The sequence below is a fragment of the Lissotriton helveticus genome, chromosome 6 (genome assembly GCF_964261635.1).
Source record: "Lissotriton helveticus chromosome 6, aLisHel1.1, whole genome shotgun sequence".
NCBI classification, from domain to species: domain Eukaryota; kingdom Metazoa; phylum Chordata; class Amphibia; order Caudata; family Salamandridae; genus Lissotriton; species Lissotriton helveticus.
The window spans coordinates 1527314263-1527386351 of NC_136067.1; positions in this window are offsets into that span (position 1 = coordinate 1527314263).

Sequence of the window (72089 nt, forward strand, 5' to 3'; positions counted from 1 at the left end):
TTGAATTTTTCCTCCCCTTCACTAGGAGCCTCTTGCTTCCAGTCCGTCTTGCTGTTTATCCGGGCTTGGATGAATGCAAACCATCTCAAACTCAACCCCGATAAAACAGAGCTGATTCTGACTGGAGGCAGCGGCAATCCCTGGTCGCCTTCCTTTTGGCCCTCCTTCTTCGGACCCCCTCCAACCCCTTCCCACTCTGTTAAGACCCTTGGAATTATGCTCAATCACCACTTGACACTTCACACCCACATTAGTTCTGTTGTTTCCTCCTTTTTTTTTACTTTACGTATCATCAGGAAAGTATCCCGGTTCTTCTCTCCCTCTGCACTTAAACTGATTGTTATGGCCATGGTCTCATCTAAGATCGATTACGGGAACATCATTTATAATGGTGCCCCCACCTACGCACTTTAACGCCTCCAGACGGTGCAGAACCAGGCAGCTCGCCTGGTGCATGGCCTACCGAAATACCATCACTCCTCCCCCCTTCTCACGGCCCTTCATTGGCTACCAATCAAACAAAGAGCCCTCTTCAAACTTGGCTGCCTCACTTTTCAAGCCCGGGCCGGCACTGCCCCCGCGTTTATCAATACCGCCATCATCAACTACTGTCCTGCTAGAGACTTACGTTTTTCTGCCAAGTCCTTGTTAGTCATCTCCCGGTTCAAGAAAAAACGATCCGGTGGCCAGAAATTTTCGGTACTTGCACCTACCTTCTGGAACTCCCTTCCCCTCCCTCTCAGATCCTCCCCCTCCTACTTAGAGTTTCGCCAAAGCTCTTAAGACTTTTCTGTTCCAGGGTGCTTTCAGCCCATAGCCCCTGATGCTTCCTTCAGTTCTGAAATCCTATAGCGCCAAGAAACTGCTTAGTTAATGCGCGCTTTACAAATAGCAAAAAAAATTTAAAAAATCAAAATAGCATTTCCCATATATATATATATATATATATATATATATATATATATATATATATATATATATATATATAGGCCATTCACCTGATAGAGGGCCCTGCTCACACAAAGCTTCATGTGATCAACAACCTGCCCATTCTGGGAGAAAATCTTTCCGAGATAAAAGTCCACTATTACAAGTATTTCAATACCCCACAGCCATTGAAAATCCTACTTATTCTTAACCCATTCTTGCTGAAGATCAAAAACTTGCTTTTAGCAAAAATTGGGCTCCAGCATACTTAGACACATGTTCTTATTGATGTTACAGACCAAAAGTCCAAACTGACTACATCAGTGGCATATGATAAGGAAACAATGGGCATTGTGCCAATTCTGGTGGGGACACCCCTCACTTGGTTTAAGGTACCTTGAAGTCAAAATATGTAATGAAAACAAAAAGGGAGCCAACAGAAAACCTTTCTTGAGGCCATTATGATCTGACCTTGCAGGATAAACCCTGGGTCCCTCCCATCAGGATTTGTCACCAAGTACCAGTATGTCACTCGATATTAAGTCCCAAATTTGGTGCGGCACACCGAGAAGGAGAATTCCTTTGCAGCGTTTGTCGATCCACTCTATGAAATGCTGTGGAAAAGACAGTGAATGCCATATATACTGGCATACCTCGAGAAGAGACATATTTTTCTACAATCGGACTGCAATATTATCCAGTGTGCCATGGTTCCTCCTAAAACCGGCCTGTTCCGGGGGAATGATGTTCTGATCTTGAGCCCACTGATGTAAATGCATTGGCAAAACTGCCTGTCTAAAACTTGCCGGGGATGATTTAGGGTCCTTCTTATACAACTAGACAATAGCACTTCCCTTTCAGGAAAGGGGGATTTTCCCAGATAGGTAACAATGGTTAAGCAATGGGATGAAGAAGGATCCCCAAGCAGCCTCCTTTCTAATAACCATGATGGGAAGCACATAAGGCCCCAAGGTGCCAGAAATGTTGGCATTCTTTATAAACATCACTATTCCCTCCACTGAGGAAGAACCATACACCAAGAGTGATACCTCAGCCCCATAAAGAGTCATGAAGAGTGCTAAATTGGTATTATTCGCATACGGCTGGGAAATATAGTCCACCGAAGCTTTTCAGGAATTGGGATTTCCCAAGCCTTCACACTAGGATCACAGTATTCAGCTATCAAACTTCCTAGTGTCTTTGGGCCTTGCAGCCTCTCTTAGCCTCATCCATTTTTGAAACACATTCCCTTCTACTTTCAAGGAGTTTGAAACTGCTTCTCTACCATCTAAGATGGTCCATTTCGTGCTGTTGGGACAAAGAGAATAATAAATGTTACTTTCATAATAATACATTTACTTCCTGATTTAATACTTTTTCTTTCAGCAACAGAGGGCCAACAGGACTGGCATTTAATGTGTGAAACTCCTATATGTGGGACTCCAAAAAAAGAATAGGATCACCAGAAACAATTACCATCAGATCATCACAAATGCCCTTAATTTTGAGACCAGCGGCAACCATATTCTTTGTTGTCCAAAAGGAATGTCCATTCACGTTAATAAAACCGGTCATACCCAGGTTGGGGTTCACAGTGTCCAACTCCTGAAGGTTAAAAGCCACAGATGTAGCCACACAGAAGAGGTTAGGTAGGAGCCCTAGTTATTACATCCTGATGAATGCTACAGACCCTACAGGCCAATACAGCAGAAACATGTTGATGACACTGGTGGTGATGGGCTACTAGTTCCCCATATCCCCACTCTTGATTTGTAATATCAAGTAAGCACCTAACAAATAAATGTATTTTGGTGTTTACATTGGTTTTTAAGCTTTCACTTTATCACAGGCCCTCACTTAGTTTTTAGAAGTGCCTCCCTGTCTCCAGGTGTAGGCCCGCTCTCTAAAAAACATAGTTTCTAGAGAGCGAGGACTGCCAATGATAAAGCGTGACACCTGGTGGTATGTCAGGACAGTACTTCACATTTCTTGAGATCCCCTGCACCCCACTTAATAAAGTGTAGAGCGCTTGTGTTTTTGGATTGAATCAGGTATTTATTCAGGGTAGCTTCTTTTGTGCGTGCAATATCTTTTGGATTCCGATGTAAATAATTAGAATCACACCCCATTGCTGCAGTCACCAATGACTTAAATACCCTAAGAACATTTGATTGTTGGGTCAAGGATTGTTGGATCGATGATTCTCAATGCTTGACAACAGGGAAAACATCGATCCCTTGCTTAAGGAAATACTCGCAATTCTGCACTACGAGGTTTGCGATAACCAGGGAGCAAAAGGTGACTCTGGAATAGGGCGACAGCTCAAAATAATGATCATCACATTAGTAATATCACCACTTTTCACCAGCTTTAAGGCATCAATCTTTGAGAAGAAATTAGGATAGAACTTCAATTTACCGGGGACATTCATTGTCAAATAGCCAGATAAAATCCAAACTATTCTGCACCCCACAGGTCCATTGCAGGGTGCTTATCATGGGAATCCAAAAAAGATTGCTATCTCTCAGCCAAAATTGTTCCACCCCCCCCCCCCATGGTTAAGCCTAGAATAGGGGTGCAAGACAAATGCTTCAGTGGTGCCAACATCTGTATCTCTCTCACTCTGTGGATTTAGACATCATATAGTCCTTATCTGACCACCCTAAGTGGGAGTTTTTCTCTCAAGTCCACCCATCCATATTGCTAACTTCACTGTGCCCCAACTCCAGCTGGAGCAAAGGAGCCGCACCCTCCGCCCACTATAAAGGGTTTAAACAGATCACTGGATAAAGAAATTGAAACTCCCCGAAGTGTGGGGGATGGTAGGGTAGGAGTAGTCAGCTACTCCGGTTCTCACATCCACTCCAATATTTTCCTCATTCAACATAGAGAGAGCATTCAAAACATTGCCTTCAGGAGGGTATTTGATGAAATCCCCTCCCTCGGACTCTGCATATCAATATCTCTAGGGAAATGCAATCATTTTATTTCCCGTTTAGGATATCTTCTTTTTCTTTTGTTTTTCCTTTTCTTGGTAATACCCTTTGGACTTCTAGTGGAATTATCCACCTTATCCTCCCTCATAGCCCTGCCCAGCACACCACTGGACACAAGCACATAAAGATACGAGGCAGTGGAAGGTCTGGCGATTGCCAGCTCCCCTTCCCACCGCCTGCCTGACTGCAGAGTTGATCCATTTCCCTTCTCAGTTTTTTCAGTGCCTTTTCTTATCCCCTTTATAAACACTGGAAACATCTCTAATTTAGCTTTATCCATGGAGGATCATTGGTCTGAATCCCCAAACAGCATATTTAAACATTGCTCTTTATTTTCGAAATTGCAAGCATTTTCTGGGGGAGACAACTGATGTAGCAGTGTACCAGCTTGAGCAGAAGCATCTCTAGACCCACTAAAAGGCACATTCATCTTGGACTTTTGTTTCACATGATTATCCTTGAAGGAATTCCATGATGATTTTAGCTTGGAAAGGCCAATCTTCTTTGCATTCTGCACAAAATTGCAGACATCATTTCAAATGCAGGATCGGAACTTAGCACAGTTTTTTCCAATGAAGACAAAATAGAAAATAGGATCTTTTGGATGCATTATAAAATATCAGATGATGCACCCTTTCCCCCATTGACATTATTCAACTGCGTGCTCAGAAGAACAACTTCATGATCTAACTCAGAAGGTGAACACTCCAAGGGAGTCAGATGAGGCGGAGATCGAAGTCAGGAGGAAGAAAAATTAAAGTAAGTAAGCTCCCTTAGTACAATGTTTTCGGCAAGGGGTTATGACTGGGGGGACCTCTCTACCGCCCATAAGCCCATCAATGTCAATGTCCAGGAGAGTGAAATCTTCCCCAATCACTGCTTCTTTACAAACAGCTGTCACTATGTCAACACTGGAAGATTCATCTAAACAGAGCCCTCATGTATCCTTCCATGGGTACCTCCCCCAAGAGATGCAATTGCACAATATATCAGGAAATCCTATTTTATATATAAGGTATAATCAATCGATGGACATTTGCGAGATTTGCAGAAGTGTTTTGAAAGTGTTTAGATTTGTAAAACATTCCAAATATATGTGAATTTTTCTTCTGCCTACTTTTCACATTGCACCCCTTCTCTCCCTCTCACCATAGACAAAATGTTACATTGGGATTTATTAGTTGTGAACACAGATGCAGAGATTGTAATTTATGTGATATATTCACAATGTAATTAAATACCTTTATTGCAGGATTCCAATTAGAAACGGTTTCTTTCGAATTAACGTTTTACTTATGTGATTAGTCAAGGTTTGGCAAGTTGTACCCCATTCCAACAGTTCAGCAGGGGATGGTACTCTTCTGCGTTGACAGAGTATAGCCTACCAAATTTAATGATGTTCGCCACAGTGGATTTGGTGAATGGGTGTCATGTTCAATGTTTCAGCACAGCAAAGTTTTTTTATTTTTCAAAAGCAACTCTCAAAGTGAGAGTTTATTACTGAAAACAAAAAAAACAAATGGCCCTAACATGCTGAGAGTTTTCTCTCAGCTTCCAAGGGACATTTTGTTGTTTTCTTGTTTGCTACCGCTATGCTTTTCATCGATCCCGAAGAGGACAAAAAGGCATTTGAAGGTCCACCCACAGTAGGGTGAATGGTCTGAGGTACTTTGACCAATTGCCCAGTATAAGTCAGAACATTTGTCAAAGGTTTTTGCCGTCAGAGGCTCCATTGTTAAAAACTATAGAAAGAGGAGGAACTGTGCATTTGGGGGACACATTTGAGGCAGAGTATCCTGTCCCCTAAACTCTAAAAAAGATCCCAGAGTTTGCTCATATTGTATATCAGTGGCCGCTGGTTTACTTTGAGACATATGGGACATTAAATATTGTCCAGTATTGCCTTGAGTTAGACCCAGGTGTGAGGTAGTAATTAGAGGGTGAATTGGTTACCTTCAAAACCAAACTTGTGTCATGCATCTTTTTAAATAATTTTAACAATTGTAACTCTAAGGCAAGATAAAATCAAAAAGTTTTAATTTAACAGCAAAATAAGACAAAAAACTGCCCTTCATGTATTCCACCATTACATGTGTGGCCTGATTTGTCAATGTAAACTTATACAACAAAGAAATAGAAAATCTGAATGCAAGAATAAATTAGATAAATTAAGAAAAGGACACCAAATATCCAATGGGGCTGCATTATTTGAAACAACACAAGTGATCAATGAATATCACATTTCATGGTATAGAAGTTGTCAAATGTAATGCTAAAAAAGGGAATTGGCAGTTATGCTTAGAGCAAAAAAAAACAAATGGATAATTCATTTATAATGGCCGGTTTGGGACATATATTTCAGACAATGAGTTTTGTTACTTCTTAATAGAATGTTTAAGTTACTATACTTCTCTGTGCCCTTATGAAATAAAAGGTAAAGGGGGAACCGCAATGCTTCTCACTTTATGCAAATGTCAAAACCAAGAATGAACATGACGATGCATGCTGCACAAATGGTCTCAAACCTGTTTATAACCTCGACCGCGGTCTGCCTCTTCATCGGCAGCCCTGGCCGATTTGCATTGGCTCCCAGTCCAGCAGAGAATCGCATTTAATGCTCTATGCCTTGTTTTTAGGGCCCTGTATGGACTGGCACCAATACCTCTTCAGAACCTCTTTTTCTGGTATCAGGCAGCCAGACCTTTGAGATCGTCTTCGGCGTTCTTGGTAAAAGTCCCTAAAATAAACAGAGTGAGAATGGGTGCTCGTGCCTTTAGTTTTGCGGCCGCCAAGCTGTGGAATACCCTTCCTCTAGCACTGAGGAGTTGCCCTGATTTGCCTATTTTTAAAAAGAACCTTAAGACTTACTTGTTCCCCAGAGTAATGTAGCCTAGGTAACAGATGTATGGATAGGTCTCAGCGCCAGGATACCCTTTGGGTGACAGCCGCGCTCAATAAGAAATAAATACATACATACATACATTATAAACGTCTCTCCATTTTAGAAAGATTGTAGGAAGAAGTATTGCTAATTTAAAAAACATAAATGTATGTATAAGTAAATAAGTATATAAAAGTAGTAAAAAATAATCAAACTGCAACATATGTGTGAAAGCATGTCAATGCATGTTGGAATTTGTTGCTTCTCAGTTTTTTAATCTTACCATTTGGATGTGAAGATCTATAAAATTATGTTTATTGGTGTTCAACATGTAAAACAATTTACGTTTCACTCTATTTACCTCATGAAGTGGAAGTCAAGACTGAACCACTGAAATGATACAGAGTACATTTTAACAAACAGCATCACAACATTAAAATATAGAGTAGTGCAAGAAGGCGACGGCATTATATGCCAATAACATTTGTATTTTAACTGCAAAGACAAGTTAAAGCTTTTGCCTAGCATGTCTAAGGGACTATAAAAATAGAGCAGAAATGGAAGTTAGTAGAATAACCATTATAAAAGATGTTATTTTTCATGGATATCACAATGAGAGGGAACACAACATTTATGTGCATTGAAATCTGTATAACAAGTTGACAAATCATGTTTAAAACTAAGGATGTAAGATATATCATTTTTTTAACTTGGCTATGAAAGTAATGAGTTGGGTTTCCAAATGTGTATACATATAACATTTGCTCCTCATTAAGATATTCATAATGTATTTAACATGAACAAAATCACCCTCTACTCAAAATACCCAATCCTGATCCCAACCTACTGGACAATTACCATCCCATCCAACATCCAATACATTGGAGGTACCATAGAGAAAATGTATCTACCTACAACTCGCCAAGTTTATCAATGATAAACATGTACAGCCACTCAATCATGATTCAGAGTAGGGCATGGAATTTGAAACAGCTTTATTAAAAATGTTTAATGACATCCACCGAATGATGGACGTTAGAGACTCTTGCTTTCTAGGTTCTGCTTAGTCTTTCAGCAGCATTCAAAACTGTGTGAGCATACTTAAACTCCAGAAAAGCTGAGGCCAAGGAGACCACCTACCGAGCCTATAGAGCTCTCCTTCAAAATGACTGCAGTACAACACAATTAGCATGAACTTAGATGCCCTACATGCAGAGTCTGAGCACACCCGTAGGTTACCACATCCAATCTCAGTTTAACAGTATTTGATAAACCCCAATCATTGAATCCAGGCGGCCCCATGGAGCTTGAAGATTTCACAGAAACCCTCTGATAGGGCATGAATTTTCCAGAAGACCAAATCCTCCTCCAGTACATCAAAGGTCTAAGGTCCTGATTACGATCTTGGCGGATGGGATACTCTGTCACAAACGTGACAGATATCCCATCCACCGTATTACAAGTTCCATTAAGCTGTAAGCCCTAAGTGTTAGTCTGTGGACAGGGGATCTAGTGGCAAGGCCTAACCACTCAAATCCAGATGACGAATGTAACCGCAAGAGAGGACAGCAGACGACCTTGCCCCGCTGAAGACCCCGCCGAGCAGACCCGGCAGCAAGAAAGCCCCATGGTTTAACGACGAACTCAAGAGCTCCAAGAAGAACTGCAGAGCACTCGAGAAAACCTGGCGCAGAGACCCAACACCGGACAACATGACTGCCCTCAAGCTCGCCACCCGAAAACACCACCAGCTGATCCGCGCCACCAAGAAAACCGCATTCAAGGAACGACTGGACAACAACGCACACAACAGCAAGGAACTCTTCAACATCGTCAAAGAGCTCTCCAACCCCAATGCCGGAAACAACGACATCACCCCTTCGCAAGACCTCTGCAACTCCCTCGCCTCCTACTTCCACAACAAGATCGCGGACATACACAACAGCTTCAGCACTCAACCGACGCACGCCACGACCGAACCACCGCCCCCCACCACCACCCTCCGCGCCTGGACCCCGATCAGCACCGAAGACACCATCCGCACGATGAACTCCATCCACTCCGGATCTCCGACAGACCCCTGCCCTCACCACGTCTTCAACAAGGCCGACGCTGTCATCGCACTCCACCTGCGGGACATCATCAACACCTCCTTCGACATCGCCACCTTCCCGGAGAGCTGGAAGCACGCCGAACTCAGCGCTTTACTCAAGAAACCATCAGCAGACCCTACCGACCTCAAGAACTACCGCCCCATCTCGCTGCTCCCGTTCCCGGCCAAAGTCATCGAGAAGACTGTCAACAAGCAACTGGCCGCCTTCCTCGAGACGAACGGCTCCCTCGACCTCTCGCAGTCTGGCTTCCGGGCCAACCACAGCACCGAAACCGCCCTGATCGCAGCTACAGATGACATCCGAGCCCTGCTCGACAACGGAGAAACAGTGGCCCTCATCCTCCTGGACCTCTCCGCGGCCTTCGACACTGTCTGCCACCGTACCCTAGTACAGCGCCTCAGCAACGTCGGAATCCAGGAGAAGGCACTGGAGTGGATCACCTCCTTCCTCGCCGGAAGGACACAGAGAGTCCGCCTCCCCCCGTTCAGATCGGAGGCCACCGAAGTCATCTGCGGCGTTCCTCAAGGATCCTCGCTCAGCCCAACTCTCTTCAACGTCTACATGAGCCCTCTCGCAGCCATCGCACGCCAGCACAACCTGAACATCATCTCCTACGCCGATGACACCCAGCTGATCCTCTCCCTCACTAACGACCCCGCCACCGCCAGAGCCAACCTGCACGAAGGGATGACAGACGTAGCCAAATGGATGTCGAACAGCCGCCTGAAACTGAACTCGGACAAGACGGAAGTCCTCATCCTGGGATCCTCACCCTCCGCCTGGGACGACTCCTGGTGGCCCCCCGCCCTGGGCAGCGCACCCAAACCAACAGACCACGCACGCAACCTGGGCTTCATCCTGGACTCCACCCTCTCCATGACCAGACAAGTCAACGCCGTCTCCTTGTCGTGCTTCAACATCCTGCGAATGCTACGCAAGATCTTCCGATGGATCCCCACCGAGACCAGGAAGACGGTCACCCAGGCCCTCGTCACCAGCCGCCTGGACTACGGTAACTCCCTCTACGCCGGAACCACCGCCAAACTCCAGAAGAGACTCCAGCGGATCCAGAACACCTCAGCACGACTCATCCTGGACATCCCCCGCCGCAGCAACATCTCCGGACACCTGAGAGACCTGCACTGGCTCCCGGTCAACAAGAGAATCACCTTCCGGCTCCTCACCCACGCACACAAAGCCCTACACAACCAAGGACCAGGATACCTCAACAGCCGCCTCAACTTCTACGCTCCCACGCGCCAGCTTCGATCGACCAGCCACGCCCTCGCCGCCGTCCCCCGCATCCGAAGAGCCACCACAGGAGGAAGGTCCTTCTCCTACCTGGCCGCCAAGACTTGGAACTCCCTTCCGACCCACCTCCGCCTGACCCAGGACCACCTCGCCTTCAGGAAGCAGCTCAAGACCTGGCTGTTCGAGCAGTAGCGGACCCCCCCTACCCCCCCCAGCGCCTTGAGACCCTCCGGGTGAGTAGTGCGCTATACAAATGCTCTGATTGATTGATTGATTGATTGAAACCCTAATTATAAAAGGAATCCTCGCTTGGGCAACGGCCAGTCTATAAGGTGCACCACCAGCTGTAGCAGATATTATGTACATCTGTCCCCTTCAATTGACATGAAATTTTATAAGAATTTTTTAATCTAATCATCCAACCAAGGATGTGAACCCAATAAACATAGAAGTGCTATATTCGCAGACCAGCAACCAATAGTTTGTTTTAAGATATTCCACATACCTTACAAGATAGTAGGAGGTATGTGCCCTTGTTTCCCAAGGGACATCTTAAATCAAGATTGGCCTTGGTTTCATCTGACAACAATGAGAGGTGGTCCTATCTGTTCAAGTTTTTAATTCTTGTTTGTGAGAGTCACAATAAAACTTGCTCATGACAAAGATGGCTATATAAAATTCCCATCGAAATGCGTTGACCCTTTACAAAAGGAACCCAATCTGTGAAGAAACTGGAACCTTGAATGGTAATTGTCTGTATGGTATCAGGTCTCCGTTCTTAAATGTAACAATCAGGGATGTGGGCCATTCAATGACATAGTATTTGTCTTTTGTATGTACTCCCCTTGTTTTTATGTGTGGTTTTAATGAAAATTGTATGGAATTTTTGAGTTTTATGACAATGTTCTGATTGAACAGAAATATTGATTACCCACATATTGTAAAGCTTCTGCTTTTTTAATCATAAACTGGTTTAAATTGAAGAATAAAATGATTTATTTTATTGAAACTATTGCTTGTGATATATAACTAAAGGGTTTGGGGTATGTAATGATACTGTTCTCTCCATTGATGTGGATAGCTTGAATGCGTGTGAGCGTGTTGGTTAATAGGATATATAGAGAATAGTGGTAGCCTTAAAGTTCGGTCCAAAGCAAATCCTTTTTGTTTACATTATTTATAGTACCCTATTCCTTTGGCATAAGGGGTTCCTCTCTGTTTCTCACACTAACCGAAGCGTGACCAGAGGGATACTACCTGGAAGGTTGGTGAGGAGTCATAGAAACAATTCTCCACCAATTCCATGCCATTTACATTATCGTGCCCCCAAAGTTCATCACCATATAATGCCCCCCGACCCCAGTGCTTGCAGATTGTAGAATCGCAGTGCAGAGGTAACCCCTCTTTGGGTTTCTTAACTATTTATTGAGATTTTTGAATGCTTTTTATTGAATTGGTGTAATATGATGTTTGTGCTTTAATGACGATTTGCCAAAATAAGGATGATAAAATTGAATGTCTGGCTGCTTGTGCTAATGTGGAATGCATTACAGGAAAGAGAGAATAGAAATATTTTACTGAGGACAATATTGGCCATATGGGTCCTGCAAATCAGCTTCTCTCTAAATTAGAACTAAAATGTTGTCTTTCCATTTACATGCCTAACTTCAGACAGATAAAGCTAAGCTTTGTACATTTGTAAGGTAAGACAACGGTCTCTGTTGGTGTTTGCTTCATATGAAATATAGTGTGTCAGATGTTTTGTCCTTTCTTCCTTCAGAAGAGACGTTTTTAAGATACAAAATGTCCGCTACAAATGCAGCTTTCGGTTCTTAAAAATGTATGACTGAAATACACAAAACATTTCAGCTTTTTCTAAAGCCAACAACAAGATTATTGTTAGGTTTAAGTAATGATATGAGATTAGATTTTGAAGAGGGTGGTATAATTTGCTTCATATTTTCTATTTGAGATTACTTTAGACTTTTGTAAATAAATTCTTTCGATCATGCAATAGTTTTGTGTCATTGTACATATATACATGGCAGTGGCAAGAATACTGCATTAAAAATCAATGTAAATTAGAAAAGTAGTTCAAACGTTTCTGCATGATAACCAGAGACCTGGTAGGGGCATAATGAATTTAAATATGGAGGAAAACAATTAAAAGCAGGATTATACTGCAAGTTTCATTTGAACAGGCTTCCAGGAGGTTGGCACATAGTTAACGAGTCCATGGTCAGGTACAAATATCATCAATAAAAATCTTAAAGTAAGATGAGGACATAAAGTAAGTTGACCCTCAAATGGAAGGTGCTTTTCCTGAAGTTAGTAGTTTGTCCTGTTTGGCCTTACAAGAAATGTAGGTTTTGGAAAATATACAGTGGGACCTACTTCAAGGCGTCGTCTGAACCAGTCTCTATATACATCAGATATATGTTCAGAAAGTCTTCAATCAGACAAAGGGTCAGGCATGATAAAACTCCTAGTACAAAAAATGATGTTATTCAAGTCCAAATAGCCAATATCCTCATTATCCTTTTGTCCAGTAAAACAGATAAATCCATGCAAAAGGAGAATTTTGAAGCAAAATAAATGTTCTTCCTTTCCAAAATCTCAAGGGTTGTTCTCAGTGTCCGAAGACATCTTTAATAAAGTTGTTTGTCTATCATAGAAAACTAAGGGCATCCTCTTCTGTTTTTTAGGATGAAAAGAATGTCATAAATTGGTGGTCCTCTCACTCCACCAAACCTATGGCTCCACCACACCATTTAGAGGTGGGGGAACCAGTGGGTAACCATCGATGGAGCCTTTGCTGGCTCTACCTATGGTAACACCACTGGGTCATAGTGGTGGTTGTCCCACCCAACTGAGGCAGGAGAGACTCTCTCTCTTTTATCTTATCTTTTTTCCGATAAGATGCATAACGACAGAGGCAGGGCACATCAGAATGGCTCCCATGTGCAGGAAGAAAACACCCAGCATGTCGGGGGTGATACTTTCTTTTGCTAAAATGAACTCCTACTTTGCTGAGCAGAATATTTATGCAGGGTGCCGACTATGCAAACTTTCAGTACTGGGAAGGGGCAGCCAAGGCTCCTATCACAGACATTCCTGCCAGGCAGATGGAGATATCTAAGTAAAGCAAATGGGCCTCAACCCCCCTCGTAAACCCATTGACCATCTAACAGTAAAAATGGCCCCGTAAATCTTTGAATGTCCCCCAAGCATGTCAATACTTGAGGGGCTTTGAAACGGTCTCATGTTTCTCTGTCCTATGTTTTCTTTATATCTTGAGATTCCAGACCTCAGAAAATAAGATGCTTAACAGGACTCATCATTCCACAGCACACCAAGCAACATCACAGTACTGACACAGGTCCAGTCGATGGTCCCATTACTTCTTGATAACTGGGAATGCTCAAGACTTGAGTAGCACTCCTGAATACAGAGGGCCTTCTCAAAGCACATATCTTCCTAGAGCTATGTTCACTCAGCAGATAAAACAGACTGTCGACAGAAGGCTGAGACCGCACTACCCCTGAAGCCAAAATTGCACGAGATTCAGTCCTCAATACCACTGGAGGTCAAACCAGGAAACCTGATGTCCCAGTTTTGATCAAGGTCCTTTAAAGTGCAATGCATGCAAGAAATATACATCTCCCTTTCTATATTTCCCTGGAAGTAGATAGAGAATCTTCACATGTACAGCCACACCAGCAACACCTGCTCAAGCACGTGGATACCCTATTGGATGATATGTGTGCTACACAAATGGACATAACAGTCTTTCTTTCTTGTACTGTTTCTGATCTTGATTAAGTTAAAAGTGGCTGAACAGAACTAGATTTGTCTAAAAACGAATATTCTATTGAGAGCGACATTCCAGGCAATTAAAAACCTGTTTCCACTCTACTCTCCTTTGTTTCCTATCTTAAGATGACATTTCTACCCTAGGATCTTGCTTTAAGGCAACACTGTGCTATAGAGCCCTTTAAATAGAGATATCTTACATCATTGACTTTCCTAAAAAATAAGATACTCTTTCTAGAGCCTGGCTTTTCTCTTACTCCCACATAGATACCTAAAATGCTGTAAAATAAAACAATTGCATTACTTCTCAACTTACGACACCAACATATAGAAATACCTACAGGAGGTGGCAACAATGCAATTGTTAAATTCTTTCAGTTTCCCATATGGAGGAAACGATGTAACTGGCTGACAGCCAACAATGTAAAACAATAGGTCACAGAGATGTATTTTACGACTGCTGATAGCAGTGCTTAATTTGTTAAATAAAGAGCACCAGTGCACAATGCTCTGCTTAAAAGTCGGCTACTAGTATAAGTAAACATTGGTACACTAAATATCGAGGCTGTGAGAGAGCGCAAACTGACCTAAATGTATGAGTGCATCACACTTACCCGTAGTAAGCACAAATCATGAGGAGAAATGCCATGAGTGCTAGTAGTATCTGCAATTATATTCTGAATGTATAGCTAATGTAGAGATTTAAGTAGAAATGGAACTAATACAGAAATGTGTGACACTATATGATTTTATTAGATGTGATTATTCCTGAATCCATGTCGTGTAGCTGCTAAAATGTAAGATGGCATGTGGTTAAACGCAGAATGTGGTAGGCCTCAGGGCCAGAGCTAGAAGGGAAGGGGAAGGTGTTTCTTTTCACGACATAGATTGAACTAATGTTTTGGTCATTGCATTAATGGGTCATGATTTATAGATGTGTTTACTGAATAATAGAATAAGAGTATTAACATGCTTTAATTAATGAAGAAGTTGAATGCTATAATCATTATGAGAAATGCTGTAGGCCTGAAATGTTTTAACATTGATTTACACGTATTGGTCTGGGCCGAGAAATGTTGCGAACCTTTTTGGAAGTCTATGAGAGTTGGGTTCTTGGCTGCAGATGTCTGTCTGCAAGAGAAAAGGGAGGATCCGATTATAAATAATATGAATAGAGGTCTGTTCAGTAGACGGCCCAGACATGGAGGAGGGTTCCGGAATGTTTTAAGGGGTATCGGCGGGCCGGAGAAGAGTCTGAGAAGCAAGGTCAACTCCAACGTATGAGGCCCAATACAAAGCAGCATGGAAAAAGCCAGAAGCTACACCACGTGAGGGGCGTCTCACGAGGGGCGTCTCAAATGTTGTTGACTGTTTTGTATTAGGGACAGCACCCCTGGGTGGAGTTAGAGCAGATGCCTGAGGACCCTTTAGAGAGCGGATGGGTAGGCAGAGAGGGGTCATGACTGGAGAACTATAGGTTTTCACCAAGAGACTAAGAGTGAGTGACTTCCCTTGGGGGTCATTCACTGCTGACACCTTTTGTTAGGTTGAGACTTGGTTAAGTAGGGATACCATCTAGAGCAGGGTAGGGACAGCCTAACCTGTGTGTTTTCCTCCAACTTAAATGAAGGAGAGATCTCAATATGCGTCAATGCTGATAGCTTTATTATTCTTAGAACTTGTGCTGGTAATTTCCGTTGCTCGTCTGAGGGCTTTCAGAGAGCACATGTATGTAGTTGGACCTGTGTATCTCGTGAATCTCATTCTGAGATGCCTGTATTTGCAGCTTATCCTAACCTTACAATAAACTTTTGAAAGCTAGAAGTTGTTTGTGATCTTTTGGAGCGGAGTCCTTTATTGGGTGAACTAACTTGGTAAGAGAGGCACTTTCTTCCTTCAATGACAGGCAACAAAGGTTCAGTCGACCAGATCGGGGTTTAGATCTATAGTGATAAGGTATCGATCAAAATCTCGCCCTTCCAGTTGGTAGCTATAGAGGATGGTTGCCTTCTTGAGGACGGTGACCTAGGCCAGGTTAGCTTACCCCAAGGCCCCTAGAGATCGATGATCGGAAGAACCGCCCGCCGAAGAAGATCCGGATGACGTGAGACAGAAAAAGCAGCAGTATCGGTCGAGAGTGAGTATAAAGGGTCATGCGTGTTAGATTGCGGTGTTTTTGTATTGTATCTATGTTGTAATGTCTGGCGGAGTTGAATGTCTGTAGAGTGACTGTGGAACAGGTTGTGAGCGCGCGCAACCGGTGGAAATCTTAAGTGCAAGGAGAGCTTAAGTGGTTCGGGTGTATCGGACACCCAGAGTAATTGTCAAATAGTGTGAAGGGGGTCATGAGGTACCATTGATCACCCGAAAGACCGAGATAGGGGGAACGTAAGAGTGAGTGCGTGAGTAACGGACGCTGGTCGGAGGTTACTGTGTGTGTAAGCAACCTATCAGAGAGACGATAGACATTTCGTCAGTTGTGTTGACAATTACATATAGACTGTGGACGTACAGTCGAGGGAAGTGACCGCTTGGTCGGAAGTAGTCATTTTTCGGTGTATGAATGGGACGCATGCATGACCGGGAGACGAGTTGAGAAAGGAGGGGTGCTGCTGCGAAGCGGAGAAAAGTGACGTCAGGAAGTGTCGCGCAGTGATTGGCTGACCGGAGAAAGACCGCGCTGTGATAGGCCAGCTAGCAAAGACGTCAGAAAGTGTCGAGCTGGGATTGGCCGACCGGAGAAAGACCGCGCTGCGATAGGCCAAGTTAGCAAAGCCGCGTTAGGATTGGTGGATTGTCATCAGGAAGTAAACAGAGTAGCGAGGCTGGATATTGTGCGCATAATTATGAAGTGTTTTAAATGGCTGAGAGCGGCGTTTAAAAAAGAGAAGCGGGGATCGGATGAAGGGGAAGAAGCCCCGCCGGAGGGTACGCCGGCTCGTTACATGGCAGTGAATGTTGGGCTGCATACGATCCTTTGGATATCAGAGTGGAGTAAGATTACGGAAGGAAATGAGGAACTGACGTTCCCGAAGTACGGGACGTTCAGATTAGAGGTGTTACATCGATTAAAATCAGTCATGACCTCAATGAGACCCTTGCCTAGACCGACCCAGTTTGAAGCCCTTGATGCATGGATTAGGGCAGCGCATGAAAAAAATATGAACAGACGACAAGAAAGGGTGAAACGATCGGTAAGGGCAGTGCAGGATGCCAGGTGGGATGCGGATGCTAAAAGATGGAGAGTGCATAACATGGAAGTAAATAAACTGTACCCGGTGTTAGAGGTGCCCGGAAATAAAAGCCCCCTAGAAGAAGATGATGAGAGCGAAACAGAGGACAGCCTGATAAACAGATTATTGACAGACAGGCCACCCCCGTATAATAGAGCAGGGGGAGAGGTCGAGCATAGTGAAAGAGAAAAGGGGGGCAATGCAGGGGAGCATGGACCGCTTCCCAGTTCAGAGTGGGATCCTGAGGCAAAGAAAGAGCTGTCCCAGCCTAGTCAGGTGCAACAGGTAGTCGGGAGGTTTGTGGTACAAAGAGCGCCGGAAACGGAGTGCGCCACATCCTACGGATTACCAGCTGCACTACAGGTACCTGTTACCATAGGTCCTATAGTATCGATATATGACCCAGAGAGAGCAAGAGGGGAAGAACGGGTACGGAAGGACGGAGAAAGAGCAGAGACGGCAAGGAGGAACGATACGATCAATTCCCCAAGTCAGATGCCGATACCCAGAGAGTGGAGCACCCCGATGCACACAGCAGGGGATCCAGGAGGGGATCCTGGGGGCCCTAGATGGCCAGTGGATCTGAGGGGATCTGGACGAAAATCCTTTCAAGAGCTAAATGAGTACATGAAGAAGTGGGATGAGGCAGTGGAGGCTCACAAGAGCATCATAGCTGCAGAAGCTGAAAGGGAAAGTCAGGACAGCAGAGCTCGGACTCACTGCGGGGCTGGGGAGAGCAGCCCGGAGTGGGACTGGAGAGAGAGAGATAGTAGGGGAGTCACCCATTGGGCCCGGAGTGGAGATAGAACGGACCTGGAAAACGGGGGCCCCGGGAGTGGAGGGGTGGCGCGCCCAATACTCAGTGAAGGGGAGAGGAGAACGCAAGAGTATAGAAACAGCTTTAAGTGTACCCACTGTGTGCCCGGCACCAGAGAACTGAATGGGAGTTGTGAGAGGTCGCACCATAGTCCCTGTGATGACGGAAACGAGCGCAGCCCAGGGAATATGGGGAACCAGGAAGGATCGTATCGGATACTGAGCGATACTAGGCAAAAGGAGAGTAGCGACCAGAGGGAAAATAACAGAGAGGAGTACGGTGAAAGGAGAGAAGCAGGAGAGAGTGGGCAGAGCAAGAGTGGGGGTAACAGGCCCGTGTTCCATCACCTTCCAAGATCGGATGGCCGAGCATGGGACCTGGAGAGATGGGAGCAAGGGAGAGCACTCATTAACTCTCCCGAGCCCAAACGTAGAGCTCGGAGTTGGGATGGTAGGGAGACCAGTGAGCCCCCTTCGAAAGACATATTGCGAGCTGAGATAAAAGCTAAGAGACTCGATGTCGCCAGCTTAAGGTCAGACCTGGATGACATGATAGATGGTACCCTGCCTTTAGAAAGAATGGAAATGTATGAGCAGGATGAAATACTGTATATGGCAAAGGACATCACTCGAAAAGCGAGAGCAATCCATGAGAAGTTAGTCGAACTAGCAGGCAAATATATGGTGGACCTGTCAAGAACCAAAGCATTACAGGGTAACCACAGGCTACATTATACAGATCGAGACCTAGATGAGAGGAGAACGATCGGGCTGAAAACGCACATAAGGGAACTGATCACTGGAATAAGGACATGGAGGGCACTAGATAAGTGGGAAGAGAGGTGGTCCAAGAAAGGGACCGTCAGGAGAAGCACGCTTGGTACGACACCAGGAAGGCTGCAGGGAATAGAAGCATACCCTTTGCGTGAAGTCGCAAATGGGAATTATGTACATGTCCCTTGGAGTAGGGGAGATTTAGCTGCTTTTACCACCTCCTTCCCCAAATTGCGGGAAAGCCCAGTGGAGTGGTACAAGCAAGTTGAGAGATTTGTAAAAATCTCAAAGGTCCTATGGATAGATCTGAACACGCTGTTTGACATTGTAGTACCAGGAGATCTGTGGACAGCATGCAAGGTTAGCGCTGAGTGGCCCACAACGGAGCCGGAGAGAGATGCTAAGACTAATGGGCCGTCCGAGATTGTGATGGCAAAATTCGAGAGAGTGATGACTTGGCTGAAAGAGAAAGTGCCAATGCAAGACATAGATTGGGTCAAAATAGACCGAACCAGACAGGAACCCAAAGAGACAGTTCACGAATATTATGAGAGATTGCTGAAGGCGTTTAAACAGTATAGCGGCTTGGATGTAATGGATCCAAAAGACATAGGGCAATTTGTGTCCAAGTTCGTCCTGGGACTGAGACCGGATATTAGTTTAATGATTCAGCAACACTTGATTTGTTGGCAAAATAGACCCCTAGACGAAATACTGAGATATGCCAGGTACTGCTGTGATGAGATAGACTCCAAGGCTAAGAAATTAAAAGAAAAATTGATGGTGGTACAGATGCAGGCAGCAGGGAAGGGGGGACAGCAGCAACAGCAGCAAGGAACAGGTACAGGAGGAAAGAAGCAGTACAGTCAGAACAGGGGCAATGAGGAGAGTTCCACCTTTAGACCCAGAATAGACATAGCTGCCTTGAAGAAAACGACTAGGTGCCACCAGTGTAACGAGGTGGGGCATTGGAAACGCGAGTGTCCCTACAATGTAGAGATAGGAGAACAAGAGGAAGAGGAGGAAGAGGTCCAGAGCGCGCCTACGAGAGGGGTGACGCCATACCAGGGAAAGGTGCTCAAAGGGGGGGGGGCTCCTCCCCGAGCCCAGTTCCCGCAACCTCCCCGAGTAGGGAATATGGGTAAGACCTATAGACAGATGCCCCTGTTTGTAGAAGGAGAAGAGTGCTATTATGTGGACCCATTAACCGGACAGAGAGTGGAAAGAGAAGACTGCACCCTCGGGGCAGCCTTGGAGGTGGACCAGAGGGGACCCTATGTCGAAGCAGAAGTAGCAGGGTGCCCCACGACATTTCTGGTGGACACAGGAGCCACTAGGTCCACGATCAGATCAGCTGCAGTTCCAGACCTGCCCATGTCTGGAGAGACCATACAAGTGGTGGGGGTCGCAAACAGGAGAATAACCAGCCAATTGACAGAACCGGTACAGGTGAAAATAGGGAAGTACAGCGATGAGCACCAGTTTGTGGTTTGCGATTCAAGTCCTGTGTGTCTGCTAGGCAGAGACCTGTTGTGTAAATTGAATTGTACAATATACTGTACACCTCAGGGAGTGGAGGTATTGACCAATGATGATGACGCAGACTTCAAAGTTGCAAACTCAAGAATATGCGTGGAGCTGTACCCTACTTTGACAGTAGATGAGCTCCCCTGGGACTTGAGAGAGACAGTGGCACCAGAAGTATGGGACTTCACTGGGGAAGAGATTGGATTGGTCAAAGGGGTGGACCCAGTGAAAATTGTAGTGAAACCGCATGCTGAGTTCCCAAGAACACCCCAATATAAATTGACTCCAGAAACGATTGCAGGCATAAAACCCGTGATCGAGTCCATGATTAAACAGGGAATACTGAAAGAAATCGTGGGTAGTCCATGCAACTCCCCGATTATGGGTCTGCAGAAACCAAATGGGAAATTCCGGATAGTACAGGACCTTCGAAAGATTAATAACATAGTCGTTTCGTGTTGTCCAGTGGTACCGAATCCATCAGTGATACTGTTTCAGATTCCATTCCAAGCTGAGTGGTTCACTGTGATTGATCTTTGTCAGGCTTTCTTTTCGATCCCTCTGGACGAAGAAAGCCATTTTCTTTTCGCATTTAAGCTGGAAGGTCGCGTCCTAACATGGTGTCGTATTCCTCAGGGGTATACAGAGAGCCCATCGATCTTTAACCAGCTTTTGAAGAAAAATCTTGAAAGTCTAGTGCTGCCCCAGAAGTCAGTTCTGGTCCAGTACATAGACGACCTCCTCGTGGCGTCAGAAACAGAAGAAGCTTGCAGGGAGGACTCCATTGCTTTGTTAAATCACCTAGCTGCCAATGGGCACAAGGTGTCCCCGGGAAAGTTGCAGTACTGCCTGACAGAAGTGCAGTACTTGGGACACAGAATAGAGAAAGGCAAACGAAAGGTGTCACCAGACAGGATAGAGGCGATCATGAAAATGAATGCGCCTAAGACACAGAGAGAGGTCAGGATGTTCCTAGGGATGGTGGGTTATTGCCGACAGTGGATCGCGAACTTTTCACTGAAAGCAAAGCCCTTGCAAAAACTGACGCATAAGGAGGTGAGCGATCCGGTACCATGGGACAAAGACTGTTTGATGGCATTCCTACAGCTGCGAGAGGACCTGTGTCGTGCTCCGGCATTGGGAATGCCTGATTACAATAAACCATTTTTGCTTTACTGTTGTGAGAGAGAAGGTTGCGCGTTGTCTGTGTTAGTCCAAATCCATGGGAATGCCCGTAGACCAGTTGCTTATTTCTCGGCTACTTTAGACCCAGTAGCCGCAGCGTTGCCCGGATGTCTCAAATCCGTTGCTGCAACGGGTGTCAGCATTGAGAGATGTGAAAATATCGTCATGGGGCACCCGTTAGAGGTGTGCGTGCCCCATTCTGTTGAACTGTTGATGACCAGGACCAAAACACAGCATCTGACCAACAGCAGGCTCACGCGCTATGAGCAAGTTATTCTTGCTGCAGAGAATGTGACCCTCAGGAGATGCTCTGTTTTGAACCCTGCCACCTTGATGCCACTCCCAAATGATATCGAGGATGATGATGAATGTACAGACCATGACTGCCTCGATGTGACTGAACTATGCACCAAACCCAGACCCGACATCGTAGATGAGCCACTGACCGACCCAGACGAAATTTTCTTTGTCGATGGCTCATGTGTAAGAGACGAAGTCGGGCAGTTGAGAGCAGCTTACGCTGTTTGTACAATTACTGGAGTGGTGGAAGCTGGGTGCCTGGAAGGAGTACACTCCGCTCAGGTAGCCGAGATTATTGCCTTGACACGTGCTTGCTTGGCAAGCAATCAAATTCGAGTCACCATATACACCGACAGCCAATATGGTTATGGGGTGGTTCATGATTACGGGCAGTTATGGTCTCAAAGAGGGTTCATGACCTCTTCAGGCTCTCCCATTCGCAATGGAGAGTTTGTGCGCCTGTTGTTAGAGGCGTTGCAATGTCCAGCAGGTATCGCAGTTGTAAAGTGCACCGCACATACCAGAAATGAGGACTTCGTCTCGAAAGGCAATAGATATGCCGACGAAGTCGCGCGGTATTGCGCAGAACAAGGGTACTCTTTCACAGAGGTGGAAGTGGGTGGAATAAATGTAAGGACTGAATTAGCCATGATATTGGAAACTGTTGATACTTGGGACGAACTGGCAAACATGCAAGAAAATGCTCCTGATTTTGAAAAAGAAACATGGGAAAAGGCAGGATGTGTAGTGGGTGAGTCCCATTTTTGGGTCTCAGCAGACGGCAGAGCAGTGTTGCCCAATGAGATGGTGAGCCCAATGGCCAGACACATACATGGTCCCGTACACCTAGGGAGAGACGCTATGCTGAGAGTGTTTAGACAGACCTGGTACAATCCTAAGTTTAGAATAGCAGCAGAAGCAGTGTGCCAGCGTTGTGTGACCTGTCAGCAGCTGAACGTAGGGAAAAGAACACCAGTTGCACTGAGTCACATAGGAAGGTCTGGAGGTCCATTCAATCGAATGCAGATAGATTTCATTGAAATGCCGAGGTGCAACCGCCTCCGCTATGTCCTGGTGGTTGTTTGTGTATTCTCCAGATGGGTTGAGGCATACCCTACACGTAGGTGCGACACCCTCACAGTGGCCAAGTTACTGCTTAGGGAACTCATTCCGCGCTTCGGGGTGCCGGCCTCTTTGGAATCAGATAGGGGAACGCATTTCAACAGCGAGCTTGTGAAGATGATTTGTGCGGCTCTGAACATAGATCAGAAATTGCATTGCAGTTACCGACCAGAAGCCTCAGGAATTGTGGAGCAGATCAATGGCACGATCAAAGCCAGAATTGCAAAAGTGTGTTCCTCAACGACCCTGAGTTGGCCTGACGCCCTGCCATTGGTCCTCATGAGCCTTCGTAGTACCCCAGACAGAAGAACGGGGTTGTCACCACATGAGGTGTTAATGGGGAGAACAATGAGGCTGCCATCTGTCCCAACTACTGCACTGTTAAATATCACAGATGATATGATCCTGGACTATTGTAAGGGGCTGTCTGACGCCATTCATTCTGTGTCCCTTCAGGTGCAGGCTGCCGAGGTTCCATCGTGCCAGGGCCCGTGCCATGACCTGTACCCTGGGGACTGGGTCCTGGTGAAAAAACATGTGAGAAGAAGCTGCTTGGATGTTCGTTGGCGTGGGCCCTTCCAGATCATCCTGATCGCGAATACGGCTGTAAAGGTGGGAGGCCTGCCCAATTGGATCCACGCGTCACATACGCGAAGGGTTCCAGCACCTCGGGAAGAAACAGCTCCTCTCTCGGATAGACGTCCAGCAGAGGACCGAGAAGCCATAGAGGGGGCTAGCCAAGCTGTAGAGGTGCCAGCGGAAGCAGGGAACGAGTCTGACCAAGCTGAGGACGGTCAGTACAACAGCGAAACAGACGACGCTACAGAAGGAGAAAGTAGCTGGGAGTATGAGTCAGACACTGACAGGTCTGACAGAGAGCGAGAACAGACAAGAAGGAGAAGGAGTAGAAGGGCACGTGGAGAAGCTAATTGGCCGCAAAGAAGGAGCTCTAGCCTGAGGTCAACTCCAGAGATAACCCTCCCTCCGATATCAGAAGACTCAGACCCGGAAGAAAGTGCTCAGGGCGCGGAAGCACCGGACCGAAGAAGGTCAAGAAGAGTGCGTGTGCCTAGCAGAAGATACTCCACACCTGAGTGGACATATCTGGCGACAAATGTCTTTGAAACAGGAGACAGGGAGGATTCGAGCGGTGGTGGTGTCCAGTTCTGAGCCCATCGTCACCGTGGAAATACGACTGTTGGTACCCGGAGTCGAACAAGAAGGGTCACTAACATTCATGCTCCCCAGACCTCCCCGCCTCAGCAAGTTAAAACACATGTTTCTCTCAGAATTGCAATTCCCCGACTTTGGTACAACGATAACAGCCCATGAAGAGCACAATCTTCGTTTGGAAATACTGAACTTTGCTATCGAAGCTGCAGGCACAAACCTGATAGTAGATGCTTAAAGGACTTTGTAAATAAAGCGAGCAGAAAAAGAAGATTACCTAGCGCCCAGGAAGCAGAGAATATTAGGGAACTTCCCTTGAGTTGATGGAGAAGGGCTAGGGTTGTCTGTATTGAACTGTTAAAGGACCTTTGCGAAGAAGGTTGTCAGCTTCCAGTTGTGTGGATTCTAAAGACAAAAAGAGTAAAAAGAGACTGTAAAGGAACGAGAAGAAAAGTTGTGCCAAGATAAGAGAGAGCCGTATTGTCTGACGAAATGGAAGCCGGCACCCAGAACCGCAGAGCTAAATGTATAATAGGTACACTAATAGTAGGAGTGATAATATTAATAGCTTTAGTGGTAACAATTTCTTATGTAAAGGGACATGAGGAAGAGGCGAAGGTAACTGATGTGAAATCTGTAGAAACGCTTACACCCACTGTTGCTGGTGAGAAAAGGGAAAACACTCAAGAGAAAGCGTTATTAGCTGCAGAAGCCCGCAGGTTACACGTAGATGAGTCCCAAGGAGACTTTAGGTCAAATGCTTATGCTAAACTCTTATATGAATACGTGGATGCCATGGAGGTTAAGAACTGTTACGTCTGCATGCAGTTGCCGGCGTCTGTAGATGAAGGCATTAGATATCATCACCTCCCGCTGACATATGGCATTACATGTAGCTTATTGCTTAGTATATTTTATGGGAGAGATAGTTTTGAATACTATTTCTCCAACTATGATTCAGTGTTGCCAGAAGTCCCAAATTATAAGCAGATGAACAAATGGGACTACTGGAAGAGTGAAGACAGATTGGCCAAGTTCTTCATTCCTTGGATTACCTTAGATACTTCACATGCCCGTAGAAATAACCTGACATGCAAAGTGTCAGAAGTCGAGAAGAAGTTCATAGGGCAGGTGGATGATCGTTACAGGAGACAAAAGATTTTGAAAAAATCAGGACAATGGAAAACAGATTGGACCGAGGAAGAGAAGGCACACAAGAGAAAGGGTAGTAGTGGTCCAATAGCTTTAGATAAGACGCAGAAAGGAAAGCTATGTCTTCACCGAGCCAAAACGTATTACGAAAATGTATACGTGGGAGAAGTCAGTTGTGAACATGCTTTCAATATAGAGTACTATACTAAAGATTTCCTGAAGGGAATGCAAGTGATTCCAAATGTGTATTTTGTATGTGGAAGAAATGCCTACGTGAGACTACCTGACAACTGGTATGGATCATGTTACCTAGCAATTGTCTTCCCCAAAATATATCATGCACAAGACTTAGAGATCATCGAGGGCAAGACATCATCGAGGGGAAGGAGAGATATAGGAGATGCAGAAATGGTTGGAGATGTCTTTGGAGCTATGTTCCCTCTTTTGGGACTAATCCTTAATGATGTTAAAATTAGACGACTGGCAACAGTCGTCGACAGGTTGTCTGCCAGCACTGCTCAGTCCTTAATGCTGGTAGAAGGAGAGATGCAATCGATAAGGGCTATGGTTCTTCAGAACCGTCTTGCGTTAGACGTCCTACTAGCAAAAGAGGGCGGAGTCTGTAAGGCTTTGAAGGTCCAGGAATGTTGTACTTACATTCCAGACAATTCAAAGCCCCTTGAGAAAGTTATTAGGAACATAACTGATATTCACAAGGAGATCGAAGACTTGAGTAGAGAAAATGTCTGGGAAAAGGTGGGCCACGGAATGAGTGAAGTTGGAGGGTGGATCTCCACCTTAGGCAAAAGCTTTGTGTGGTATATACTAAAACCTATCATCATAATATTGATCTGTGGGATCATATTGTGGGGATTGGTGAGGGTATTCAAATGGTACAGAGCAAGAAGGTCAGAAAGGGCCCAAAGAGAGCAGCTGCAGAGATTGGCTGCCATACAAGATAATCAGTACAGGAGTCTGAGGGCTCTGGAAACGCAGAGACAAGTTATGCTAGCAATAACTGCAGTTTAAATGTTAGTGATGACCCCGAGAGGTCATCAAAGGGGGGAACTGAGAGAGCGCAAACTGACCTAAATGTATGAGTGCATCACACTTACCCGTAGTAAGCACAAATCATGAGGAGAAATGCCATGAGTGCTAGTAGTATCTGCAATTATATTCTGAATGTATAGCTAATGTAGAGATTTAAGTAGAAATGGAACTAATACAGAAATGTGTGACACTATATGATTTTATTAGATGTGATTATTCCTGAATCCATGTCGTGTAGCTGCTAAAATGTAAGATGGCATGTGGTTAAACGCAGAATGTGGTAGGCCTCAGGGCCAGAGCTAGAAGGGAAGGGGAAGGTGTTTCTTTTCACGACATAGATTGAACTAATGTTTTGGTCATTGCATTAATGGGTCATGATTTATAGATGTGTTTACTGAATAATAGAATAAGAGTATTAACATGCTTTAATTAATGAAGAAGTTGAATGCTATAATCATTATGAGAAATGCTGTAGGCCTGAAATGTTTTAACATTGATTTACACGTATTGGTCTGGGCCGAGAAATGTTGCGAACCTTTTTGGAAGTCTATGAGAGTTGGGTTCTTGGCTGCAGATGTCTGTCTGCAAGAGAAAAGGGAGGATCCGATTATAAATAATATGAATAGAGGTCTGTTCAGTAGACGGCCCAGACATGGAGGAGGGTTCCGGAATGTTTTAAGGGGTATCGGCGGGCCGGAGAAGAGTCTGAGAAGCAAGGTCAACTCCAACGTATGAGGCCCAATACAAAGCAGCATGGAAAAAGCCAGAAGCTACACCACGTGAGGGGCGTCTCACGAGGGGCGTCTCAAATGTTGTTGACTGTTTTGTATTAGGGACAGCACCCCTGGGTGGAGTTAGAGCAGATGCCTGAGGACCCTTTAGAGAGCGGATGGGTAGGCAGAGAGGGGTCATGACTGGAGAACTATAGGTTTTCACCAAGAGACTAAGAGTGAGTGACTTCCCTTGGGGGTCATTCACTGCTGACACCTTTTGTTAGGTTGAGACTTGGTTAAGTAGGGATACCATCTAGAGCAGGGTAGGGACAGCCTAACCTGTGTGTTTTCCTCCAACTTAAATGAAGGAGAGATCTCAATATGCGTCAATGCTGATAGCTTTATTATTCTTAGAACTTGTGCTGGTAATTTCCGTTGCTCGTCTGAGGGCTTTCAGAGAGCACATGTATGTAGTTGGACCTGTGTATCTCGTGAATCTCATTCTGAGATGCCTGTATTTGCAGCTTATCCTAACCTTACAATAAACTTTTGAAAGCTAGAAGTTGTTTGTGATCTTTTGGAGCGGAGTCCTTTATTGGGTGAACTAACTTGGTAAGAGAGGCACTTTCTTCCTTCAATGACAGGCAACAAAGGTTCAGTCGACCAGATCGGGGTTTAGATCTATAGTGATAAGGTATCGATCAAAATCTCGCCCTTCCAGCTGCTAGTATTTACTCCACTACCAGACACTCCCTGCCCCTTTTTCTCGCTCTTGCAGGTTCCTCCTTTATCCCTTTTGTGGTGGTTTGCCATCTTTCTCTTACTCGTATCTCCGATCTGTGTTTTTCCCCTCTCTCTACTCAACAAATATCTGATGCGAAGTGTGGGTCCCCAAAAATGAGTGTTGGTGACCCCCAACAGCACCACAGGCTCAAATTAAGCACTGGGTGATTTTCAAATCATCCTTCATACTCCTATGACACTAGACAGAGCAAACTGTCATCCTACAGTTACCACAGTATATAACATTTACTAATTTGTTACCATTTTTGGTGGGTGTCTGCTGCCCTGGCTCTATGTCAGGTCAACCCTACAGTGTTGGGGCTACACTGGGTGAAAGGGAACACCATTTTAAAGAGGAGAGTGCCTGAGACCTGTTAAGCAGGATTCCAAAAGTGAAAAGGGGTAAACATTAACAGAGATAATTTTCTATTCATGTATATTTGAAATAAAATATTTTATGAGAGATTGCAGTTTACCAGAGCGTGTATGTTTGCTGCTCATATGTAGCCATGTATGGTAGTGACTATTGCTTGAACAGATAGAGTTGGTTTCATACATTTTTGATAATGCAACCCGAGGCAGAGTTATAACTGTATGTAGCTGAGAATCAACTTTGTATGAAAGGTTAAATGAAGGACTTCCACAGACTTTTGAAAGGACCAACATGAAAGAGAGACTTTTTTGTTAAAAGGTGATTACACTTTGAGAAGGAACAAATGGACTAAAATGCAGGAGAGACTCAAGCAAGCTTTTGATTAGTCAAGCATCAAAAAGTAAGCAGAAAGCATAATGAAGCAGACAGGAGATGAAGAGCAATAATAATTAGTGAGCCAGATACACTTTATGTCAAGGATAACTTAAGCAAAATGGAATGTAGAGAGAAACAGACATGCTTGATCCCGGCGCAAAATCTGTACAGCAATTGAAAAATAATTTCAGGTAATGATATCTTAATTAGGTTGCTAAATGAGTTATTCCATTTTTAAACTGTTTTATTTATTTACAAAAAACATAAAACGGAAGCGGAAAATATAGCATGTTTACATTCCCTGCAATTTTTTGGTTTTATTGCAGTATTATTAATTGCATTATACACTTATTTCTCTTTCATAAATACTTTTTTATTTGCCGTTTCCCTAGCGAGAAATTAAATTAGAGTTGAATGTCAGCACAGTGGTAAATCCAGCTTTTAGTTTCACACCCATCCTGAAACAATACAATATATTTGAAATTTCAAAATGAAGCTTTAATGCTACATACTTTATTCAAATTGCCGATCACAAGTTGTATTCTCTTTAAGGTAGTAAAAATTTGCATTTCACTCCATAAATTACAGATAGGGTGACCTTTGGTGTGGACATAGCTCCACCTGCCTCATCCTGAACCACGAATTCGTAAAGGGTGAATAAATACTCAGGGGCATATTATCCAGTAAGGGCGTTACATTATCGCCGCTTTTATCGGCAGGAAACTGACGATAAAGCGGCGATAATGGGCTTGATAATATGCTCTATGAATTCCAATCGAAGCCCAAAGCGGCGATAATGTAACGCCCTTACTTGATAATATGCCCCTCAGTGTCTCAGATAGCTAATTGTAAGATTGCGTTGTGCTGTAGATTGATTTGGTAGCAAGCATTGGCATTGCCAGTTGGTCGGGCTTATGAATTCAAGCCATACCTACAAAATTCATGTGCATTGACTGCCCACTTTCCATCTGTGCTGCTGGCTGAATGAAATGCCATAAATTATCTAGTTATCTATGACACTTTAATAGCAATGCGATAGCATGTTTGTGCCCCTAAACGTTCAACCTCAGCAAACTGGATAAATAAACAAAATGATCATAGATGTGTGAAGGGCAAGCACTTTTTTGTGGAAGCACACACCTTCTGTCCAACCAAACAAGGTACTCATGCTTCCCAAAATGTGGGTGGAGCCAAAGCACCTCTCCTGTTAGTACTCACATAATTGGGACCGCGGGACATAATTGGGAGCAACATCTGTGCTGTAAAGCCAGACCAAAAAAGTGCTTTTCATAAAAAAACAAAGATGTTTACCTTCAGAAACGAAAACGTTTGTGTCTAAGAAGACACATTTTCGCAAAGGTGAATGGAAAACATAACCCCTGATTTTCTTGTAATTGGACCAGCCATTCCAATTTTCATACCACAATAAAGCTTTGTTTCAGAGTCTAAAGCATGAGCAAAAAAGTGGAACGACCATAATAGCTAAGCCAACATGGGATGATAAGTGCCTGCTTTTCTATATACATAAGATTCCAAATACATCCTCTTACAGTCCAAACAGCACAGAGTAATATTTCTGAACCTTTTAACTTGTGTGGACTCCATTGAATCACTCCTCGAAACAGGAAATCTCTGCCTAAGCAATTTCTATGATTTGCACATTACACAAAAGTACAGACACAAGCATACATCAAATAAATACACACATTGTAAAAGAAAAATAATTCACAAATACAATTAGAAGAATTACAATTTTAATTTTAATAGAAAGGTTGATTTTATTCACAAATTAAGCGTTATCCTGGACTCTTCCATATCACACTGGGGGGTATATTATCAACAACTAGCGATCATTTTTGTCTCTAACTTGTTTAGAGACAAAAATTATCGCCGCACATCGGCGATTTTTATCGCAGATAAACCTTGCTATTAGCAAGGTTTATCGCAAATGCGATAAAAAACGCCCGCAATGCATGAATATCGCTGTAAAGTCCGCGATATTCATGCATTATCGAGCAAATGCTCTTAGCCATCTTATCCACCTCCCATTGGATAACATGGCTAAGAACTGCTCAGGGCAGCTGTTAGCTTTTGGAGATATTCGCCCTTAGCGCAAATATCTCCAAAAGTTGGTAATAGGAGATAGCGATGTTAGCGACTGTTTCCAGTCGCTAACATCTTGGCACGCCCACTTTGCATATCATTAGTGATAAATATCACTGACATGTAAAGTGGGGCCCATGATGGTCGCTATCTCCTATTAGCTGTCGCTAACTGGTGTTAGCGACAGCTTGGTAATAGGGAGATAATTTTATCTCCGCTTTCTTGGCTTTTAAAGCCAAAAAAGCGGAGATAAAACCCCTTGATAATATACCCCTGTGTTTTTTGCTCTTGGTGCATGCTCTCTTTCTGCCAGCACATACAAGTGTTTCAATTGTGGCCATCAATTGTCCATGCCTACATACTATTGCTGTACTTCCACTTTTACCACAAATCAAGCTTAGAATACCAACATAATTTTTAGTCAGCTATTCAAATTCCTTCACCTTCATAGAGCGTTTTTCAGTTTGCAATTTTAAATGTTGCTGTTTTAAGTATATATACTATATTAAGCTGCTAATATTATTTAGCAAATATACTTTCAAAACAGCTGTCGGCCCTCTAAATAGGTGTTGTCGACCCGAGAGTAAATGTAAATGTTTTTGAGCTTGTAAAGCGCACTGCTACCCGTCCATAGGTCTCCTGGTGCTGTATAACTCTGGGGAACCCTTCCTGGCTCTCCCTGTGGGATGGTCCCTTGCTGGGAGTCCCAAGGTGGAGCCAGGCATCCCCGGAATTGGTGGGGCTGTTGTGGAGATTAGGCAAGCTAATGCCCAAAGTTGCCGAGTGGAACCCCTGATTAGAGTAAGCACCGAAGCGAGTATTATCGAGTCTGCTGACCAAGGTCCACAACCCTGCCGCATCAGGAATTGAACCCTGGTCCCGGGCCGACTTCTGCTCTTGGGCCTGCCGCCTCTAACCAGTGAGCCACACTACTCCGAAGGTTCTCCGAACCCCAGGTTAAGAACTGCTGGCATAGACAATAGTATATAATCAGATTTGGGCTGTAATGCCTCATTGTTGGCGTTCACATGGTCTAAATAATATATTCTGAGACACGTTCATTAATCACCACCTACCTCCTTACATAATCTTTACATAATTTATTCATATAGTTTTATAAAGCACGAACCAGGCCTCCTGGATGTTGGAGTGCTGTACTAGATTTTTCAGCATTTATGAGGAAAACAATATCTGGAATGCGGTGTAACGCAAGACAGAGCATGTCGCTGTCTTGTGCTACTGTGCCCTGGGACGGTGTTCCATGAGTGGAGCATGGATGTTCCCAATTATCCGCCCAATAGATGATGTGCTGTGCTGTCAATCAACAAGAGTAGTCTTGCTATTCATTTCACAGCATAGTATCTTCCTTATTAGGAAGGATTTGTATTTGTCCTTGAATTTGCTCAGAGTAGTATATTTAATTAATAGAGAGTAATAAGGATTTATCGAGATTTGGTTTGTAACCGGAGAATGCATCTTTAAGGGTCTATACTTTGAGATTTGCTGGGTTTTCCACGTGGAGTCTTCTGGATGTAAATGTGTCTCCAGAGTTCTTATCATCAAGTATTTGGGAGTCTTTAAGTTTACTGGCTTGTATTTAATCCTAGCATGTTTAAACTGCAAGTTATGTTCCTGAGGGATTGATTGGTTAACCTAGAGGTGATATCTTTCTTTTGACCGCTGCTAGCCGATAAAGACACATGACAGCAATATAGAGAAAGTGATTAATAATTCTACATACAATGACAAAGATAACGCTGTGCTATAATTTCTTCCTGCCGAGGTCAAAAACCTATTTTCTTACTAACCAGTTATTTAATTCTGTTATTTCTTTGTGTGGTAAGAACTTAATCTAGGCACCAGAGACAAATTGTTAAAACCAAGTTGCCCCTAGAGCTGATCGCTGATTTGAGGAGGATTAACCCACATGCATGTAATAACCCAGATTATCTTCTAATGCAAGGGAAGGAGCTACGTTTATAGGAACAGCAAAATGTTATGGTATTCTATGATATCTCACTTGGAGAGAAATTCTGTCTGTAAGATCCGTACCACTTCTGGTGGAAGAGACAAGGCCATTTGATTGCTTAAATGTGTCAAGGCCAGCTCTCCAATGCTGCTCTAGATTAGAACAACTTCAATCATGTATTGCTAGTCCCCAGGACTGTTGTTTTGGTATCAAGGGCAACGAAGGAAATATGAATTAGCTTTATACAGCATCCTTGAAAAATAATAAGCCATTTATTTTGCAAGAATATATATACACACCTAAAATTACACCATCAATAGATTCTGAAATGAATTTAGAAACCTCTTTCCACATTTATGTTGTGAACAGCAAGTCAATTTGCTTGTTTTATTTCATAACCAAATCAATACACAACTCTTGCACTTCATCTTTTAGTATTTTATACCAATGTTCTATCTGATTTTTTTAAATAATCATTTTTATTTGCATTAAATTATCAAGTAATACAAAGAGTTAGCATACACACTGCATGTTTATACATTGCATGACATTGCCTGTTAGAAGGTATAATGCAGAAATTAACGCCATGGGCTATTTAGGCAGGCACACCCAGTGGGGTAAATCAAATATGAATAGTTTTTGATTTTTCTTGAAATTAAACCTTCACTGAATCCTCTGAGCATACACTATACTTTTCTACACTGAAACCCATATGTGTTTGTATCTGTTGGCACAAAACTAGACTCAGGCCTTATTCTGAGGCATAGTGACCCAATCTGATCCCACATCTTCCAATCCCCATCTAACAGGAATTCATGCTATAAATAAAACCAATATCTCTCCATCTTCTAATAGTTAATGCATTCAACGTGGGATAGGATTTGTTAACCTCCTGCAAAGTGGTTCTAACATGAATGGAGCACATTTTAAACTGCTTAAAAGATTTAGTTGTCCTACCCGTCAAAAACATAATGAACTTCAACCAAACTTATTTAGGACAACAGGGTGTCTTTAAAACATGTGGCAAATCAATCTCCGATACGTCAAATATCCTTTTGACAATTATAGCTACCATTCTCAATGTGCAAAGTAAATCTGGAAATTATATTGGTAAATGCTGCATAATAATGTCAGTATTGGCATTCTAACCATATCTACTCTCCCCATGATAGATAAGGAAAGAGTTTGTAATGTCTTAAACAATATACTAATATTCTCTGTGTGGACGTCTTCCCACTCATTGCTTCTTGTGAGGTTTGCAAACCAGCATTACCACTCTAAGTCAGATGAGACCCCAAATCACTTATGGTGCTACAAATTAGCTGGGGCCAGTGCTTAAGTTGAACCGGTGGGTTCTAGTGCTCAGCACCAGCACTTACTAATCAACACTTGCACTTTACATGAGCACAAGTTGAAAACACATTCATTTATGGCAAGAATAAGTGATTGGCCCAGAATCACAGGATGTTTAGCCGATGGTGAGACTCGAACTTGGTTCCCCAGCTTTGAAGTCAGAAGCTCTGGCCATTATGTCACATCTTCTTTCCACTTTCATGGTCAGTAGTTGGTTCTTTTAACATAACATAACATATGGATTTGTATAGCACATGTTCATCCGTAGGCATATTGGCTCTCAATAATAGATGTTTACTGTTACCCAACTCAATGGTACGCATTTTATCAACCTCAGATTGATGAAAGGGGGATTGGACCTGTCAGGATTTGAACCTGTGAGCATGAGGTCAAACCCATGGGCTCGCAGGGGATGCATTAGTCCACTGTGCTACCAGACCCAGCCACAGTAACAGGAGAACTGGCCTGGTGCAAGCTACCCTGATGAGAGCCCCAGCACTTATTTTTTTTTACAAATTAACTACTTGTCAGGGCACAATTAGTATCTGCATTTCGTAGGCTTTTATAACCTTAGTGGTCAATTGTTGAATAATCTCTTCAGTTTGTTGATCACCCTAACCTACTGATGTCATATTGTTATTGGTTACCGCCTTTATCGAAAACAAAAAGTGATGTTACAGAAAACACAAAATTCTAACTTATTTTATCTTGGAAAACCAATAGTAAAGGAAGTTACATTATCTACCTGATCTATAACCTTGCTAGTACATAATTGTTGGCTAGAAAACAAAGTATAAAATGAAATATAATGAACTTACATTGCACATTTCTCTGACTATAGTTTGCTCTGTCTCACTAAGGTCATGTTCAGGGATTCTACCATGTTGTCGTCCTACATGCTCCTGAACTTCCACGACCTGGATGTATTGAAAAGAAAAGAAAGGTTTACCGGCTAATTTCACCAATAAACATAAAAGAGCATGCTAAAAACACAAAACAAAAATCCCCTTGCTTAAAGCTTTACCTAAACAAGTAACACTTTTAAACTCCTTAGAAAAACGCCTATCCTTGCATTTGACATAAATCAGACACGATTAGCAACCTACTTCATTGATAGATATATGATTCCTTTACAATGACTATGTAGCCCATCAGTGATGTCTCTGCTTAAACAGTAGGAAACTGGATCATTGTAATTTCCTCCTTGAATGACAAACTAAATTATGTGTGTCAAAGTCTCTGTGGGGTACGAAAAAATAAGCCAAAATTAAGGCCCACATAAGGTGCCGCAAGTGCAATGCAAGCCCGTACCTGAGATTTACTATGCCATGCAGAGCCACCTTGTGGGACTCTCTGTGGCATAGTAAATTTGGAGTAACGCAAGTCGATACCTTGCATTACCATGAAAATGAATTTTGGGACTGACGTAGAGTTTGGCAGGTAGTTTTGTCTGTTCTAAACATGACGGATATCTCATCTGCTGTATTACAAGTGCTATAGAACATAAGGCATGTGTAATACTGTGGATGGGATTTCTGTCACATTTGTGATGGAGTAGCCCATCCACCAAAGTCTAAATCAGGCATTTGTCATAGTTGATGCCAGTTTTTCTAACCTCTGAAAATTCCTTGTCTGTCCTTACAGACGCAAAGTTACTGGTTTTGGAATTTTTCACAAAAATGTAGTTTCATGTGCTTTACCGTTGTACTGGCAAGCATGGAGAGGAACACTGGTCTTCCATTGCTTATTCATGGAGGAGCAGCCGGAACAGGTAACAACGGTAGGGCGGAGCAGGGGGAAAGTTGACAGAGGACGGAATAGGGAAAGTAAGATAAAAAATAAATAAAACATCTTACCTTACACTCACCGCAAAGCTGAGTCGGCGATGCGGCGAGCGCAAGGTAAGTGGTTTTATTGACTTTTTTTATCTCACTTTCCCTATCCTATCGCCTGTCGACTCTCCACCACTGTTACCTGTGCCAGCCGTGCCTGCATTCATGTAAAGTTGTTGCTTGCGGTGTAGACAAGGTAGAATCAATGCCCACAGGCATCAAGGTAAATTGCATTCGCAAACGGTGCGAATCGCATTTTTCGGCTGTTTGCGAATGCAATTTCCTGATTTGGGATGCACCAACCTTTTTCACAAATTCGCAATTTAAGAAATCGCACAATTGCGATTTCTTAAATTGCAAATGCATTTAAGGAATCTCAATTTGAGATTCCTTAAATGCAATTCATCATACTTTTAGAAATTGCGAATTTGCAAATTAGAAATGCAAATTACCATGAAGTTGACCTTCTAGAAAAATACTTTTAAATGCATTTTTCTTTGTTACATGTTACACACACACGTGCCCTTGGGGCATGTGTGTGTGTAAGATGTATCCAAAAGCAAATTTCAGGGGTGCAACAGGGTGTCATTTGGACACCCCTGCACCCTTCAAATTGCATTCTCAATTTGCGAATTCACAATGATGAATTGCAAATTGAGAATGCCCTCCCATTCATTCCTATGGGCCTCTAGGACCATAGGAATGAATGGGCAGAAATTCCTTAATTACAATTCTCAATTAGAGAATCGCAATTAAGGAATTTTAAGAAATCACAATTTTTTTGCGAATTTCTTAATAAATTGCATTTTGCAATTCCTTAATTGCGATTCCTTAATTTTCGCAATTAAGGAATCGCAAAATGGAACAATGATGCATGTGGGGGATAGAGAGAGGGGAAACTTCAACATAGGTACCATCTACCTTACCAGCAACCCATCTGCATTTTGTTAATTTGGTTTACATGAATGCTCATCAGTTTCAGATGTAAGACCATATACTCCTACTAATCTACAAGTAAATAGCACATGTATCGAAATCCCCAGAAAGAAAGATAATAGTTTCTTATGAGTTATGTACCACCAAATAAAGCAAACATAAGCAACCGTCAAATTGCAAACCCATCAAAATAACATTAAACAACGATAGTAGAAGCCTTTTGGACATACTGTCAATCTAGATTTGAGTGAAGCTTTAATCTCTTGCCCTGTGGTAGTGTCATAAAGAAGCTGTCCCCATGAAGCCTTGTAACATTGATGGATAATATGGAAGATTGCACTCTAAATGCTCAAGGGGCAGTAAGCAGAGAGCCTTGGACAGCATTCTGGCACGAGAAAATATCCCATAATGCACAGCATCATGTTTCTCCTGTTTATGCGATTGTCTGTTTTTAAATAAATGGTACTTAAAAAAAAACAAAGTACGCGAACATCTGGTGTTTTTCAGATACCATCTGAAAAACAGGGACTAATTATGCGCATCCTGTGATATTCTAACTGAAGATGAATAAGTAGTATTTGCACTAATGCCACTATTCAATTCCCACAGATGCATGACTGGTATAAGCATGTTTTGCACCCAAGACAAAGGGCCAGATGTAGGTAGGCTTTTACCGGGTGGTAACGGCCGAATTCGGCCGTTACCACCCGGTAAAAGCAATTTGACATGTAGGTCCCTGTAATTTACAGACTCGGTAAATTTACCGGTAGGTAAATTTACCGAGTATGTAAAATACCGAGTCGGTATCATTACTGATTCCGGACAATTGGTATGTAGGTGGGACTCTTCTGAGTCCCACAAGCAGTACCACATCGGTATTTTACCATCAAATACTACTTGATGGTAAAATACCGTTTCTGGTGTGCATGCACATGTGTGCATGCACACCTATGCCATATGACAGGCAGACCTGCCCTTAGGGCAGGTATGCCTGCCACATGGCACCCGAGCCTCTTTTGGGGGTGCCAGAGGGTGTCAAAGTGACACCCCCTGCACCCTTGTGACAGTCGGTATTTTCCGATGTGGTAAATACCGACCGGTATATGCCCAATCAATCCTATGGGCTTCAAAGCCCATAGGAATGCATGGGCATTAACTGGTCGGTATTTACCACATCGGAAATTACCGACTGTTTCCGATTCGGTAATTGCACATCTGCAATTACCTACATCTCGGTATTTTTATTTTCCGACCTCTTAAATACCGAGTCGGTATGACTCGGTATTTAAGAGGTCGGTAAATAAAAATTACCTACATCTGGCCCAAAGTCTTTTTTTTTTTGGCTCCCTGTGTTCCTTTCTTCACATAACCACTCCCTCTTATGCCCGTATCCCTGTATGCCTCGCACTTTCCCTCGCCCCTGATTCAATCATGTTCCAAAACTAAATTAGTAAATAAAATAAGGGTACAGCCATGAGGTGTCATCTAAATTACACTCAACAAAGCCGGTACAGAAATGCCACTGACATAAAGACCTCTCTTTGAAAGAGGTTGCTCTATTAGGCTTAGTTTCACTGAAACATCCAACCCAAGTAGTGGAATCAGTCACTAGTCGTAATTATTTCCTTTTAACACAAATAGTATCATTACGGGGTTGCCCTTGTCATAAAAACCTTTTGAACTTCTGGATATGATCCTCAAATTCATTTATATAATCAATACATTATTCATCAAAATAATATTAACACAATGGCCATTCTTTGCTCTCTTCGCATACTTTGTAGGTGCACCCCTCTAGTGAACTATTTAGGCAATATAAATGACTATGGGGCATATGATCAACAACTAGAGATATTTATCGCTAAATGAGCTTAGCGATATTTTTTTATCGCCGCGCATCGACGGATTTTATCGCAGAGATAACGTGCTATTAGCAACGTTTATCTCAAATGCCATAAAATATCCGGCAATAGTGGCTCAATGCGTGAATATTGCTGGAAATCCAGCGATATTCAGGCATTAACGCCAACAGGGTCTTAACCTGAATATCCAACTCCCATTGGATATAAAGGTTAAGAAGTGGTCTGAGCAAGCGTTAGTTTTTGGCGATATTCGCGCTTAGCGCAAATTTTTTTATCACTGTGCCTGCGTTGATAATATGCGATAGCGATGTTAGCGACTGCTTTCAGACGCTAACAGGTTGGGTACGCCCACTTTGCATGTCATTAGCGATAAATATCGCTGACATGCAAAGCGGGCCCCAAACCGCTCGCTATCTCCTACAAAATGTCGCTAACTACTGTTAGCGACAGCTTGCTAATAAGGCCAAAAGCCATCCGTTGGGGTGCCTGGGTGGGAAGGGCTTTCCCCCTTAGAATAAGGAAAAGGGTCCAAAGAAAAAGAAGACGTGGAGCAGAAGCTCTGCGTAACAAAAGGGAAGTCGTGCCCTGAGCTGTTACTTTGATATTCGCACTCCCAGGAAGGAGTGCCCCTTAATGCCCAGCTGAGATTGCACAAGTTTTGCTTCCTTTTGTTCACCACATGATGGAAGAAGCAACGCCAACCTTCACAAGAGAGCTGTGGGGGCGGAGGGGGGAATACAGGAATGCAGCAGTTCCCTTTCAAGATGTTTAAAAAAACAAACAAGTTTCCTGTGTCAAGAAAATGATGACTCCCCCATTGGCTTTTCAGGCTGTGTATAAGCAATCCCAAGCCTGTAGCCATTGTTCTAAAGCATGGGGGGTGCAGGGGTCTCTAATGGTTGGTTGTATGGCTGCATTTTCTATGGCCTAAGGTGATAAAAGGAAGACACAGACACGTAATGTTGTTTGATAATGTCTTATTTTATTTTTAAAATGTATTGCTGACAGTAATTTCTCACAAAAGTGCATTTTTTATGGATAATGATTGCGGATGAAACATGGTTATTGATGTCAGTGATAGCAGATGATTTATTTAAGATGTGGTTCTGGTCTGACCATGGTAAACCCACAAGGCCAATTTGATTTAAAGTCACATCCTCCTCTATGATAATGTGCTTTATCATATGAGAGGAAGGTCCTGTGATTACTTGGGATGGCATGACACTTTAAGGGGTCAAATGCAATATCATTCAAGGAACTTCCAACAACCATATTAATATTTCTAAACTACTGTGTGGTATTGAGCAGTGTATTTGTAATAAGTGTACTTTTTCTTTTCTAAATAAAAAGCGCAGACTGGATAATCAGTTATTGAGTGTTTCTATTTTGTGCCAGTGAATGGTGATTACTAGCCCACACGTCCTCCCCTGAGCCCCGAGTACGCCTTGGACTGGCCTGCTTTGTTACCCTGAGAGGGTTGAGTGCTACGATGTGATGCCTGGTTCCCAGTGAGGGTGAAATTGTAGACCTATTACTTGCACAGGGCTCACATTCTGCACAACTAATTATTTGGCTTCCTTACATTGAGGGGTTGCCAAAGAGAGCCATCAACAACAAAAATCTTCCATACCAAGGTAATCTGTGATGTTCCATATAACAAAAACATGTCTATACATTACCATGATGTGCTTGTTGTCCACCCTTAAAGAAATCTTGGCTTTTACAAATGTGTCTCTTAAAATATAAGTCTGGCCTACTGCCTTTGTCTACCTATGGCATGTCATATTATGGTTTAGAATAAACCAGTCAGGTTCATCAATTTCATCATTGGCTTGTTACCATAACTAAATCAGGCATACTGCCTTGAGCATATTTTTTCCAAGAAGTAGCCTCAACACGAAGAATTAGTGGTTGGCTTTATTGTCGGTGATAGCAATATAGAAGAGGAAGGCAAACAGAATGAGTTTTTCATTGGTCCATTGCATTGATGTTGCCTGATTTGTGGAAACAGTGTGTCCTGTGGTTATCCAACCCATAGGAACATTGTTTCATCCTATATGACAACACAACCGGTAACGGTGCATTCCGTACCCTGAGAGAATATCTTTCAAATATGTAAAACCTCGGTTCATGTGCAATGTTTCCTTAACATAAACTAAACATCATTAAACCATGCATCTATCCTTGTCCCTGTCTATGTTCTCTTGAGAATTGTTTTCTTCATCAGTGAATGATGTTCTATTGCAGTCATACAATACATTTGAAAATGTATAGATTACCATTGTCCATTCAAACCAAGGAGCTTCTTGGAGTAGTGCGGCTTCATAAAAATGACTTACTGCAAAAGAAAAGCAACTACCCTTATTAGCTATTATTTACCTATGATGATTTGGTCTGTCCCTATGATCAGTACTTCTCATTTTAGTCAAATCTTGCTATATTTTCTCAGAAATTGCATTAACATTCAATAGAAATGTTGTGCCTTTTATTGTTGACACATCATGAACACAATAATATTTATTTTGACTAAAGTAATTTTGCATTAATATTAAGGAAAATTCTCCCTCGGTATGTTTCAATTTCTGTTTAACCCCTTCAGTGCTAATGACAAGGGTAACTCGTCATGGAGTTTCCATTGATTTCAATGGAAAGTCAATGGACCCACTCGCACACCCCTTAGCAGCCAAGTGGTTAAATCATCAATCACGTTATACTTATTTTTTGTTGCTATGTAATATTGGAGACTATTTATGTAATTTGAATGCTGTCCTTCCAGGTTTAAAGCACTGGTGTACTCTGCTGATCCACTGTCCTTTAACCAATCATCTCTGTACCAATTTTCTCATATCACTGGTGAAACTCTTGGTAAAATTAAAGTTTGGGAAAATTGTCTTTAAAGAATCTTAGTTATATAAGTTTTTTACATGAGCTAAGTATACGCAATGAAATAATACTAAAGTATTCCAAAGCGCACAACCTTGTTGATAAACAAAAATTTGAAAGTTTGTTGGATGCTCCTAGGTATCACTCTCTGAGCACGAGTGTAAAAATACAGTATGGTAGCATTCCCATGAACTATGGGATATGTCCCTCGGGCAGAACTATGTCCTTCAGTACAAGGTTTCTGGGTTCATGTATCCAATAAGTTTGAACAAAGATCAGTTTCAATGAAATTTTAATTCATAGTCGTAATTGTTGTAATTCACAAAAACAAATATATCTTCATCGTGGCTAATTCGAAGTTCATTATATCTATAAACTTGTAATCATTCTTACTAATCTCAATGCATTTCGGCAGATATGCTGCCTTCATCCGGGGATGTTCTATAACAAAAGGAAAATGGTTCTCATTTGAACTGTCACTGGTAGCCGGGTAGTCACAACTTAGCATGATTACATGGGTTCCTGTTAATAGCGGATTAAAGCTGGGGGGTAGAAAGGACCTTAATGTGCCTAAGTGAGGGGTTAATAAATATGATTGGTGAGAGGAACTAAACTGTGATGTGTCCGTGTCAGGACCAATAACGATATGATTTGCATGCGTTATAAAATGTAGTGAAATAGTTCAAGGAAATAACGTGTCCAAAGGATACATGCAGTTTGGTGTCGGACGACTATTGTGTTAACAAAGTCGCCGGAGATGAGTAAGCGAAATTAAAATAAGTAGTCGCGGTTAATAGTCTATTGGCTTACCGGAATGCTGTGAAGTTTACTCTGTCTAGCGTCGCGTCCGTGAACCGGAAGTGCTCATGTCGTGTTATGGGTTGTGTGTTTAAGGTCTATCAAGGCGAAAAAACATGCATAATGGATTGTCAAAACAAGTGCGAGGAACAAATGTGTAAAATGGTGTATTCCATATTAACCTCATAGAGGCTGACTATTCATTCAGAATCCAGGTAACAAAAACATATAAAGAGATTACAGGTAACAATTAAACTCCATCCGGTCATTTAGACCATGTGGTTTCATCGAGGATAATAAAGAGATCCAGTAGTTCTCACGTTGTAGTAGCTCATTGTGAATGTCTTTTCCTTCGGTTCTGGACACATTTTCCAGTACACAAAATCTCAATTGACTAACATTATGTCCAGCTTCTTTGAAGTGTTGAGCTACAGTGGATTTTATTTGATGTGTCCTGATGTTAGATTTGTGCTCGTTGAGCCTGGTTTTTATCTTCCTCTCTGTCTGTCCTACGTACATCATGCCACAAGGGCATTTAAGCATGTATACCACGTGAGTGGTGTTGCATGTTGCTGTAGCTTGAATTTTAATTTTATGCCCTTTCATGGGATGGTTGATATAGGTGCCTTTAATTATGCTGTTGCAATGGTTGCAGTTCCAGCACGGTATGGTTCCTTTGCTAGGTGTTTTGACATGAGGTGTTCCTGAGAATTTAATGAGTTCACCTATATTTTTGCCCCTGGTGTGTGCAAAAATGGGTTCTGTGTCGAAAATGTTGTTGAAGTCAGGTTCTGTTTTAAGTATTTGCCAATGTTTTTTGATTATGCGTTTATATGCATTACTCATTGTAGAAAATTTAGAGTTCACTGGGTCGGCAGAGGGTTTCTTCAACAGCGGTCTGATCTCCACGTGTTTTCATCTGTCGGGGAAGGTAGCTGTGGTGATGGAGGTGTTGAATTGAGCTTTTTTAAATGATTACTGTACCAAAATTGATATATCTCAAGCAGACATTTTCCTTTTCACTCTTAGTTTGCTACCCTGTTGAGGGTAATGTGCTCCTTCCTATGGGCAAATAAGGTCCCAGGGATAGCCTTTAATAAATGTATTCAATCACCCTACGATGGCGGGATGGGAATGGTCGACATTCGCCTGCACTATTGGGCCTCACAGATTCAAATAATTAACAACTGGTTGTTTTGATGCCCCTATGATCCCAAATTTTGCCTAGAAGTGTCAGTCTTGGGCCACTAGCATATCCTGCGCTTCCTATATGGCTGCTCCATTCCTCAACCCATCCCCAAGGCTAAGGCGGCTACCATTTTGTGTTGGCAACAGGCCATATGATATATTCACTAGGGCCGCAAGCCTACACAGTCAACCCACCTGTGGCAGGACAACTGGCTCCCTCAGGTCTGTGGCCTGGAAAGGTTCAAGTAGTGGGACCTCATTGACATCTCCTAATTTGGGAACATCTGGCTGGGTTTTGAATGTAGACCTCCCAGGACCTTAAAGGGGATTTGAGCACCACAAGACTCAAATCTATAGATACTTGCAGCTGTCCTATGTGCTCATGGTGTACCAACTGCAGTTGATTGAGCTGCTGGAATATAATATACTCACAGCCCAGGACCCCTCATCCCTACTAGGCCAAGGTGGCATTTTGTGCTTGTACAGATCATTGGTATTTAACCCTCTGGATTTCTTCGCTGACCTGTAGGCTAAATGGTAGAGTTGGATTGGCCCTCTAGATGACTGTGACTGGAGGGATGCCAGGATGGTCTCACTGGTCATTTCGTCCTGTCTACACCTAGTTCAATTAAAATACCTGCACGTCTCTTACTTCACCCTTTAGACGGCTGTGGAAGATGGGCTCAATCCCCACCGCTACGTCCCCATGTGCATGAGTGATGACAGCGATTTTCTTCACATGGTCTTGTCCTGCTCTTTTGCTGCACAATACTGGCCTCTGGTTTTCAACATGCTGTCCAGAATCCTAGAGAGACCAGTAGACTGTTTTACCTGTATTGCATTGTGAGGTATCCAGGAGAACGTAGGAGGCCCCCAGAGGGAGTGCACCTTGGATGGTATAGGTACGGTGATTGTAAAGCGGGACATTGCCCAAAATTGAAAATCTCCGTAGCCGCCAACACTAGCGTTCGATGATGGCTGGTGAGCCAGGGTAGAGGAGCCGAGTTACATTGCCAGGAGTTACCCAAGCAAAACTGTGAAAACCTGGGGGAGGTGGTGGCCATACTATATATAACCTGGGCACTAATTGAAACAGCGTCATTTCTCTGTACTATAACTGCTATTGTATCACTGGAATGCTCTGTACTCCATACTGTATGTTATCCCTGTTGTTCAACGCAAAACAATCAATAAAATTCTTGATTCTTTTTTATACGAAGGAAGTAGAATTTGCACTAGTTGAAACTGTTCACAAATTAACATGTCAGACAAATGGACATTTCTATATCTAATTTTGGAATACAAACAAATTGGTTTGTCAGCGTTTACCTCATTATGCAGATAAGACCTCCCTTGAAAGCCATAAATGTTTCCCTAAAACTACATTTGTCTATATGGAAATGCCATTGTAGTGATAGCATTTCCATATTCGGAAACCCCATTTCCATGATTAAAGTTCTGCTCCTCCTGATTTTGTGACGAAAGATGGGGATGGGGCAGGCATGTGCGCAAAGTTTGTGGATGGCTTGATATATCTGCATATCCATTATGATGTGATTTAGTTCTACAGAATAATTATTTAATATTCTGAGTTGAAGGAGGTGTTTGCCGTGGTCTGATGGCAGGGACTTTTAGAGCCACAGCCGAGGGCCGGACTGGCCGTAGCGGGCATTGGGCTCTTTTTCCGGGAGGCTGGAAGGGTGGTGGCTGGTTGTGGGGGTCATTTTCGTAACTGGGGGCCGGTTTTGCAGCGGTGCTGTAATATTGGTTCCCAGTAATAAAAGAAGCAGCGCACCCTACAACCCCCCCCCCCCAGCCCCCGCCCACCATGGCTGTTTTGCATTCTCAATCCGACCCTACCCCAGCCAAAATTATAATTTTGGTATTTGGGCAATACCTTTTCCCCTAACAGCAAGGACTTTATGGCCATGTGTTCTTTCTAGTGTCTACCCCTGGGTTTCATTCAGCCATGTGCTGTAATTTGTTCTTTAAGACAAAACAGTCATTGCCCATTTGTTTCTCAATGATAAAAATTGTGTTGCGACCCACTATTTTAGAACGATAGGAGATACATTTTATCATCACTCAGCAGTTTGCACACACCAGTTCTATCAATCTTCAGCACATTTTCTGTCTATGCTGATTGTGATGCCCCTGAAATGCAAGAGTTATCAGAATGCAAGAGTCCAGCCAGTGAAGGAGGCCCTCTGAGGAACATATTGTTCTGCATTGTTGCACTGGTATAGTCGTCTACTCGCAGGGCTAGTCCTCTGAAACAATCATACAGACTCGGCTACATTGTAACTAGTTCTTCCATCTATGTAACTTATGTCCTTGCTGTCATGTGTATCTTTTATGAAGGCTTCAAAGAGTATTCAATCTATGAGACCTACTTTTCTATAGCCAGTGACTAATACTGGCCTCATTTTTAGTTCACAAAGATTCAGCTGACAGTTGCCAGCACATGTTGCATAGATTCTGTATCTGGTTGCTCCCACATACTATTGATCATAGGCTTGTGTTTCTTTGCTTTGAACTTAAATGTTCTACTGTTACTCACCGTTGTGTGCATACTTGTTCTATCATTGTCACGACATCTCCACAATCCCTTGCATATGTTCAACAGACGTATTAAAAATAGTGTAAATGTTCCTTCTCCTGCTGTCACAGTAAACACCATATTGTTTTGACATGCAGCCAAAGAGGAGAATTCCTTCCTGAACTAAAACACGAAGAGATGCTAAGAAAACAAAACAAAACATGTTTCTATGGAAAGAGATTTTGTGTTACTTTGCTCTCCAAAACAGATGTCATTTCATTAGCAGGCATTTTAATCAGACAACATAATCTCAGGGATTTGGGCGAAAAAAAGTAAGTAAATATAAATGATAAATCTCGTGGATTTAGCTTGGCGTTCACAGTCAAAAGCCACCGTGTATTGCTCAAATTCTTTTCATATGTAGTTTCAATAATGACTTATTTATTTAGCGCTTTATACTACACTTCCGCCATGCTAAATGCTGTATGCAACAGATGTTTGAAATAAATCTGTTTAATGCAGTCAGTTGCCCACCTTAGAGTGATGCCGGACTAAGTCGGCATCATGAGGATTTTAATTCAGTGATGGATGATGAAGGAAATTCGGGTATTGGTTGAAAGGAGGGTCAGTACTCACCTCAAGTAATCACCACAACCCTTGTCAGGGCGAACACCTAAAGTGTCTGAATACACTTAAGCTCGATTCCCTGGTAGCTGTGGCAAGAGCAGACAGGCTTAATTTAGAGGTAATGTGTAAAATATACAATACCTAAACAATAACAAAGTAAAAAAAAAAAAAAGAAAATCCCAAACCAATTTAGAAAAATAAGGTAAATATTAATGAAGAAAAAGGATAAACAACAAAAATTCAATAAGGGAAACTGAAGTTATGTATTTTTAAACTTGAAGGTTCAAAATAACAGCAAAAACCACAGTCATCTGGTTGGGCTTGGTCAACTGCTGTGGTGCCAGGTTGGATACAGAAACCAGATTTGACCCAGTACAAAGTCTTAACGTTGGACTCTATAATGTAAGTCAAATACTCAGCAGGGCAAGACAGCAGGCTGTGGCCGATGAAGACTCTACATTGTTGCATAGCCACTTGAAGGATAGGCAGTTGCAGAAGACTGCCTCTTGTACCCTATGGTGTCTCTGTAGCTTGAACAGGAGGTCAGCCTAATGGCTCTTGGAGTCCACTTCTTTGTCTGGGGTACAAGAGAGAACAGGTCCAGTTCTTTTTGGGCTATTCACAGGTTTCAAACAACAGGTTCAGTCCGCTTCTGATGTTCCTCAGGGCTAAGAGTGTTCTGAAGTCTATGCCTGGAGATGTCACATTTATACCTGACATGAGCTACTGGGTGGGAATGACTCCTGGGCATGTCTTAACCAATGAGGTAAAAGTTCCTGGGGCCAACCCTATGCACTTTGGGCATTTTGAGGATGACAGAAGTCTCTGGCCACACTAAACTTGGTGTTTGAGGGCTGGGAGTGTGAGTGGGATGTCTATTATCATAATCCTAATGTCCTCTAACTTCTAACTCTAAAATCCAGAGTGAGAAAGTCACTGTATCCCCAATGCACCCACAAACAGCATTGTGGTAGAACAATACAGGGCACTGCACAACAATGGTCTAGCATACCTAAACTGCCGCCTTCACTTCAACCATCCCACTACAGTCTTACACTCTGCCTCACTCTGTCTTGCACAAGCCCCTCGCATATGCAAAATCAGAACAGGAGGCCTTGCCTTCTACTTTGCACCCAAATCTTGGAATTAATGCTATCTACACATAAGCGCCTCCTCCTCGCTTCTGGAATTCCACAAGAAGCTGAAGACCTGGCTCTTCAACTAACAATCGGCAGATGACCTACACACCTGCACCAGCACCTGGATGCCCTTCAGGTGACAAGTTGCGCTTACTAATCAAAATAACATAACTTAACGCAATGTAACATAACATAACATTATAGGGTTTCTAGCAACCAAACGGTGGATACACAAGATTTGTTTTGTCATCCTGTTTTAAACCTGTGAAGAGTGCCCCATGTGTTACATGTGAAATCCCAAGTAGGATTTGACATTTTAGAAGGATTTGACACAGGTAATGTCAAAATGATTCCTAATGTGATTGGACCCTCCCTGGATGAGGGTGGGAGGGACACAACTGGAAGGAGCTGCCTAGGTGTCAGGTAATTTTTGCCTGTAACAAGGGAGACCTCTTTTAAATTTATCCAGGTCCTGGACCCAACCCTACTGGTCATCTTGTCAAGGGAACAATAATACCTCTCCATACCAAAGCCTTTGTCCTCTACTGCTCTGGGAACAATTTTCACATCGCTTTAAATGCTAATTACTGGCTGGCAGATGGGGGAGAAAAAAGTAGAAATGGGGCTCTAGAGGCTTTAGGTAGGGGTAAGGTAGGTTTCTAAAAGTACCTTTTCCTTAATATGTAGCAAAAATCTGACTTCATCATTGATTTGGATTTTTTTGGATTAAAATTGGGTGTTCAAATATTTTTCTAGCTATTTCTTACTTAAAATTGAATTATTAAATGTTATAATGTAACCCAGTGTTTTCCTATAGAGCAGTCAGCCTTGCTACGCTGTAAATAGCTTGTGGGGTTTTTCCACTGTAAAGAAATGTTTACCATTGCTTTTTTACGTGGCCTACTTTTCAATAACATGCACCCTGCTTTATGGGCATTAAAGACTACCTACTGCTGACCTAGTAAGAAATGTTTATGCATGTCAAATGGGGTTATTTCGACAGCCAGGGTTGCAGTATACAACGCAACAGCCAGGCTACAATGGTAGGCATGCAGTCATGTTTGCACTGTCACTGTAGTGGGTGGCACAATGACTATTAATGACATATAACTTGCAGGTCCTGGGTTTACTTTGTACCATATACTAGGAACTTATAGGTAAGTTAAACATGACAATTAAGGGTAAACCAATTTCATCATGTTGAAAGGGGAAACACATACATTTTACCTCTGGTAAAAAAGGGGTAAAGTGCACAGAGTTCTACAGGCCGAAAAAACAGTTAAAGCAAAAATCTGGTAGTACACAACTCAAAAGATAGTAATTTCCGACAATGGTGCACTGTTTATAAATCACTTAATTTTGGAATGGAATAGTGCTCCATGGCAAACAAGGTTGAGGCTGAGCACACCTGTTGTGGGTTGCAGAGTTATGTTTGAAAGTAGGTTGTGACTAAAAGGCAAAGTCTGTTCCAAAAAGTCAGTGAGAAAGGCCAAAACTGATGTTGAGAATACATTTACCACCAGTGGATATCAAGGCACATGCCCATGTAAAATAGTTGTCATACAAATTCTATAAACTGAGCATGTTTATTTCCAGAATTGTACTAATGATTTTGAGGCACTGCGGAATATTCAAGATTGTAGAATGTAGGTGTGTCCCACTTAGATGAGTTTTATCTCATAGTGGTGTTGTAAGCATGACTCTAAGGCAGAATGCTATTATGCCCATCTCAGGAATGTGTGTACTGTATTTTACTGAACTGCAGAGCATAGTACATAAGTATTGACATAAGGGGTCTTTACAGTGGAAAATATATACCTGTCAACCTCTTGACTTAAAATTGTGGCACATGTGAAATCTTTAACAGGGTGATCTCAATAAGATGAATAGGAAGTTGTCCGCAGGTGTTGATTTTTCAATGACTTCAAATCCACTGCAGGACAGTGTCCCAATGACTGTATGATGTCAACAGGGTAGTCAAAATGATGTAATTTGAGATATCATTAGTGACTGCAGAGGCGCAAGTTATAGTTAGCCTAGTAAACTATAACATGGGAATTTCAAATATATTTTAAATGCTAGTTTTGCCTTATTTCAACACATAAGTGTAGTGTGGCTCTAATTTTTGTATTTGTTTGCGAAAAAAAAAATATATATATATATATATATTACCTACTGGCAGTCGCCAGTAGGTATATATAGTTAGGATTTTTTTGAATAGGGATTTCTGAAAATTCTATGTTGAATAACTTTGGCGTTGATGGACGGAATTGGCTGAAATTTTCAGGAAAATGGCACATTTTGTTTCTGAGCGTCCCCTGAAAGTTTGGGGGGGGGTTTCGTCAAGCTGGGGCCGAGAAAAAAGGGGGGTCCCAAAACATGTTTTTAACATTGAGTTTTCCATAGGGCGGTTGGACTCACTTTTAGCTCGAACGGCTGAATGGATTTCCACAAAACTTGGCAAAATTGTAGGGACTGGTAGCCCGATGTGCCTTTGCTATGTCTAAAGATATATGCTCCAGTGGTTTTTACGAAAATTTACTTTGAAAAATATATATTGGGCTACATTGGGCTATTTATATGTTAGAGCCCAAATGTAGCCCAATGTAGCCCAATGTAGCCCAAAGATGGCCACCAGAGACAAAAAAAAACAAATGTAGCCCAAATATCAGCCAGATGTAGCCCAACTATAGCCCAGTGACAGAATGTCCCAGAGTGTTCTAAAGAACAACTAGAGCGCTAACAGTCTTACTTATGACAAAAGTATGGCACACCTGAAGTCATCTTGATTGGAATAAAGTGTTAACACTTAAAACATTTAATTTGCAAAGGAACAAAATGAGGGGGTTCATTTTGCCATAGAAATTATGATTAGTGCTGAAGAAAGAAAAATTAGGGCACATTTTGAGTGACTTCTCAAATCCTCTTATATTTCATTAAAAAAATTCTGATATGCAGTCTCCCAAGATGGCCACCAGAGACAAAAGAGCCCAAATGTAGCCCAAATATCAGCCAGATGTAGCCCAACTATAGCCCAATGACAGAATGTCCCAGAGTGTTCTAAAGAACAACTAGAACTCTAACAGTCTTACTTATGACAAAGGTATGGCACACCTGACGTCATCGTGATTGGAATAAAGTGGTAACACTTAATACATTTAATTTGAAAAGGAACAAAATGAGGGGTTTCATTTTGCCATAGAAATGTTATATATATATATATATATATATATATATATATATTACCTACTGGCGGTCGCCAGTAGGTATATGTAGTTAGGATTTTTTTGAATAGGGATTTCTGAAAATTCTATGTTGAATAACTTTGGCGTTGATTGACGGAATTGGCTGAAATTTTCAGAAAAATGGCACATTTTGTTTCTGAGCGTCCCCTGAAAGTTTGGGGGGGGTTTCGTCAAGCGGGGGCCCAGAAAAAAGGGGGGTCCCAAAACGTGTTTTTAACATTGAGTTTTCCATAGGGCGGTTGGACTCACTTTTAGCTCGAACGGCTGAATGGATTTCTATGAAACTTGGCAAAATTGTAGAGACTGTTTGCCCGATGTGCCTTTGCTAGGTCTCAAGATATGTGCTCCAGTGGATTTTGAGAAATTAACGTTCAAAAAAATATATATATCTGTGACAGCATCCCGGTTAGCGCCCCGGTTCGCGTACCAGACGCGTAACGGAACTTCGCGAGGAGAAGCGGATTGGCTCTCCGGTGACTGTCAACATTCTAAACAGTCCGGAGCGGCCGCAATCTTGTCTCTCGGTAGGATCGAGAGACAAGAGGTGGAAATAAACGAAGGGGAAAATGAATGAAAGGAGGCAAGGGAGACCCCTCCTGACCCCCTAGGATTGATGTGGGGGCTATTAAAGGGCCCCGCGGGGCAAAAAAAGAAAATACATTTTTTTTGATTTTTCGCGGTGGAAGCGCTACCCGGTACGCGAACCGGGTAGCTCACCGGTAGCGTAACGGGAGTCCGCCATCTTGTGTTTCGGACGAATTTAGTCAAAAGATGGAGGATAAACAATGTTGGGAATGGGTATAAGGGGGCACGGGAGACATATCCTGACCCCCTAGGTTTTCTGAGGGTGGCTGAGGAGGCCCATATATGTAAAAAAACAAACCTTTATTTTTCAAATTTTCGCACGGTTAGCGCCCGGTCCGCGCACCAGGTAGCGTTCCTGAAAGCGTAACAAGGGGAAAACCAAGGAAAATATTAAAATAATATTTTAGAGTGCTTTGACGTAGGGTAGCTCTGAATAGAGCTGTTGTGTTGTGTGGGTGATGTAAGTACCAACATGTAGGTACCAATGAAGAGTCTAAAATTCAATGTACACCGTCTCCTCTGTAGATATTTTGTATGTTCTAATATGGGTTATTTAAATGTAAATGTGTGGAAAAGCACTTCATGCTTTAAAGCAATTTTCTTTCCTCTTAGTCTTCCTCTTTGTTTTTTTTTCCCCACACTCTTCTTCAGCATGATAGTTGATAAATTCGTTCCCTAAAAAAATTGATATACATAAAAAAATTATATTAAATACATATAAAAAATATTTTTCCTTTAAAAGAAGAATACATTTTACAGCTTTTGATATTTGCTATTAAAAAACCATTGAAATTCACTGAAAAAAACATAGGTTATAGACCATATATAGTTAGGAATTAGCATTTAAAAAAAACTTGAAAATTCACTGAAAAAAGCATAGGTTATAGACCATATATAGTTAGGAATTAGCATTTACAAAACCTTATTTTACTCACACAAAACCATTGAAATTCGCATATATAGTTAGTTGCACTAACTATATATCGCGCACCCGCAATCCACTGCTGATCATGTCACATATTACATCATTCATGACATGGTCAGTGACATCACTGATGACATCACTGATGACATCTCAAATGACATCACTGATGACATCACTGATGACAACATCCAGTGACTGTATGTTTCTGTAAAGTTAAAATATGTCTTACATATTGAAGAATGAGTGGATGCATAAGTGTCTGGATGAAGGATTTAGTAGGTGCATGACTGACTGTATGAGTGAGTGAATAAATGTGTCTCACTGAGTGCATGGGTTAGTGACTAAACTGTCTTAATTTGTGCATCATTATGTCTGTTGTTCTGTAAACTGCTGCATGTGTTGATCAGTAGCTATATGAGTAACTATATGGGTTATTGATTGGTTGCCCAAGTATTTGTATGGGAGACTGAGTGTGTGTGTGGGTGGCTGGGAGGTGTATGACTCTGTGCATAGATGTGTGAGCAGTTGATTCACTAGATGTATGGGTTCAAAAGTGCATGTGGAAACAGCTGTATGGGCGGTTGACTGTGTGCATGAGTGTATTGGTGAGTGAATGGATATCTCAGTGCTACATGTCAAAGTAAGTACATATGTAAAACACAGTACATGTGAGAGTTGACATATATAAATAACTGTGCATAAGAGCCAGTGAATGTGTGAGTGGCTGTATGGATCATTGTGAACTTGTATCAGGGACTGTATAAGAGAGTAAATATGTGTTAGTATATGTTTGAATAAGTAAGGTGTGTATAACTGTATAGTTGAGGAAATGGAGGTGTGATTGATTCTTTGCGTGACTGACTAGGTGTGTGAGTAACTCCATGGATGAGTGTCTGTTTACACTGAGTGTATCTAAGGTTATATTAGAGTCTGACGAGGTTCATCGTATTATCACATGAATGATGTCATCAGTGATGTGATCAGTAATGTCAAATGAGATGTCATCGGTGATGTCATCAGTGATGTCATTTGCTATGTCATCAGTGATGTCATCAGTGATGTCATTTGAGATGTCATCAGTGATGTCATCAGTGATGTCATCAGTGATGTCATCAGTGATGTCATTTGAGATGTCATCAGTGATGTCATTTGAGATGTCATCAGTGATGTCATCAGTGATGTCACTGACCATGTCATGAATGATGTAATATGTGACATGATCAGCAGTGGATTGCGGGTGCGCGATATATAGTTAGTGCAACTAACTATATATGCGAATTTCAATGGTTTTGTGTGAGTAAAATAAGGTTTTGTAAATGCTAATTCCTAACTATATATGGTCTATAACCTATGGTTTTTTCAGTGAATATATATATTACCTACTGGCGGTCGCCAGTAGGTATATATAGTTAGGATTTTTTCCCTATGGGATTTTTGAAAATTCTATGTCTAATAACTTTGGCGTTTGTGGACGGAATTGGCTGAAATTTTCTGGAAAATGGAACATTTTGTTTCTGAGCAGCCCTTGGAAATTTGGGGGGGTTTCGTCAAGGGGGGGCCGAGAAAAAAGGGGGGTCCCAAAACGTGTTTTTAACATTGAGTTTTCCATAGGGCGGTTGGCCTCACTTTTAGCCCGAACGGCTGAATGGATTTGCATGAAACTTGGCAAAATTGTAGGGACTGGTAGCCCGATGTGCCTTTTCTAGGTCTCAATATATGTGCTCCAGTGGATTTTGAGAAATTAACGTTTAAAAAAAGATATATATCTGTAAGCGCGCTCCGGGCAGCGCTCCGGTCCGCGGACCTTAAGCGTACCGGAACTTCGCGTAGCTAAGCTGATTGGCTCTCCGGTGTCTGTCAACATTCTAAACAGTCCGGAGCGGCCGCCATCTTGTCTCTCGGTAGGATTGAGAGACAAGAGGAGGCCAAAACAAAGGCGAAAATGACCATAAGGGGGCATACTAGATCCTCCCTGACCCCCTAGGTTTAATGTGGAGGTTTTAAAAGGGCCCCGCGGGGCAAAAAAAACAAAAAAAATGTTTGTTTTTTTTTTGCGTGGGGAGCGCCCGGTCCGCGAACCGGGAAGCGTTCTGAGCAGCGTACTGCAATGAAAAATGAATGATAGACTTTTCAAATGCTGTATGTTAATTGATTGTTGTTTTTGTTGATTATTTTTTATTTTCTTTATTTTTTAAGCATTGTTTTAATTTATTAAACTTTCTAACATTTCATTGTCAGAAATTTCATAATTATCATGGAATATACATTGTAGTCTCTGAGGGTGTAAAATGTCCTCATTTGCAAGGAGGTTATCTACTGCTTGTACACATTGCAGTAGTTCATTGTCCCAAGTTTCATCGAAAAATTCAATGTCAATTTGATCAATTGTATCAATCAATTCTTGGCTGCTCTCTTGCAGGTCCATTTCAAAAGAAACTTGGTTTTCGCCTTCCATTTTGCCTGAAATTTGGATTAAAAAAATATATATTAGTAGAGATAGGGCAATGTTGGGAATAATTTTAGATAGGCATTTTTTATCAGTGAATTTATCTTTGGGCAGTGTATAGTATCAGAGTGGAAGTAGGAATATAAAAAAGTGTATGTGATTTAACGTAAGTAAATTCATAATTATACAAGAGAAGCCTAACTCCATCCATAACTATAACAGAGAAGTCTCTCTAAATCTATAACTACTACAGAGGGATAGTATATATCTATCAGAAAAAGTTTACCATATTAACTTATAGTGCACAATATACTTCAGTTTTAAAAATAAAAACTTACCTTTAGAAAGAAGTTGAAGGAATTAGTGAAAATACTATTGAAATGTACAGCAAGAAGTAGTAGTCAAAATGGCTGTGTTTTCTTCTCTTCCTTTATATATATTCAGGTATATAACCAATGAAATGTCAGGTAAAAAAAATAGAAAATGAAAGTAACATTTTCATTGGTTGTCAATTCCAACACTTCAGATGTGTTTTGTGAAGTAATTTACCTCAGGGTATTTAGAGAGGTCTACAGGCTAAATGACTAAATGGAATTCCAATCAAATTTGTGAAAATGGTAGGGATTGGTATGTAGTATGAGCTAATCTATATTTGGTGAAATTGTCTCCAGTGGCTTTTCTGTGAACTACTTTCCCACCTTTTTTGATAGTGCGCTTCCCAGAGAGCGACCCGGTACGCGAACCGTTGAGCGCCCCGGTTCGCGAACCTTAAGCGTTCCGGGAGTCCACCATTTTGTGTTTCGGTCGAATTAAGATACAAGATGGAGGGCAAATAATGTTCAGAATGGGTAGAAGGGGGCACGGTAGAGTTATCTTGACCCCCTAGGTTTTCTGAGGGTGGCTGAGGAGGCTTATATGTGCGAAAAAAAAACATTTTTAAAAAAAATTTCGCGAGGTTAGCTCCCGGTTCGCGTACCGGGAAGCGCCCCAGGGAGCGTACTTTGTTGGAAATTAGTGAAAAATGTTAGAGTAAAATAATAATTGTGAGTGATCAGATGTAGGGTAGCTCTGAGAAGAGCTTTTGGGTTTATGGTACATTTAGGTACTTATAAGTAGGTACCAATGCACATTCTTAAATTCAGAGTGAAAACTCTGTTGCCCTCATCTGAGAAGTGAACTCCATCTCCTCTGTAGATATCTTGCATGTAGTAACGCAAGTTATTGTTGTACAGGGAGCCCATTCCATGGTCTCTCATGTAAGCTGAAACAGATTTGTTTACATGCTTCCTCGACTTCTCAATTTGTGGACAAAATTGGTTTGACCACCTCCATTTCTGTCTTTGGCATATATTTGAATATACCAAGGCAGTCTGAGGAAAAAGTGCCATTAATTGCTCAAAGGTGTCCTTTAAAAGCATTTCCAGACCTACACCAGTCAAAGTGCCCAAGTCATTACCTCCACAGTGCACAATTAACAGGTCAGGTTTGGGCAAATGCATAAAGGTTTTCACCAATGGTATCAATTGGTGACATTTTAATCCTCTGTGGCCAAACCACTTAATTTCCACATCTTGTAAATTGAGGTTAGGTAATTTCCTGTTTTCAACGTACCTTTGAGCCCAGTGAATATAACTATGTCCAACAATCCAGACAGAAAACATGGTGAGAGAAGGTTCTCCTGCAGTCAGATGAAGTGTGGCAATGAAATGGCAGTTGAAAAAATGAGAGTTTAAAATGAAAAAAACTGTGGAGTTTCTGTGTTCATGAAGCAGTAACAGTGATTGGTGGATTTTGATTGCTGAAAACAGAAAGTTAGGGTGCACGGATGTGTTCTTTGAAAGATGTATTTTGAATGGTCAATAAAAAATCATTAAATGAAAGAATGCACTGGATATGCAGGTGCACTGAGAGTTCAGAGTTCAATTGCAACAAAGTTGTGTGAACTTGCAAACACCAGAAGTCTTCCAAGAGGTGGCTGCCATGCAGAAAAGACAGAAAGGGCAGAGGGGGGAAGGGTTTTCATTTGAAAAAAAGTGAGGGAAGAGTTTTGATTGGGTGACATGAGAGATATGTGTGAAGAATTACATCATTTCTGTGCTTTTGATAGCTGCAGACTCTGGAGTGCATACCTTTTGCTCTGCTGAAGACAAATTGGTGTGTTTCTGAGACTGTTTTCAAACTCAAAGTATTTGCTAAGGTGAGAAAATATTTCTTTAATTTAGATAGAGAATAGTGTGCTTTAAGGAGAAAATTATGAATTATGTGGCGCAAATTGCTTGTAAATATGCTCCCACCTGTGCATGGAAAATTTAGATTTTGAATGTTTGTGTTACATAGCCATGTTAAAAGTGACCCAACCATGCAGGAAAGGCAATCAAAAAACGCTTTTATGTGTCTTAAGGACATTTTAAGTAATTTTCCCATGTGCAGTGTTTTGAAATTATGATTTGAAAATCGTTTTTGAGGTAAAGGAATTGTTTTTAAATTTATGACAAGGACATAATGGTGTATGCTTCTTTATAAGGCAATTGACTGTCCCTGATGTTATTTTTCCCATTTTAATGTAAGACTTTTCTCTGTGGCGCAAATTGCTTGTAAATATGCTCCCACCTGTGCATGGTAAATTTAGATTTTAAATGTTTGTGTTACATAGCCATGTTAAAAGTGACCCAACCATGCTGGAAAGGCAATCAAAAAACGCTTTCATGTGTCTTAAGGACATTTTAAGTCATTTTCCCATGTGCAGTGTTTTGAAATTATGATTTGAAAATCGTTTTTGGGGAAAAGGAATTGTTTTTAAATTTATGACAAGGACATAATGGTGTATGCTTCTTTATAAGGCAATTGACTGTCCCTGATGTTATTTTTCCCATTTTAGTGTAAGACCTTTCTCTGTGGCGCAAATTGCTTGTAAATATGCTCCCACCTGTGCATGGCAAATTTAGATTTTGAATGTTTGTGTTACATAGCCATGTTAAAAGTGATACAAACATGCTGCAAAGGCAATCAAAAAACGCTTTTATGTGTCTTAAGGACATTTTAAGTAATTTTCCCATGTGCAGTGTTTTGAAATTATGATTTGAAAATCGTTTTTGAGGTAAAGGAATGTTGTTAAAATTTATGTGCGCCATATGCCCCCAAATTTCTTTTTCAGGGGTGCAGCAGGGTGTTATTGAGACACCCCTGCAGCTTTGGAAAAATTCCTAATTTGCGATGAGCAAATTGTTAATCGCAAATTGCACCTTCATTTATATGAGCCTCCTAGCCCATGGAAATGAATGGGTAATTTGCAATTAGCAATTTGCTCATCGCAAATTTGGAATGGTAAAGAATCGCTATTTATTCCTTAAAATTCGCTATTTTGGAAATGCAAAATAGTTATATGATACATATGGCGGTTGATGTCTAAGAAGATAAGAAGCTTAGGGATACATTTATGATGACTGGCGCAATGAAGTTGACATCACTTACTTCATTGGTAGAGCTTTACATGTATTATGTCCTCTGTATTCTTCATCAAGCGTAACTTTAATCTGCAATCCTGAGTAGGCCTCACCTTAAACAAACCTCTGGATAGGCCACATCTTATTGTCATCCTGAATTAATCATTTAAAATGCTAGGGACAGATTTATGATAGGTGTATGCCTCTTTTGCGCCACTTAGAAAACACTGTCCATGGGGAAATGACTTAAAATGTCCTTAAGACACATGAATGTGTTTTTTTAAAACGTTTGCAATTTTTTTGGGTCACTTTTAACATGGTTATGTGACTCAAACAGTCAAAATCTAAATTCGCCATGCACAGGTGGGAGCATATTTACAAGGAATGTGCTCCATGGGGAAAGGTCTTATAATGTAATATGGGAAAAATGACATCAGAGACACTGAAATGCCTTATAGAGAAGCATACACCATTATGTCCTTGTCATAAATTTGCAAACCATTACTTTTCCCCAAAAACGATTTTCAAATCATAATTTCAAAACACTGCACATATGGAAATGACTTAAAATGTCCTTAATTCAAAATTTGCTATTCCTTATTTTGCGATTGCACAGAAGAATTTGCAAATTTTACGATTCCTTAAATGCAATGTATCAAACAAAAAATATGTAAAAAATGATATTAAGGATTTGGAAACTACCACCAACTTCTAGTTTGTGGTAATTTGCGAATTCTTTTCAAAAAGCATTTTTTTCTAAAAAACAAAAGGTCCCATATGACGCCCATACATGTCCTAAGGGCATGTATGTGTGCCATATGCCCCCAAATTTCTTTTTCAGGGGTGCAGCAGGGTGTTCTTGAGATACCCCTGCACGCTTGAAAAAATTCCTATTTTGTGATGAGCTAATTGCTAATCGCAAATTGCAACCTTCATTCCTATGAGCCTCCTAGCCCATGGAAATGAATGGGTAATTTGCAATTAGCAATTTGCTCATTGCAAATTAGGAATGGTAAAGAATTGCTATTTATTCCTTAAAATTTGCTATTTAGGAAATGCAAAATAGTTTGATGGTACATATGGTGGTTCATCTGTAACAAGATAAGAAGCTTAGGGATACATTTATGATGACTGGCGCAATAAAGTGGACATTACTTACTTCATTGGTAGAGCTTTACATGTATTATGTCGTCTGTATTCTTCATCAAGCGTAACTTTAATCTGCAATCCTGAGTAGGCCTCACCTTAAACAAACCTCTGGATAGGCCACATCTTATTGTCATCCTGAATTAATCATTTAAAATGCTAGGGACAGATTTATGATAGGTGTATGCCTCTTTTGCGCCACTTAGAAAACACTGTCCATGGGGAAATGACTTAAAATGTCCTTAAGACACATGAATGTGTTTTTTTAAAACGTTTGCAATTTTTTTGGGTCACTTTTAACATGGTTATGTGACTCAAACAGTCAAAATCTAAATTCGCCATGCACAGGTGGGAGCATATTTACAAGGAATGTGCTCCATGGGGAAAGGTCTTATAATGTAATATGGGAAAAATGACATCAGAGACACTGAAATGCCTTATAGAGAAGCATACACCATTATGTCCTTGTCATAAATTTGCAAACCATTACTTTTCCCCAAAAACGATTTTCAAATCATAATTTCAAAACACTGCACATATGGAAATGACTTAAAATGTCCTTAATTCAAAATTTGCTATTCCTTATTTTGCGATTGCACTGAAGGATTTGCAAATTTTACGATTCCTTAAATGCAATGTATCAAACAAAAAATATGTAAAAAATGATATTAAGGATTTGGAAACTACCACCAACTTCTAGTTTGTGGTAATTTGCGAATTCTTTTCAAAAAGCATTTTTTTCTAAAAAACAAAAGGTCCCATATGACGCCCATACATGTCCTTAGGGCATGTATGTGTGCCATATGCCCCCAAATTTCTTTTTCAGGGGTGCAGCAGGGTGTTCTTGAGATACCCCTGCACGCTTGAAAAAATTCCTATTTTGTGATGAGCTAATTGCTAATCGCAAATTGCAACCTTCATTCCTATGAGCCTCCTAGCCCATGGAAATGAATGGGTAATTTGCAATTAGCAAGTTGCTCATTGCAAATTAGGAATGGTAAAGAATTGCTATTTATTCCTTAAAATTTGCTATTTAGGAAATGCAAAATATTTGATGGTACATATGGTGGTTCATCTGTAACAAGATAAGAAGCTTAGGGATACATTTATGATGACTGGCGCAATAAAGTGGACATTACTTACTTCATTGGTAGGCCTTTACATGTATTATCTCCTCTGTATTCTTCATCAAGCGTAACTTTAATCTGCAATCCTGAGTAGGCCTCAACTTAAACAAACCTTTGGATAGGCCACACCTTATTGTCATCCTGGATTAATCATTTAAAATGCTAGGGACAGATTTATGATAGGTGTATGCCTCTTTTCTGCCACTGTGCGTCACTTTTATGATGCAGCAGCGGTGCAAAAGATTTGCTATGAGGCGACAACATTACAAATTGATGCATTTAGGCAGATATGTCATGGTGTAAAAAAAACGTACCACATGAAACCGATGCAGCAGTGATGCAAAAGATGCACCATGTCGCAAGACAGGCCTCACTTGGGGCCATATGTATCAAGCTAATTAGCATTCGCAAAGATCAAAATTCTACGAATTTCGGCCTTTGTGAATGTTAATTAGACAAATGGTATGTATCAAACAAGTTTGATGCAAAATAAGGAGTAGCAAAATTTGCTATTCCTTATTTTGCAATTGCACTGAAGGATTTGCACATTTTTTTGAGACTACTTAAATGCAATGTATCAAACAAAAAATATGTAAAAAATGACATTAAGGATTTGTAAACTATTGTGGTAAATTGGTGGTAATTTGTGAATTCTTTTCAAAAAGCTTTTTTTAAAAAAAACAAAAGGTCACATATGACGCCAACACATGCCCTTAGGGCATGTATGTGTGCCATATGCCCCCAAATTTCTTTTTCAGGGGTGCAGCAGGGTGTTCTTGAGACACCCCTGCACCCTTGGAAAAATTCCTAATTTGTGATGAGCAAATTGCTAATCGCAAATTAAACCTTCATTCCTATGAGCCTCCTAGCCCATGGAAATGAATGGGTAACTTGCAATTAGCAATTTGCTCATCGCAAATTAGGAATGGTAAAGAATCGCTATTTATTCCTTAAAATTCGCTATTTAGGAAATGCAAAATATTTTGATGATACATATGGCAGTTCATCTCTAACAAGATAAGAAGCTTAGGGATAGATTTATGATGACTGGCGCATCACCAGGGATGTGCCAGTCATCCTGCGCCGCTGTTCCGCCACCCATGGTGTGCTGCATTTACAATGCGGCGCAGCATGGGGCAAAAACGGCACAGATGCGTGACGCATCTGTGCCGTTAAGGTGGCGCATTGCTGGAGTTGTATCGCAAGTGCGATGCAGCTCCAGCAACGCTCAAGGGTGCACCATCTCCACAATGTTGCGTCAAGACCTATGCCTGCTTAAAGCAGGCGCAGGGTTTTGACGCAGGTTTCTCCTATCTGATTGTAAATGCGGCACACCATGGGTGGCAGAGCAGTGGTGCACGTTAACTGGTGCATGCCTGGGGATGTGCCATTTAACATAAATCTGCCCCTTTACATTTAAGTATGTGCAGGGGACACAGAGTCGGTGAGGCTTATCCAAGGTTAAGAAGAGATGAGTCCTGTTCAGTGAAAAATTAGACATAGGCTTCACCTGCTCAGCATCGCTGGACATGGCTAAATAATAGCTGCAAAATTTTACTCTTGTTAAACAATTTTACTATTATAATCTCTGAGATTTGTCTCTTACTCTGCAACATCTCATTGTTGTTATCTTTCTTTAAAGATAAAGACAACCTCAACATGAGCGACAATCTGCAATCAGTTGATTTTGACCTCATCATTGAACTTGTAATTGAAACATCAGTGGATGTTGATCCCTTGGATGATTTAAATCCTGAGGATGAAGAAGAGCGTGATGAGGATGCAGATTTGTCGGAATTATATGAAATAGGATGGGAAGCTGACCTGCTTGAGCCTATGGAAATATAAACATTTATTTTTAAAATGTATAATTAATAAAAAGTAAAAAGGTAAACCGTTTAATTTAAAAATAAAGACACCTTCAAAAGCAGGTTATGTGTAGTGTCTTCAATAAAATATTAAAATATGCTCATAAAATTAGATCAGATTCACATATAAAATAGCATAGGTAACATAAATATAAATGTCATTTCTTTTCTGGTATTTCTGTATTGTAAATTTGCAAGGACTAAAAAATCTTCTATTTAAAATGTCAAGTAGTGTGTTAAGTTTTTGATCACTGTTATTGTTTTACTGTTTGGTAATAATGGTTAATAACATTTTTTATTATATTTTACCACAGATTCAACTGCAGATCATTTCAAGATTTCACCATGCCTACAATAGAAAGACAGAGAAAGGCTGCAAAACGTCAAAGACAGCAGGTGAAAAAAAATAAGCAGCAGTCCTCTAACAAAAAGATTTGTCAAGTCACGAAGAAAGCACCGGGTAAGAGCACAAAACAATTCATAAGAAATATGTGTAGTAAAAAAAATATTACTACAGAAAATGTTTCAGTCCATAAAACGAGAAGGAAATCAAATGGAAAGGAAAGGCCAATGAAAAATGTTACTGCTAGAGCAAGAGATAACTCTGTGCATGATAGTAGAAGGAAACAACAGTTTAGGGAGATTCGTAAACGAATGTTCCGCAACAGGATAATTGGCAATTTGTTAAAAAATATTAAGAAACGTCAACAGAAACTGGTTTTTTATAAGAGAAAAAAAAAAGTTGAGAAAGTTATTGATCAGGCATTTGAAATTAAACGTAAGTTATTTATTTTGATAATCAATAGAATTAGGAAGCTAAACAAGGCAATTTATGATTTCAAAAGAAATAGTAGATGGAAGAGAATAGTTAATCGTAGTCATTTTTGTGAAGTTTTTTCTGGAGAATGGATGCATAGTTCAAGCTGTGAGGCATTTTTTAATGAGGAGAGTTATTTCCAGGATAATGATTTGGTGCATGCAGTTGACACCAGTGGTCGTGCTTATGAAGTGAAAGATGGTTGTCCAGTTGAAAAAGAAAAACTTGTGACAACAGAGGCAGAAGAGGTGTTAGGTAATGAGGTTTTAGGAAGACGTGCTAAGGGTCCTGTGTACACCTGGAAGTGTAGTAGTATTTGCAGTGTGCGACAGGATTCCATCAATTTGCTTTGTGATTTTGTACGGTCATTTAATAAGAAAAGTTCGAAGCAGAAAATAAGGTTGTTGCAAGAATTAGATCCTTGCAGAGTAAGAGAAGTGACAGGTTTGCATGGTCATTCACTGGCTTGTCTTTCCAGGAGAGTATGCCAGAGTGTTTTTCATCATTTCAGGATGCTAGCAGTGCATCATAACAAAGTGAGGAAATTAGTTAGAATGTTGTATTATGCTAAGAGTCCAGCAATTATGCTTAAACAATTATGCGCTGCTCTTTTGCATGGTTCTGAAATAGATGTGAAGAATATATGTGAAGAAATTGAGTTTTGTTACTTTGGAAGTAAAGAGGAGAATGTTGAAATTGAGCAAGAAGAAGAGGGTCATGTGGAAGATAGTGTACAGGTTTCCAGTACAGATAATTTCCAGAGGGAAATTGCGACATTTGAGGTGAAATCAAGTGAGAGGCCTAATTTCACTTGTGTGTGTTGTCGACGCACTTATTATAAGGATCAGACTAAGTTAGTGGATTTATATGCAAAAAGTGAAAGGGAAAATAATAGTGAATGGAAGGATTTTGCAACATACTTGATGGTAGAAAATTGTTTTGATTTGGGATTGGATCAACGTGTGTGTACTTATTGTTGTTGCAAATTAAATCAAAACCAGATGCCTGCTAGAGCAGTTCATAATAATCTGGAATTGGTTGAGATTCCTTCTGAATTGAAGGATTTAAATACTTATGAATCTATTTTGATTCAAAGTATCCATCCCTTTCAGGCTATTGTAAGAATGGAGCCAAAGACAGGGAAATTGCCTCCATCAGATTTACAGAGAGGATTAAAGGGAAGAGTTGTTTATTTGCCTCTAGATTTGAAGAAAAACATTAACACAATTGGAGTAGAAAAAGTGGAAGAGGAACCTCTGGTTATCTTAGTTAATGGGGTTCCGACAAAGAATAAGAAAATATGGCAAGATTTAGTAGATGTTAGGAAAGTTAAAAAGGCAACATTGTATTTGAAAAAAAATAATAAATACTATAAGAATGTATATGTTGCAGAAGAGGAAGTAAGTGAGGAAGAGGATAGCGATTTGTGTGCTGGTCAAATTGAGAAAGTAGAACCCTCTACTAGTGAAGAAATATATGAACATTATAGTGTTCATCCTTTGCATTCCAAGGAAGTCATGGGGAATGCTATTGAGTTGTTTCAAATGAAACAAGCCAAAGGGAGTCCCATTAGTGTTTGGGAGGAAAGTTTGGAAGCTCGGTGTTTCCCACAGCTTTTTCCAACAGGTCAGGGAGGAAGATATGATGAGCGACCTCATCAAATTCCTGCTTCTGAATACCGGACTTTGCGATTGTATGCAGGAGATGCTAGGTTTCGACAATGCATTCCTTATTTGTTTCATCTCCTGTTTGAAAGCGATCTGTCTGGACTGTCATATGCAGTGAACCACATCTTGAAAAGTGGTATACACATGCAAAACATCTCGGCAAGTGACTTTATGGATAAAGTCAATGTCCAAGACAGTATTTTGGATTCTCACCTGATTAATCTCATGGCGTGTCAGCGTGGTACTAATGAGTACTGGTACCGTCGTCATGGTGATTTAAAATGTATGCTGAGGAACTTAGGTACTCCCACATGGTTCCTCACTCTGAGCTGTGCCGAGTATGGCTGGGAAGACTTACTTGAATTTCTACGAGAGGCAAATGCTAACGTAGATAACATCGAATTCAAGACACCTGGAGAACTGTGCTCTTTGGATCCAGTCAATGTATGTAGGTACTTCAATCATAGATTTGAAGCTATGATGTCTTTCATTATGAATAAGAAGAATCCACCTCTTGGAGAGGTGTTGGATTTCTTCTGGAGAAAGGAGTACCAAGCAAGAGGTGCTCCTCATATACATATGTTGCTGTGGATCAAGGATGCACCTAAATTTGGAACGGATCCAGAAGACTCAGTGATGAGTTTCATCCAACAGTATTCTACGTGTGCTGTTCCAAACGCAAAGAAGAATAAAAGCCTAAGAGAAAAAGTTCTGCGTTTCCAAAGCCATCGATGTGGAAAGTACTGCCGTCGTAAATTCCGAAACAAGGACAAGTTCTACACTAAATGTCGTTTCGGCTTTCCACGACCGGTGATTTCTAAAGGAAGAGTAAACAGTTTGATGTCTTCGCTGCGACACAATGTCATGAAGAAATCACCTAAAAACACTTACAATTTGAAGAGGAACCAAGAGTCCAAGTACATCAACGACTACAACCCGGTGATTTTGTCCATGTGGAATGCTAACATGGATATACAGTTTGTGGCTGATAACTGTATGGCTGTGGCTCGGTATGTGACGTCTTACATCACCAAAAAAGAGAAGACAGAATTGAAGGATATGTGGGAGGACATTTCCCATGAAAAGAGCCTCAGCAAGAAGTTGTACAGTTTCAGTCTGAAGATGTTGTCGCATCGAGAAATCGGAGCGTACGAATGTTCTGACCGGTTGTCTTCAGCAAGTCTCTATGCCAAGTCCAGGAGTATCGTTTGGGCGAGTCTTGGTCTTGCAGCAACGCGTAATCGAGTTCTCAAACCTGTGCGGGAAATTGAGTATTCGGCGGAAAAGGAGCCAAACAGTACCGACATTTTGAAGACAAACATGTTGGATACATATTATCCAAATCGAAGCAGTCACCTCGAGAATGTTTGTCTGTATGAGGTTCTGCAAAATTACATATTCAAGAGGAACATCAAAGAAGATACTGAGAAAGGAGTGTATGCTGTAATAGGAAGTGAGGGATGTCTGGTCAAGCAAAGAAAATGCCACTTGGTAAACCATCGAAAATTGAGTGGTGAATCTCCTGAAAAAAAGGAGTTTTTCTATTTAGCACTTTTGCAACTTTTCAAGCCTTGGCGTGCAGAAGAGGAACTGCTTGGAGATTTCCTCTGTTACGAAGACTCTTTCAATGCCGCCAAGGAGACCATAGAATGTCCTGCTTTTCCCAAATATGTAGAAATGTTGAATGCGGAAATTGAGCAGGAAGCAACGATTGCAGCCGAGATTGCCAGAGACAGTTCTCAGGACAGTCAGAGTTCTGCTTCATTGAGTCAGGATTAAGCATGAGCGCAAAATCCGCTCCGATCGCGGATTTTGCGGATTTTCGGTAAATCCGCGATCCGCGAACTCTCGCGGATTTACCGAGAATCCGCAATCCGAGCGGATTTTGCGGTCAAAAGTTCAAGCCTGCATAATTTAGGATGGCGCCGGCAAGCTGCCAGCGCCATCCTCAAATGGTTACTTAATTAGCTTCGACAGGAAGCTCTAATAGATAAGATACAGCAGGGGCTCGAGCGCCTGCTTTATTTTAACAGTTGGAGCTTCCTGTTGAAGCTAATTAAGTAACTATTGCAGGAAGGCGCTGGCAGCTTGCCGGCGCCATGGTAAATGGTAAACGGGAATGTTTTGTATTATTAGTAGGAGAAAAAATGGGTAAGAAGAGGTGAAGGGGATTATTATTATTACTTTGTTATTATTCTTATTGTTGTTGCTGTTATTGTCAATTGCACTAGTATGGTTAATACTATTATTTTGTATTCAAAACGTTATTATTCAAATGTGAATGAGCAGACTTTGCAAGAAACATGCCTTCCTCTGCTGGGAACCGAATGTGCCGTGCATGTGAACTCGCCTCTCCTTTTAACTCATTTCTGTTTGCTTTTCTTCCTGCAAAGCTTTGACTTTGGGCGCTAAGGTTTTTAATAGAGGTGTCGGTGATCATTAAAATGGGATTGCCAGTCGCTCAGTCAAACAGCGGGTTCACTGCTGGTGTGGGGCCTTTTATTGGGTTAAGCTGAGCCTCTGCCCTCGAGCTCCCAGGACCAATCCCCCGTTGCTCGGCCATGATATTGTAAACAGAAACACTAATCCCCTCTCCGGGGCGTCCCACCGAGCTACACGTTGCTTTATGAACCCCCATTATTTCTGGCCATGACCTCTGACAGAGACATAGAATCCGGTTGCGTAAATCTCCATCCATGCAAAAACCAATAGAGGGTTGGTGGCAGAATCAAGAAGCCCTTCCGGGGTTCATTTGTGGCGCGCGCAGCTGGAACGCTGGGAAGCGGACATCTTTGACTAGTCGAGAGAGTGACTTTTAGACGTGTACGGGGGAGGGGAGAGACTTGGGGTTATGTCGCAGTGATATAATTGTATTAGTTTACTACTGCTACATGGACCTGGGGTCAGTAACCAAGATAGTCTGCTCTTATTACATATATGGAATGAGTAATGAAAAGTAAGGGAGCGGATGAGACCTCCCATTAGGCCAGAGCGCTCTTGGCTGACATTACTGAGATCGAACCCCACGACCTCCCTACTCTTGACCTTATGTATTTATTTAGTAAGTGTACCTTTTGCGAGTACTGTGCAGCTGTAGCTGTCTATGTGCAGCTCACACCGAGACAAAGCGAAATTATTAAATATGTAAACGCAAGGCACCGAAACGGCACATTCGAAAACTCTGAGTTAAAATAAACAAATTGCCTTCATGCTCCTAGTGAATAACAATAAGCACAAAACACATGAACATTAATGAAAAGCACCATGTAAAACATCATTTGTCATAATTTTTCTAAATTAATGTGAGCATGGAAAAGGATTAGGAAGATATTTATGGGAGACATTGGCTTGACTCCAGTGCCCTTGTGAAACCATGAAAAATCATCATAATAGTGTTTCCATGCTTTTATTGGGCATTTGCATGTCACAGCAGCGCTGCAACCCTTTTTGATAAGATAACGTTACTATCAATTAGCGGCGGGCGAAAATATATTTATTGGCCTATTGCCCAAGAATCTGTGGATGCTTGAAGCTGCCAACTGGCCCTATGTCATAAAGGTTACCTTAAGCCTGTTGTGATTTCTGCTCTTTAGATTTCGTGCTTTTGTTAGATTTTCCCCATTATGTAGGTTTGCATACAACTCTCAGCAGTTTTGAAGCAGATGGTTACTATAACTAGACTGGCTGATGTTGACGCAATGGTACGTCTCAATAAGCATCAGAAAGTGAATGAAAGAAAAAAAGAAAAAAAAAAAGTGTGGAATAGACAACATTATTTCGGAAGCACTTTAGGTTGAATGCTGCAGACTCAGGTCCATAGAACCCTCCTGTCCTAAGCTATTGCCCTACAGAACTGAGAGAATGAGTAATGGTCATTGTTAGGGCCTTATTATTTAGCTGTATGGTTTGGGCTGCAGCCTTGTTAGCTGTGCTTTCATGTTTCAGTGCCCATGTTTTTCCTAAGTCTCCCAGTGTATGTGACCCTGTCACTATAGCTTAGTTCTACAGGTCTACAGGTCTACAGGTCCTCTTGTCAGTCTCTCAATGATGTGTGTTTTCAAGAACAAGAACCCAATGGATGTGAGAGGGACCTTGGGTACGAGTAATTACAAAGGAACAGTGGTCTCTTGCAACACATATAAGTAGAACAAATCAACACAGCGATATAATAAAGACTGCGCACTTCGGCGCGATTGCATAGTAACACACACTTGGTCGCTGGAACTAGTTGAAGCGCAAATGCAGTGACTCATGCATCAGCCCCAAAAAAATCGTGCGCGTTGGGAGGCTGGGCAGATGTGCCTTCTTCCCAAATATACCATCGATGCTGCTCTGACCTTTTAGACACACAAGAGGCATGTGCGCTCGCGTGGAAGCCCCGTCCGTTTGGCCCCGCCCACACACTCGAGGAAGCCCCGCCCCCAATCCGCAAATCCGCTGAATCCGCTAAATAGGCGGATTTTGCGGATCCACGATCCGTGGATCCGCTAAATCCGCGAATCGTGGATCCGCAAAATCCGCCCATGCTTAGTCAGGATCCACTAGGAGGACCTGTTATCGAAAATGAAGCTGCCACTGCTATGAATGAAGTGGAAAGAGCCATGGCACATGCTCAAGAGGATGCGGTTAACTTAGAAGAGTTGGAAAGACAACTCAACGTTGAGCAGAGGAAAATATATGACGAAGTTACCATGCAAATTGATCATGGATTAAGTCATGATAAGAAAGAGTGCTCATGTATGTCGTTGAAGCCTGTCCGACTGTACGTGAGTGGAGAAGCGGGAACTGGAAAAAGTTTCCTCATTAAAGCAATTTCATGCTATTTGCAGGAAAGGACAGAGTCATCGCTGTCTTGTGTTGTCACTGCTCCAACTGGACTGGCAGCACATAATATTAAAGGGATTACTTTACATCGTTTACTGATGCTGCCAGTGGAGCATGACAACAAATTACAATATCACAAGCTATCTGGAGATGCTTGTTTTGAAGTTTCAAGAATCTTGAGGAAAATGAAACTTCTTATCATTGACGAAGTAAGCATGGTTTCCAATGTCATGCTTGCCTTTGTGCATTTGAGGATGCAAGAAGTTCTCAAAACAGAGTATGATGTGTTATTTGGTGGCAAACACATCATTGTTTTCGGAGATCTTCTGCAGCTGACACCAGTGAAAGGGCAACCTGTGTTCAAAATGCTCACGCATGAAGATACCAGGAAGTGCCTAGGCAGCATTGGCAACGTCAATATATGGTTAAACTTCAATTATGCTGAACTGCATGAAAATATGCGTCAGGCGAAGGATGAAGTTTACAAGACTATTCTACAAGATGTTAGAATTGGAAAAGTGAACGAGCATGGGAAAGAAGCTTTACATGCACGATTACTATCAAATTTATATCCAGAACAAGACGTTGTGCCTGAGAATATTTTTCAGAAAATTACTGAGAAGAAATCTGGAATATGTTTGATGCCAACTCTTGAGGAATGTGCCAAATTTAACAACAAAATGTTGCATTTAGAAAAGCAAGAGATTGTGAAACTGGAAGCTATTGATAGAGTAGAGCATATGGGATCAACAATTATTTTGTCTGAGAATCTGAAAACAAAATTGGATTCATTAGAGAAGAGTATATCTAAAACTGCAGGTTTTGAAAAGACTCTGAATGTGTGCTTGAACTGCCGCATAATTTTAAGAAGGAATTTACATGTTGAAAGAGGTCTGGTAAATGGATCAATGGGTAATGTTGTTGATTTTGTGAAATACAGAAATAGAGATGGAATTGAATTTTTAAAAATTAAATTTGATGGCATTGAGGAAGTACAGCTAATTGCTCGTTGTTCTGCTAGATTTTTGCTTGTAAAAGACTTATATGTTCGCCGTAAGCAGTTTCCTGTTTGCTTGGCATATGCGGTGACAATCCATAAATCGCAAGGTTTAAGTGTAGACAGTGCATTGGTGAATATTGGCAGTTCTGTGTTCAAGGAGGGTATGGCATATGTGGCATTGTCACGAGTTAGAACTTTATCGGGATTGTACTTGATTGAGTGTGATGTCACAAACATTTGTGCGGATCTAGATTGTGTTAAGGAATACAATAGGTTAAGAAGAGAGTATGCGCCACATTTGCCTCAGTATCCTTTGTTTGAGAAACGTGTGGTAGGCCGGAAACGAAGGAATGAGAACAATACTGGGGAGGTTGTAGCAAAAAGACAAAAAGTCAATGAACCTAATATTACAAGCAGAAACAAAAAGGATTCTGTTGAAGATGTTGTTGGTTTTCAGTTTGAAAACAGTTCTGGTGTCAACTGCTATGCTAATGTAGTGGTTAATGTTTTGTTTTCTCTAAAAAATGTAAAAGAAGAGATTGTGGTCAATTCTGATCAAAGATTTTGCAGTTTGTTAAATTCTGTGTTAGAGAAATGTAGCACTGATAGAAGAAACATAGAAAGTGTGTCTGAAATTCGAAATCTGTTAGACAGATGTTCAGGCCAAACACAATTCTCTCAAAATATTCAGCAAGATTGTCAGGAGTTTTTAATGTATATGCTTGATGTATTACATGCTGAAGGTGTAGATGTAGATCAGCTGTTTGGGCTTTCTTATCAATGGCAGCATGACTGCGAGAACTGTATGGTATCAAGAACTACTAGTGTAGACTCAGAAAGATTTATATATTTAACTTTGCCAGACAGTAAATCAGTCTCCTTTAATAAGCTAGTAAAAGCAGCTGATCACAACATGGAGTGTAGCCAATGTAAATCTGAAATGATGTCCACATTATTTATACGAACATATGGCCAGTATGTCATTTTAATGTTCCAACGATGTAGGCCTGATGGAACAAAATTGACAACTTTAATTAAAAATGTTGTAGCTTCGCAGTTGTCAATATCAGGAAGGACTTTTGTAACTGCAGCAATTATATATCATGACGGCCCTTCAATAACATCAGGACATTACACAGCTTATTTAAAGTCTAAAAATGGCTGGTCATTCTGCAATGATTCTGTTTTAATTTTTTTTAAAAAATTGCCGTA